Source organism: Pieris napi, chromosome 18 (assembly GCF_905475465.1).
Source record: "Pieris napi chromosome 18, ilPieNapi1.2, whole genome shotgun sequence".
Classification (NCBI taxonomy): domain Eukaryota; kingdom Metazoa; phylum Arthropoda; class Insecta; order Lepidoptera; family Pieridae; genus Pieris; species Pieris napi.
Genome location: NC_062251.1, coordinates 4446224 through 4507652, shown reverse-complemented (window position 1 = coordinate 4507652; position 61429 = coordinate 4446224). Strand labels below are relative to the sequence as shown.

The 61429-nt window shown below is 34.3% G+C and overlaps 7 protein-coding genes and 1 long non-coding RNA gene across 19 annotated transcripts; 4 read left to right on the top strand and 4 right to left on the bottom strand.

The window, feature by feature from the left end:
• Window positions 1-1320: 1320 nt before the first annotated feature.
• Window positions 1321-30653, top strand: LOC125058330 (zinc finger protein 729-like). 9 transcript variants are annotated; one of them, XM_047662402.1, is made up of 6 exons: window positions 1321-1609; window positions 1784-1940; window positions 2689-2802; window positions 6018-6137; window positions 21278-22483; window positions 23885-23996. In XM_047662402.1, the coding sequence occupies exons 1-5, from the start codon at window positions 1457-1459 to the stop codon at window positions 22429-22431; spliced, it is 1698 nt and encodes a 565-aa protein (XP_047518358.1). In that variant the 5' UTR covers window positions 1321-1456; the 3' UTR covers window positions 22432-22483; window positions 23885-23996. The 9 variants fall into 9 exon arrangements, with proteins under 9 accessions (XP_047518358.1, XP_047518355.1, XP_047518353.1 ...); XM_047662399.1 differs by lacking the exons at window positions 21278-22483; window positions 23885-23996 and adding exons at window positions 11925-13806; window positions 14416-14488 and having other exon boundaries at window positions 2695-2802; XM_047662397.1 differs by lacking the exons at window positions 21278-22483; window positions 23885-23996 and adding exons at window positions 11925-13806; window positions 14416-14486.
• A 276-nt stretch (window positions 30654-30929) lies between these two features.
• On the bottom strand, window positions 30930-44274 carry LOC125058390 (protein TEX261). 3 transcript variants are annotated; one of them, XM_047662466.1, is made up of 8 exons: window positions 44116-44274; window positions 43591-43726; window positions 42201-42251; window positions 41417-41443; window positions 34526-34605; window positions 34109-34330; window positions 32908-33019; window positions 30930-32332 (listed from the first exon to the last, which is right to left on the bottom strand). In XM_047662466.1, exons 1-8 carry the CDS (start codon window positions 44221-44223, stop codon window positions 32214-32216), a joined length of 855 nt encoding a protein of 284 aa, XP_047518422.1. In that variant the 5' UTR covers window positions 44224-44274; the 3' UTR covers window positions 30930-32213. The 3 variants fall into 3 exon arrangements, with proteins under 3 accessions (XP_047518422.1, XP_047518423.1, XP_047518424.1); XM_047662467.1 differs by having other exon boundaries at window positions 43637-43726; window positions 44116-44246; XM_047662468.1 differs by lacking the exons at window positions 41417-41443; window positions 42201-42251; window positions 43591-43726; window positions 44116-44274 and adding an exon at window positions 36036-36225.
• Window positions 38582-40592, bottom strand: LOC125058376 (gastrula zinc finger protein XlCGF8.2DB-like). The gene is made up of 2 exons (XM_047662453.1): window positions 40344-40592; window positions 38582-39705 (listed from the first exon to the last, which is right to left on the bottom strand). The coding sequence occupies exon 2, from the start codon at window positions 39644-39646 to the stop codon at window positions 38648-38650; it is 999 nt and encodes a 332-aa protein (XP_047518409.1). The 5' UTR covers window positions 39647-39705; window positions 40344-40592; the 3' UTR covers window positions 38582-38647.
• Window positions 42734-44292, top strand: LOC125058423. Its single transcript, XR_007118400.1, has 2 exons — window positions 42734-42783; window positions 43519-44292. It is a non-coding gene; the product is annotated as an uncharacterized LOC125058423 (long non-coding RNA).
• Window positions 44293-49489: 5197 nt separating this feature from the next.
• On the top strand, window positions 49490-51789 carry LOC125058386. The gene is made up of 2 exons (XM_047662461.1): window positions 49490-49970; window positions 51021-51789. The coding sequence occupies exons 1-2, from the start codon at window positions 49796-49798 to the stop codon at window positions 51758-51760; spliced, it is 915 nt and encodes a 304-aa protein (XP_047518417.1). The 5' UTR covers window positions 49490-49795; the 3' UTR covers window positions 51761-51789.
• LOC125058338 (protein ALP1-like) lies at window positions 49972-52617 on the bottom strand. 2 transcript variants are annotated; one of them, XM_047662414.1, is made up of 3 exons: window positions 51971-52617; window positions 50393-50925; window positions 49972-50059 (listed from the first exon to the last, which is right to left on the bottom strand). In XM_047662414.1, the coding sequence occupies exons 1-3, from the start codon at window positions 52600-52602 to the stop codon at window positions 50019-50021; spliced, it is 1206 nt and encodes a 401-aa protein (XP_047518370.1). In that variant the 5' UTR covers window positions 52603-52617; the 3' UTR covers window positions 49972-50018. The 2 variants fall into 2 exon arrangements, with proteins under 2 accessions (XP_047518370.1, XP_047518368.1); XM_047662412.1 differs by having other exon boundaries at window positions 49972-50925.
• A 1196-nt stretch (window positions 52618-53813) lies between these two features.
• LOC125058355 (protein ALP1-like) lies at window positions 53814-56542 on the top strand. Its single transcript, XM_047662432.1, has 2 exons — window positions 53814-54222; window positions 55304-56542. Exons 1-2 carry the CDS (start codon window positions 53909-53911, stop codon window positions 56178-56180), a joined length of 1191 nt encoding a protein of 396 aa, XP_047518388.1. The 5' UTR covers window positions 53814-53908; the 3' UTR covers window positions 56181-56542.
• LOC125058396 lies at window positions 54220-56989 on the bottom strand. Its single transcript, XM_047662477.1, has 2 exons — window positions 56540-56989; window positions 54220-55228 (listed from the first exon to the last, which is right to left on the bottom strand). The coding sequence occupies exons 1-2, from the start codon at window positions 56709-56711 to the stop codon at window positions 54636-54638; spliced, it is 765 nt and encodes a 254-aa protein (XP_047518433.1). The 5' UTR covers window positions 56712-56989; the 3' UTR covers window positions 54220-54635.
• Window positions 56990-61429: the final 4440 nt, after the last annotated feature.

The window sequence follows — 61429 nt, the reverse complement described above, 5'->3', positions numbered from 1 at the left end:
TAACAAAAACTCAAGTTTGAATGGAACACTATAATTTAAAAGTAAAATAAATTTATTCAGCAGCACAAGGCTACATACAATTAAAAAGACAACAAAAATACTGCATTGTGCTACTGAAAAGGGATACACTCAGCATTTATCAAATTTCACCTAAAATCTATCAAAACGAGATTAAGTTAATTTCGATTGATGATTATTCTTAAACGTTAATTTGTGTTTATAATTTCTATTGTTTATTTTTAATTGAAAAAAAACCATGAAAAATAAAATATTTAGGGTGATTATTTTGAAATTAATTCAAAAATTAGGATAAAATCGATTAATAAAAAACATCGATTATTTTTTTAAGAAAAATCGATTATTTATTAATCGATTTTTCATGCTAAAAAAATAATCGATTAATAAAAAATCTATTTTTTATGCAGAATGTCACATCCCTAGCCGAATGCTCAACGTTGAATGTTCCAACTACAGCAACGCTTCGCACAATTGAGCACTCTCAAAACTAATGCAGTAATGCTCTCGCGTGCTTCTTGCAATAAATACCAACACAGTGACAGAAACTTGACCAGTGTTTTTTTTTAAGTTGGCATTTATCGAAATTTTCGTTAGTAAATATTATTTATTGTTGAAAAATTTGTTTCGTCGTATATTTGGAAAATAATTAAAGTTATTTCAAACTGCTAAAAAAATAATAATATAAGTATGGATGAAGGTATAAATAGTAACTTTTTTTATATTCCACATTTAAAATATGAATACAATTTTATTTTAGAATTCGGATCTATAAACAAATTTATTTTACAGGATTATACTTTTGTAAACATTGCAATGGTTTTGAAAAAGTATATAATTTTTTTAGAAATCATTTAAAAAAATTACTCAAAACGTAAATGATGTAAACTTTTAATTTAGCTTGTTAAAACCTTATATTCTTTAAAGGTTTTCTCTTATTTCAGTAAAAAAATGTTAATGAAATAATTTGATTATTAAAATAAGCGTAAAAAGTTTTCAACCAATTATTATTGTTAACCTTAATTAATGAGGTTGCTAACTCTATTCAGAACATTTTTTTTTTCAACACTGACTTAGCGCACTCTGCTGATGCATTTGAAAACTAATTCACGTTCCAATTAAGCTTCAGCATTATGCGGCATTGTGCGGCACTGAGTCGCATTATGCTCTGTAATTGGAAAACGCACATATTTTTGTTTTTAGACATTTTATCATAACAGTCACTGTCATAGTATTCATAAGTATTCTAGCTGCCTAATCTGTATTCTGTGCTGAGAAACTGAGAACCAAAATGGCGATTGGCGCATACAAATTTCAAAACGAAAAGAAATATATTGTAAATAAATCAAACTTCCTAGAATTTTAACTGTCTAAACTACCTTAAGTTTATGTAATTAAGACAAAGTATTCAATAATAATGGACTGTTAATTCACATTAGAAATGGAGTTTGATGATGTGATTGTAAAGGAGAATCCGGGACTATGCCGGTGTTGTCTTTCAGAAGGATGCTACAAGGAATTGGCCACTGAATACATTTGGATGGGAGAAAATGAGGTCTATGCTGATATGTTGTTGGAATGTTTTGATATAAGCGTAAGTATAAGTTTTTAAAATGTATATGTGATTATTGTTATATAATTTATGTGATGGTGCCGTCAATGTAAATACATTCTTAAGTTAATTTTTTTACTGATTTCATTCATTTGCTAGCAATTGCAAGTTATATGCGAATCTTTAATTAAATTTACCAGTTTAGAAATTTTTTAGATATCACAAAACAATGAAGGTCCAAATGGCACAAATAGGCTTATATGTGAAGTTTGTATCACTCGGCTCAGAGATGCTTGCAATTTTAAGAAACAGGTTCTTGAATGTGAGAAAAAATTTGTGGATATGGTGGGACGAGGTGACTTTAAGCAAAGAGGTATGTAAGAAGATATTAAATGTCAAAATAAATAAACGCAGTGGCTGGCTGTAATAACCGATTGGTTGTTGTAAACGATGTCGTTATAATTGGTTTCAACTGTATATGTTTTTAAAACCCTTAAGAGCACAATCTTAAGTTTAGACATAGTACTAAATGTATGATTAAAAATAAATGTTAGCCCTTAGTCATTAGAACTCCATTGTGTTAAAAACATATAAGATTTTGACATACGGGTGTTCACAATAAATTTTTTTTCTCTGAATAACATACTAAGCATGACTTCTGTATATTCATAATATTTAGGATTTTGACATAAGCGTTATGTTGTTCAGGCTAAGTCTTATCTCTGCCTTTTAATACATTAAAGAAAAGTGGTGTAAAAAGGCTTACTATAAAGTTAACGATTATACTAGACAGGCTACTTCTAATTCATTTGCGATATTTGTTTTAAAATAAGTGTTGTTAGATGATGATTTTACGCCAGCTTTTTCTCTCGCCCTACACCCTCTGTCTTCTTTGCCGATGAGTAGGGATGCCTAAAAATTCAAATTTAATGACGTGGAATAAGTGATACCTGTATCTTATGTTCCATAATAAACTTTTTTTTTTCATCTTGCAGTGTAGGATTTCTTTAAATAAATAATTATATAGTTGATATAAATAACTGATAAAGTCTTATAACTGACTAAAATCTGCTTAAAGAATACATAATTAATTAGAAAACTGAAAAATTACATAATTAAAGTTACAGTGGACATACTGTTTGAAGAAGATCTCAAATTGGAACAAAATGCAGAAGAACAGTCGGAAGATACAGGAAACTTTGACTTCTTGGAAGAACCAATGGCCTTTGATGATGGTATGTAGTTAAAAGTTACTTATTATATACTTCAAAGACTTGATTGGGACACACAAGTGGCTTGTAAGTTTTAGAATTATGAAAACATGACTTTACCATGATAGCCTATCGCCTGAACCCAATAATCAATCCAAAATCTCAGATTGTTTTCAATCAGACCGTGACAGTCGATCGATCTCCTATCTGCATCCCAATAACCAAACCCTACGAAGACAATCCATTTTTGGAGACGGACAAAATGCTCTTTGTCGTTCCATTTTGTTCCAACTGTCATTTTCATACAAAGGTCTATCCACCAATACGACCTCCCATGGATAGCTTGTATCTACAAATGGCTATTACAATCCGTCGATTGGTTATTGGGTTCGGGCGTAAAAGGTGGCAACGGGAGAACTTATTCCTTTACGGCGTAAAGGAATTTGGTCTCGTAAAGTTTACGCCATTGTTTCTCAAGTAGGGGGTCGAGTTTGTTTTAAAACGTGATCGCAGCTTGTTGAAAATTAATACATACAAACTACGTATAGGCACAAAAGGTTTATTTATGAAAGGAATTAATAATTATAGTGTAGCTTTTTTTTTTTTTTTCATTGGACAATTCACACCAATTGACCTAGTCCCATGCTGAGCTGGTGAAGCTTGTGTTATGGGTACTAGGCAACGGATATACATACATATTATAGATATAAATACATATTTAAACACCCAAGACCTAAGCACAACACCAAATGCTCATCACATCGATGGTCGTCTCAGCCGGGGATCGAACCCGGGACCCATGGATTCGCAGTCAGGGGTACTAACCACTAGACCAATGAGTCGTCAAATGGGTATGTAGTTAAAAGTCACTAATTATATACTTCAAAGACTTGATTGGAACACACAAGTGGCTTGTAAGTTTTAGAATTATTTAAACATGACTTTACCGTGATAGCCTATCGCCCAAACCCAATAATCAATCCACAATCTCAGATTGTTTTCAATCAGACCGTGACAGTCGATCGATCTCCTATCTGCATCCCAATAACCAAACTCTACGAAGACAATCCATTTTTGGAGAGGATAAAATGCTCTTTATCGTTCTATTTTACTGAGTTTTCACTCATATTTGATAATCATTGAAAACCGTACAAATAACATTAAAATATACATGTGTATATTTAAAACATAACAAACCGTTTTTTTTTTTATTTTATAAAACTGGTGTAAGTTAAAATCTGTTAAAATAATTAACGGTTGAAATCGAGCTATCGTCAACTGTCATTTTCATACAAAGGTCTATCCACCGATACGACCTCCCATGGATAGCTTGTATCTACAAATGGCTATTACAATCCGTCGATTGGTTATTGGGTTCGGGCGTAAAAGGTGGCAACGGGAGAACTTATTCCTTGTTTCTCAAGTAGGGGGTCGAGTTTGTTTTAAAACGTGATCGCAGCTTGTTGAAAATTAATATAATACATACAAACTACGTATAGGCACAAAAGGTTTATTTATGAAAGGAATTAATAATTAAAGTGTAGCTTTTTTTTTTTTTTTTTCCATTGGACAATTCACACCAATTGACCTAGTCCCATGCTGAGCTGGTGAAGCTTGTGTTATGGGTACTAGGCAACGGATATACATACATATATTATAGATAGATATAAATACATATTTAAACACCCAAGACCTAAGCACAACACCAAATGCTCATCACCTCGATGGTCGTCTCAGCCGGGGATCGAACCCGGGACCCATGGATTCGCAGTCAGGGGTACTAACCACTAGACCAATGAGTCGTCAAATGGGTATGTAGTTAAAAGTTACTAATTATATACTTCAAAGACTTGATTGGGACACACAAGTGGCTTGTAAGTTTTAGAATTATTTAAACATGACTTTTTTATTTCTATTATATATTTTTTCCGAATAGTTAACGGGTATAATACGGGCCTAAACTTTGTTTTATTTCATAGATTACTAGCTGACCGGGCAAACGTCGTTTTGCCATATCATTTATAATAAAAAAATAGGGGTTGATCGTAGAGGGGTGAAAGTTAGGGGGTATGTATTTTTGTATGTTGTATCATAAAAAAAAATAGAAATTAAAAATTTTGTCAAAAAAATAAAATAAAAAATTTAGGGGTGGACTACCCCTAACATTTAGGGGGATGAAAAATAGATGTTGGCCGATTCTCATAGATACCGGATAAGCACAAAAAATTTCATCAAAATCGGTCAAGCCGTTTCGGAGGAGTATGGCAACGAAAACTGTGACACGAGAATTTTATATATTAGATTTAGTTTCCTTCGCAGAATTTGATTATTCCGAATAAAGTTGTATTTTATAATAAATATAGTTTTAGTTTTCCATGCAATGCTAGTCATTTTAAGTATCAATAGTAAAATACTAAAAACGTTACTAACTATGTAAAAAAAAAAAAGGGTGCGTGTACTTATGTACGCGCTTAAGAAGTTATACTTCTTTGGCATTATTAAAAATAGTTTTTGATTGCATGCAAATAATTCATTACAATTAAATAATCAAAGACTGAAAAAGGAGTCATTATAGTCAATTAAGTTCAGTTTACATTTGAAAAATTAAATAAATAATTATTTATTATTATTCTCTTACATTAAGTGTAACATAAATTCTATTTAGTTAAAAGTATATATTATTATATATTTAGAACATCCCTACCAAACACTAAGATGTATGTTGTAGCTTTGCTAGTATTGCACAATATAAAATTAATAAATTTCTTTGAAAAAATAATTAAAACTCCTTTATTTGTTTAAAAAGTAAATGCCAAATGTCATTATGGTCATTCAAAATTCTTGGCATACGAACTTCACGCATATTCTATTTCTTTTTACTTGTAGATTGTCTTATTCCTATCTCGCTCGCGTACGCTATAATCACACTCCCAATGTTGTGTCACAGGTGCGCGCGCATCGTAAAATTTCACTCTCATATATTTTTCATAACGCGCCTAAAGAAGTATAACTTCAATAATTAAATAAAATCAAGTATCAAGTAAGTTTAATCCACAAAATATATCAAACTTTTAGGGATACCATACTAAAACATTTTGAATTTGCCGCGCTTTTTCGTTATCTTCTTTCATTAGCCAGACTCTAGTCTCTACTCTACTCTATTATATTTATCTTATACTGTTTTGGAATGTTGTGATTAGTGTAAAATAGTAAATATAATTTAGGCTCTGATTTTTCAGAGATTAATGATGACGTCACAGCCGAGCCATTACCCGTTAAAGGAAAACGTGGGAGACCCAAAAAGTCGATAAAAACAGTGAAAAAGAAAGAAGAAAAACCCAAGACATCGAAAGCTAAAGGTAGGTTTGTTTATGGTATTTGTTGATACTAGGGATGGGTAATATTATCTAGTTTTTAAGATTTAAAGTCGACTTAACAATAGGTAAGTTTTTTTTTTTTATTGGACAATTCACACCAATTGACCTAGTCCCATGCTAAGCTGGTGAAGCTTGTTTTATGGGTACTAGGCAACGAATATACATACATATTATAGATATATAGACATATAAATTCATATTTAAACACCCAAGACCTAAGCCCAACACCAAATGCTTATCACATCGATGTTTGTCTCAGCCGGGGATTGAACCCGGTAAGTTTGACATATGACTTACATATTATGTCAAATCCCATAAACACATAACACCTACTCATTTTTATAATACACTACCAGACTCGGCCAAGCGTTGCTGTGGCTAAAGTTTTTGTTATATTACATAGTAGTAAACTATTCAAGGGAAACGGTAGGAGAACACCAGTCATGGGGACCACCATGCTTTTTGGTGGTTATGCCATTAAATTGTAGCTTATGTGAAACGTTGGTACTTTCAACTCAGCGCCATCTGTTAAAATTGTGTCAAATAATAAACAAATATTTTGCAATTAATTAATATTGCGGGTGTAAATTAAGATGTAAGCTATCGTATCTTTTAAGTTAGATCAAACTGCACACGGTGTGCAAATTTGATTGAAATCGGTTAAGTAGTTTAGGAGTCCATAGCGGAGAAACAACGTGACGCGTAATTATTTATATATATATTAAGTTTTTTATTTATCAATCAACCACTATCGGCTATCTAAATAAGTAAAACACTTCTTCTGTGTGGCATAGTCTATAGGAGTCTATAAATATTCCATAGACAAAATACTTGTCATTAAAAGTCATTTTCATCTGTACAACTATTCCATTTTGAAACTTATTGCATTTTTAATTAAAAAGTTGGGGGCCTCATAGCCTAGCGGTCTTATTGAGTGGCAGCTAGGTGAGGGGTACCGGGTTCGATTCCCGGTTCGCGGGCAAGTTTTAATTTAATTTAAATTTGTTCTTGGCCTTTGGGAGGGTTGTGCGGTACCGGGCGAGTGCCTTAAACCGTACATGGAGAACACGGTCGAAGTTCTAAGGCAAACACGAATTATAAAAAATCTTATACTTGACGCTGGTTAATGCACAAACCGTGCCAGGGCCATAAAAAAGTTATATAAAAATTACACTTAAAATGTTGTCACTTTGACAATTTACTTAGAGCATTACCAATAAAAGCAACCATACTATGATTTCAAAAAATATTAAATTAATATAACGAACGCGTAAGTGTAAAATTTTAAAGAAATATTACCCATCTCTGGTAAACACTTTTTCATTATAGTTTTATTATATAAAATATGTAATTTAATGGCGCTACAACCCGAGATGGGTTGAAGTATAGACAATTAGGTGATCATCCTTTGCCTGATAATTTTAAACATGTTTCTTTATGTTTTGCCTTCAAAGAAAAAGCCATTGTACCCTAGTTGAGTGTCGCTTGGGCCAATATTCTTAACTATAACTATATTACTGTGAGATGTTTGTCTATGGCCATACCAATTAAGTTTAATAATAAGTATTAGAGATTTGGTATTTATAGTAGCGGTCTGTCACGCCTTTTTTAAATCCTTATTTATACGAGAAAATGTATTTACTGGTGAAATAATTTATGAAATCTCTGTAGAGTTTCAACACGAATATACAATATTGAATGGAGATTTTCATTCATGATTTACCGTCGAACCTAATTCGAGGATCGAAGCTTGTAAAGTAAAAGTAAAAAAATCATTTAATCACATAGGTAACATAATGTACACTTATGACATGTCAGTAAAGAAATACATATTAATGCTTCTAATTTTACATTTACTGCCAGTTCTCAAATCAAGGGCGTAGAACGCCAAACTCTCCGCCACTCTTTTTAATCGCCATTTTTTTGTTTTACAAAATGTTTGTAAGGAGCTGCAACCATTACACCATGTCTCATGTGACATTTTAAGTAATTAATAATAACATAAATTAAAAACAAAGATTTGTCTTCTGTTAGCAGGAGGCATGGTGAAATAGGAGCACGCACTTACATTCTCGTGGGAACAACACGCAAACACATGGTCGATTTTGTTTTGGGATTTTAAAATCGGTTTAGCCGTTTAATGCATTATCAAAACTGTATAAAACACTGTAGGTACGTATTAAATTACGTAACTACGTAAACGTATTTGATTTTGACATAAGCGTGTATATTGCAAATATTATTGGATCAGTCAAATTTTCAGTATAGTAAGCAAATTATGCAATAATAAATTACGTGGCATACATCGTTTTTCTGTCATAAAAAAAAAACAGTGTATGTACTTATGTACACGCGTTAGAAGTTATACTTGTTTGGCGTATGGAAAAAAAATAACTAAAATGCAGTAGTGATTAGCGATAAATATTAAAATTAATCAATAATATTATTATTAGTAAATACTATCACCGTCGTATATAAAATTAATTTAATAAAAACACCAAAATAATATTTATTTATTTACACTGTTTAATTGAACTGTTACGAAACACGTGTTCTAAATATAAAAATACTAGAATATACAACTTGAACATAGTTAGTATCGATTTTCATGCCACCTAGAACTAACTTCATTCTGTTAATTTTGTGCGCGCGCATCGTAAAATTTCACTCTCATCAATTTTTGATAACGCGCCTAAAGAAATATAACTTCAAAAATATTATGAATATATAAACGATTGTTTTTTGTTTCATACATAACATTCTTTTGGATAATAACTTTTAAGGTTTTCGTACTTGTATATTTGATAAGTCTTTGTACTTATTTAAGACTAGTAGACTCGGCCAAGCGTTGCTGTGGCTAAGATTTTTGTTATATTACATAGTAGTAAACTATTCAAGAGAAAAGGCAGGAGAACACCAATCCACCATGCTTTTTTGGTGGTAAAAGCCATTAAATTGTAGCTAATGTAAAACGTTGGTAATTATTTTGATAAGGATCAATACCTAGGTACGAATAAAGAGCCTTTTCTAGTGGTGGTATTTTAATAAAAACAAATTAATAAAAGGACGCTTATTGCGACATAACTATAAAAGATAGAGACATGCTGTCGGCATATTTTTTATAGATAGTGATGTGTCCTGAAAAATTGTAATACATCATTTTGTTCTATCATTAATAGTTTTCGCAGCGCACACGATTGAAGGTTTTTTGTTTATTTTTTTACACCTTGGGTTAGATTCTTCAAGTTTTAGTAAGCATCCCTATTTTTTTTTTTAAATGAAACACACAACTCGGGAATAGTGTAGCTTGCCAACGGTGAAAGAATTTTTGAAATCGGTCCAGTAGTTTCGGAGCCAATTCATTTCAAACAAACAAAAAATCAAACCTTTCCTCTTTATAATATTAGTATAGACTGGTAACCGTTTTTGGAATGAAAGGCTTAAATCATTTATAAACACTAGCAAAAGTATATGTATATGATTATGAAACGACTTCTATGGTTGAAAATAAATAATTAAGACACTTTTAACGATATAAATTATAAAACTATCAAAAATAAAGTTATTTATAAGGAAAGTGAAATTAATAATGAGATTTTGTATGACTTGGTGATGGTGTCACATATTGAAGAATCGGAGCGGGCGTACTCAAAGAATTTTAATTTCTAGGTGCAAAACGCCAAGATATGGCAGAGGATATAAAATCATATTCGTCGACAAAACGAAATAGACTTATGAAAAAGAATGCGGTAATAATTCTAGAATCATCTACCGTTATACCTTTTAAATGGCACAGACATAAATATCTTTGTTTCTTTTGCCATCGTCCATTCAAAGATATCGGCACTTTGAAAGAGCATACAAAAGTTGATCATGAAAAATCTAGTGTCCAATCAGCTGTTTCATACTTAAAACGGGACGAAAAAGTGAAAATTGATGTGCTAAACACCCGTTGCCGATTATGCGATCAGAAATTAGATGACCTCAACGATATAGTAGAACACAGTAGAAGTGAACATAATAAGGTCTATAATGAATTCGGTCTCGGCGTTGTACCATATAAGTTAGAAGAGAATGTCTTCAAATGCGCGGAATGTCAGGAAACATTCGAATATTTTATCAAATTAAATCAGCATATGAACAAACATTATGGGGATTATGTTTGTGAGCTCTGTGGGAAGTCTTTTCTAAGTCAAGATCGGCTGAGGTGCCATTCACTGAGCCATGGATCAGCATTCCACTGTAATCTATGTTCAGAGACCTTCGATTCACTAACGCAAAGAAATAACCACGAAAGGAAAGTTCATAATAAAGACAAATCAATAAAATGCTTCTACTGTGCTGAGACATTTCAAAATTATACGTTAAGAAAGAAGCATCATAATTTTGTTCACAACATTGAAGGTCCGGATATAAAATGTCCAGTTTGTCAAAAATCATTTCAAATTTTGAGCAAAATGAGGGTACATCTGAAAGAAGTGCATCTGAGAGAAAAGAACTTTGCGTGTACGGTTTGCGGGCAGAAATTCTTTTCGCGGACACATGTGCAGAAGCATATGATCAAACATTCTGGGGAGAGGGTGCATGAATGTAGCATTTGCAAGAAGGCATATGCGCGGAAGCAAACCTTAAAAGATCATATGCGGATACACAATGATAAAAAATATGTTTGTCCTGTGTGTAATCAAATGTTTGCGCAAAATAACAGTTTGAGGTTGCATATGAAAGTGCATAGTATAGATTCCTTGTAGGTGAGGTCGGTCTGCTAGGCTGGCCTAATTAGCCACGATGCAAAAAGGGCCAAATGGGCGTATTAAATGCGGAAAGTGACACCTTAAATAAATAAAAAAATAAAAAAATCATTTGATCACATAGGTAGATGACTTGTCAGTAAAGAAATACATATAAATGCTTCTAATTTTACGTTTACTGCCAGTTCTCAAATCAAGGGCGTAGAACGGGAGAGAAGAATCGCCATTTTTTTGTTTTACAAAATGTTTGTAAGGAGCTGCAACCATTACACCATGTCCCATGTGACATTTTAAATAGTAGGCATGTTTCGAAGTATTAGGCGTAACGATTTCGTATTGGGGCACTAGATGGTTTTATACTTAATCTATTACAATACTAGCTACTTGAACTATTTCTCACAGATGCCAATCAGTATTATATATTATTAATAATAATCTTAATATTAATATCATAGAACATGTATTTTCTGCTTCCTTAAGAAACTCATTCTTCGTTGTCTATCGTAGAACACCGTATTTAAATACGTATAATTCGCAAGCGTGCAGACGTCAGGAACAACTTAACCTACTCATACAAATGAATCAGTCCAATCGGCACTCTTTCGTCTCTAATGAAAGAGAGTGAGAAAAAAATGGAAGGTACTTTAGTTCGATTTGAATATAATGAGGGTAGTTTTCCCAAACAATTTTAATTAGAACTAAGATAAGCGGATTTAAATAATCGATTTATTATATTAAAAATATGTATTAATTCGGGACCTTATTAGAATAAGAAGAATTAAATTCAATGTGTTTTTCAGTCAACATTCTTTAAAAATAAAATTCTGGATAAATAAATTATAAAAGCCTGAAGTAAACATGCTCATTTTTTTAAATAATTGCTTTACGAGAATCTATACCACTAATTTTTATTTAAAAAATCTTTTTTTCAATATTGGGAACTGTGTGACTCTAAATGTACCCTTTTGTTTTTTTTTATTCTGACAGGGTACATTTAAAGTTATATATTTCTTTCCAGATAAACGTAAATACAGCGGCCTCCCATCCTCGATGCGAATACGACGAAACCTAGTCACCCTGTTCAATAAAACAACAATAATTCCGTTTAAGTTTCGCGGAAAGTATCTTTGCTTCTATTGTAGCAAGTACGTTGAGGAATTCACCGAACTCATGCGACATACTAAGGGACATGGCGAATGTTCCATACGAACACACTCCTTGAAAGCAATAAGAGGTGTTAGTAACGTGGAAATAAAGATAGATGTCTCTGAAATCAGTTGTGAGATTTGTAAAGAGGTTTTTCCTAGTATAAGTGAGGTTATCGAGCATTTAGTTGTGAAACATAGTGTGGAGTACGATAGGGATATTGAGATGCCCTTCGAGGAGTATCGACTTAAAGACCTTGCGTGTCTGAATTGTGAAGCGAAATTCACGTTCTTCGGCTATCTTGTCTCTCATGTCAACAGTAACCATCCCAAAAACAGCTTCACGTGCGAAACGTGCAAACAGAAATTCAATAAAAAGCGAGATTTATTCTCGCACACGAAAAACTATCACAGGGAAGGCGGCTTCGTGTGCGATGCGTGCGATTTGACATTCACCTCATTGAACATATTGAATAAGCATAAGATTAATCGTCATATGTCGCGGTGTAATATATGTTTTTTGAAACTACCCTCGGCTGTGCTGAAACGTAAACATATGAAAACCGAGCACCCGGATGACGGATCGTTGAAATGTAAATTGTGTTTCAAACAGTTTCATACGGATATCGGTTTGAAAATGCATTCTAGGAATTGTAGGAATGCCGAAGTTGTCTTTGATGACAATGATGTTGACGTTATGGATTCTGATGTTAAGTATGACGCTCCTAAACGTACGAGCGTTAAACAGCTACGCGAGAATATATCTATAGTCATAACTATGTCCACGGCGATACCTTTTAACTTCTTCCAGAATAAATTCAATTGTTTCTTCTGTTCTAAAGACTTTCAAGATCCGAATTCCCTAAGAGAACATACAATAATGACGCATCAGATATGCGACGTACGAAATAGTATACGCAAATGCCGCGAATCGGAATCCTCGGTCAAAATAGATATAGCGACGCTGGCTTGCAAGCTTTGCTTTGAGACGTTTAATGATTTAGACGCATTATTAAATCATTTGATTTCAAAACACGACGCCAATTACGATAAAACAATTAACACATGTCTCCAACCGTACCATTTGGTTAAAGATCATATGCAGTGTCCCCTATGTTCGGAGGTTTTTAGATTCTTCGGAACACTGCTTAAACACATGAACACGATACATACAGATAATAAAAATATTTGTGTGCACTGTGGACAGTCGTTTCGTAGGGAACAGAATCTTCGCGTTCATCTATGGCGGCGGCATAGTGATGGGAAGTTCAACTGTAGTGTGTGTGGTTTAGACTGTGATATACCGTCGAGGCTCTTCATGCATATGGCCAAGCAGCATGGTGTGAAAGCGGCGAAGTGCCCGATGTGCCCAGAGACGTTTGAGACGCAGTACTCGAGGCAGAAGCATCTGATAGATGCCCACAATTCCGGGCACAAGTGCACGTATTGCGGCAAATTGTTTACGAGGGAATCGTTTATGAGAGATCACGTGAGACGGACGCATTTGAAGGAGAAAAATGTGGAATGTACGATTTGTAACGCGAAGTTTTTTAATAATATCTTGTTACGGCGACATCTGGTGAAGCATAGTGGTGTTAAGAACTTTCATTGCGATGTCTGTGGGGATAGGTTTTATTGGAAGAAGAGTTTGAGTACGCACATGGCGAAGCATAAGAAAAATGATGAGTTGCACCATTAGAAGTAAAGAGTCAAGTTTGGAAAGAGATTTGAAATATTTGTTTACATGAAAATCGTAATGGCGAATGCTACACGCTCGATATTTATCGTGATATTTGGATCGTAATCCAGAATCACGATGTATAGTACAGGCGTATCACGTATCGTGATACGGATCGCTGGATTTCTAGAAATCTAAAAATCCACGATCTGTATCAATTATCGTCGATAAATATCGAGCGTCTAGTGTATGGTCGATATTTATCGCGTCACTATTAATGCTGCCAGCGATGGAAGAGGACGCGCATATATGGAGGCGGAATAATATAGAGAATTCATACTTGTATTAGAAACATTACCTATAAGTATGGGACACCTCAAATGCAAACTAGGCAAACTACAAAAAATAATTTAAATAATAACAGATTTGAAACGATCTGGTGCTGCAGCGGAAAATGTTTACAATCCAAAGTCTTGGATATTCATATATGTCAGCATATAGTGATAATAATAATAATAATGACAACGCAAGCTTTCTTAATATTGTAACACGAAACGTACGAGTGTACTCAATGAAATTTACCGTCGTACTGACGCGATTCGTATCGAGTGTGTAGTATACTAAAAAAATACCAGATAAATATCTCGATAAATATCACGATAAATATCGAGCGTGTAGCATTCGCCAATGAAATGTGGAGAATTTAACAATATCGAGTTAAAATCTTTTATTAATCATGTATTTATATTTGTCTTTTATTGATTTATTCCTTGACACATTTAAAGAAAAAACTTTTTAACCGGATTAAAGTTAAGTTTTTTTTTTTCTTTTCTTTAATCATGTATTTATGAAATGTTGGCAGTTTTTGTAATATTACTAGTTTGTGCTCGCTACTTTCGTTGCGTGCCTATAATAGCTAAATATAACCGTAAAATTTAAAACAAAGTCACATGTTTAATTAAAAATTACAGTCATGTCTATAAACAAAAACTTTATTGTTATTCGAATGAGTGAATGCTCCTGCTCAATGCTCCATGCTCCATTTAAAAAGTCACTTTCAGCTCGAGTTGTAATGACGACGGAGGCCTGTCAATAAAAAAACACGTGATTATTTATAAAACCAGAATATTTTTTTTTCCATTTAACTGTAATTACAATTATCTCTCTCATTTACCCTTGAACGAACGAATTTCTGTGAAGTTTAAATCAATTAATATTATTATGCCAGTTAAAGCTTTGTTCAGTCAAGGTCACACTGCTTAACAGTATTTAATTTACTTATATTATAACGTCTTATACTCGAAGGGATAGGCCACGAATCTCCACCTGCTATGGTCCTGACATGTTTCGATTCATCCACTTTCATGACATTTCTCGCTGGTGGGCTATGGGTACTTTTAACTTGTCCCTTCTGTAGTACCTCCTGGATAAGGTCCAGGTTTGACAAGGCCCACCCAACCCGTCTTCACCACGTTTGCCTATACCCTATTTAAATATGTTACAATAGTCTGAAATAAAAAAAAGGGTGCGTGTACTTATGTACGCGCGTAAGAGGTTATACTTCTTTAGTTCTTTGGCATTATTAAAAATAGTTTTTGATTGCATGCAAATAATTAATTACAATTAAATAATCAAAGACTGGAAAAGGAGTCATTATAGTCAATAAAGTTCAGTTTACATTTGAAAAATTAAATAAATAAATATTTATTATTATTCTCTTACATTAAGTGTAACATAAATTCTATTATTATTCGAATGTTGTTTTTAAATTATGTCCAATGCCGTAGCATCTTCCGTGGGCAATATCATTCTGTTAATTTTGTGTCACGGTGCGCGCGCATCGTAAAATTTCACTCTCATCAATTTTTCATAACGCACCTAAAGAAGTATGACTAAAAATTCGATCGCTGCATTATCGTATAAATGACACTTTTTATGGGACTAATTAGTAGTTTTTATATAATCAGAAAGTATCTGAAAAGAGTAATTTATTTTCAGATGATACTGATCCGAGACGTCCGCATCTACTCACACTCATCTATAATACTAGCGTTGTACCGTTTAAGGGACAAAATTCTTGCCTATTTTGCAATAAAACATTAGAATATGATGAATTAAATAAACATATAAAAACACACGCACCCGATGTTATAATGAATGCCAACATACCAGATGAAGTTAAAGTAGATGTTTCAGTAACAGTTTGTGAGAAATGCAATATTGTTTTCAAAAATTATGATAATCTCCGGCAACATTTGCTTAATGAGCATGCGTTTGTTGATTTTAACTTGAAACCGGTTAGGTTGACTTTAAGTTGCGATAACTGTAAGAAAGTTTTCACGTCTAAGTTAGGCTTGAAATATCATCTAAGTAGATGCAAATATTCCTCTAATAGAACAAAAGTGATTAAACAAAATATCGCTATCCTCCTTAACATGTCCACGGCGCTTCCTTTTAAATACTTTATGAATCGTTTTCGATGCTTTCATTGTTCTAAAGATTTCGTACAATTTGATTCACTCAAAGAACATTCTGTCAAAGAGCATCCGCATTGCGACTTGAAATCCAAATCTATGAAATTTCTTAAGGGACGTGATATTAGTTTGAAAATTGATATATCTAATTTGTCCTGCAAAGTATGTTCAGAAAACTACTCAGACGTTCCACCCCTAATTGATCACTTAATAGCTAAACATAAAGCGACCTATGACAAAACTGTAGAATATTTGCAATCGTTTAAAATTGCAAAGGATAGTATACCATGCCCATTTTGCTCGGACGTGTTCCAGTATTTCAGAAAACTGCTGGAGCATATTAATTTGTTACATTCTGTGGAGAATTTTGTTTGCGCTTACTGCGGTCAGACTTTCGGCAATAATTACAACTACCGCGCACACATATCGCGCTACCACAGACAAGATAGTGTCAAGTGTATGGAGTGCTCTACTGAGTTTCCTACCGTTCACAAACTATCCCGTCACAAAGCCAGAGTACATGGTGAGAAAATTTACCAATGTCAACAATGTGAGGATAAATTCGGGACGCAATATCTACTTAAAAAGCACGCAATACAAGCGCACAGTTCTGGCCATAAATGCATGTACTGTAACCGGGTGTTCACTATAAATTCTCATTTGCGAAATCATGTACGACGTCTGCATTTGAAGGAGAAGAATTTGGAGTGTAATATTTGTTCTGAGAGGTTTTTTGATAAGCCGCTGTTAAAAACGCATCTAGTCAAACATATTGGTGAGCGAAATTATCATTGTGATATCTGTGGGAAGCGGTTCTTGTGGAAGAAGAATTTGAGAGGCCATATGACCTCACACGACCAGATGAACTAGTTTTAATAATGCCAATAATAGAATTCTTCCTTTTAGCTTTTAATTATAATTAATGTTTTACATTACGTAATATTAATCAAGATTGCCACTGTTCCATGATCTCTTAGGACTGAGACAGCAACTAAAATGTAGAAATAAGTTATTTGCCGATAAAGAATTTATGTGTTTAACAAGAAACTTATGTGCTAAAAATTGGTGAAGGTTTTTCAAGAGGATTGAAGCAAGAATTTGTTTACAGATGAAAATCCGGAAGGCCTAGAGCCTTATACGTCTGAGAAGAGAAGGAAAAACTTGCAAATACTCTTCAACAACACAACGATAATACCATTTAAATGGCGAGGGAAATATTTGTGTTTCTATTGTGCTAATGACTATACGGATTACTCAGATTTAAAGAAACACATGAAATCGCACGGCCAATGCACAACACGGGACTACTCGCTCAAAGCAATCAAAGGAAACAGTATAGAAATTAAACTAGACATATCGGCTATTGAATGTGAAATCTGCAACGAACCTTTTACGAGTCGAAGTGAAATAGTCGATCACTTGATAGGAAAACACGATTTGGATTACGATAAAACAGTTGAAACGCCAATCTCAGAATTTCGGTTGGTGGATATGAAGTGCCAGTATTGTGAAAAGGATTTTTCCTACTTCGTCTATTTAAGGAGACATTTGAAGCTTGTGCACTCGCAAAATAATTTTGTTTGCGACGACTGTGGAGCCACGTTCAATAGTAAACGGGATTTGGCATTTCACCTCCACAATTTCCACAAATATGGAGGGTACCCGTGCGACGTGTGCGCAGATGTCTTCGATTCCAAAAACGCTTTGAAAAGTCACAAAAACAAAAATCATTTCAGAAAGTGCATATATTGTAATGGTAGCTTCGCGTCCTTTTCCTTGTTACAAAAGCATATCCAGAACGATCATTCCCAGTTTAAAAGTAATAAGTGTCCATTTTGTTCAAAAAAATGTCATTCAAAGCAAGGTGTCGGGCTGCACATAAAAAACTGTAAAATGAATATCCTACAAACGACTCCAGCTATGCTACCTTCTGAAAACGCTATAGAGCCGAAGAAAAAGCAAAATTTAACCCAAATTAGACGAAATATAATTAACGTATTAAATATGACATCAGTAGTACCTTTTAAATTCTTTGGCAAGTTTTCCTGCTTCTATTGCTCGTTACGGTTCACGGACTTTGAGGAACTCAAACAACATACGGCGTCCGAACATCCGTTTTGCGATTTAAACACGCCCAGTATTAAGAAATGTAAAGGCGAACGGACAACTGTCAAAATTGACATTTCCTCCCTCTCGTGTAGAATCTGCAGTCAACCAGCTGAACAATTCGAAGAACTGATCGATCATATTATAGCTAAACATAGTGCGTCCTACGATAAATCTGTTATTAGCTTTGAGCCGTTTCGTATTTATATCGACAAATGCTCTTGCACGCATTGTTCCAGCGTTTTTCGATATTTCACAACTTTACTGCGCCACTGCAACTCTGAGCATAGCAATACGTGCCACGTGTGTGATTCTTGCGGGAGGAGTTTTAAAAAGGTGTCAAATTTAACAGCGCACATTGCGCATACGCATAAAGGCGCTTGCGAGTGTGCTATATGCGGTATTCAGTATAGGAACCAGTGGTGTTTGAACCGGCATAACGCTAAATGCCATAATGCGAAGGATTTTAAGTGTCCTAACTGCAATGAGCAGTTTCAGTCGCCGTATCAAAGACAGAAGCATCTGATAAAAGTTCATGATATAGGGCATAAGTGTAGCTATTGTGGTAGAATGTTTACGAGGAATTCGTTCATGAGGGATCACATTAGACGGACCCATTTGAAGGAGAAAAATATGGAATGCTCAATTTGTGGGGAGAAATTTTTTGATAATCATCTGTTGAAGCTTCATATGGTGAAACATGAAGGTGTTAGGAAGTTCAGTTGCGCTGTATGTTGTAAATCGTTTATGCGACGTAGTAATTTGGCATCGCACATGGGTATGCACAAGAAATATGGGCACGTTAACGCTGAATAAATGTAAAAAATCGTCAAAAAGCATTTTGGTAGATAGCCTCGTTATTTGCATGTTCCCGCTAGCTCTTCTTTGAGCTATATCTTAGACGTGGCGCGCTGTCTTTTCATTTTACCTTAAGTTTATCAACTATTACTTAAATACCCTTCCACAACTGAGCGTTTCTTTAGGCAGTGTTTGCCGTGCACCACCACTTTATTGTATTTCCGAACCAATTCGCCTTAGGGTCCTTCATTCTTAAAAGGCCACGCCATCTGCCAATGTGAGTCCATAGGCGGCGGTTTTGAGCTTAGCAAGATATTTTTATATTAATTTTAATTTGTAGGCAAGTGCGTTACGTATGGCCATGCTCTGCTCAGCCAGAAGTTCTCACGTTAAGGTTTATTAAAATTTGTGGGTAGATGAAAAAATTCTGCTTTTGCAACGAATTTAAATATTTAATTCTCGACTATCAGGTATCTAATGAATCTATGTTGTGGGCTTTATTTAGTTACAAAAAAATTACATAGGGCCTTATCTACTTTTAAACTACCCTCAACTAAACTCGAAATTTAAAACTATTTGTAAGCGTAACTCAGTCTCACAAAGCCTATCACAAATGTGTTCTCTGAGAATGGTAAAGCACGCCGTTTGCTAATAAGTAAACCCTTTCGAGCTTTTATCAACGAAACTTATTAATTTTACTACTAATATGATAAAATAAAAGTGTTTATGAAAACGCTACTACTAATAATTGTGTATAAGGTCTTAGATATTAAATTTTAGTACATAAGCGAAAGTGTATAATTTATTTTTAACTTTGCTATATGATAATCAAATCTAGATAATTTGTATGTAAATAAAGATTTATAGAAATTCAAATGTTTTTCTAACACACCTTTAATAGTAGTTTATGCAACTGTCATATAATAGTCAACTGTCATTAAAATATGTGATACACGAGTGTTTTAATACCTAATTATATGCAGTTGCATACACTACTTTAATCTGTTCATTTAAAAATTTATTTAAGTGTTCAGCTGAAAATGTCTTGGCTTTCTTCCCTTAGATCCTTGTGATTTACGTATCAGAAATGATACAAGTTTTGAATATTTGGTAATATCAATTTCGTTATAAATACTCAGTGTACTTTTAATCATAGGGATACTCTTGTTTAATAAAATCCCAGAGGCTCTTTTATCTCTGACTTTTAATAAATTTAAGAAATGTAATAACGAAAAGCTGTGTAAAAAGGCTTACTATAAAGTTAACGATTATCTAGTTGATAAAAGGGCCTGGGACTAGTGCTAGATAGGCTACTTCTAATTAATTTGCGATATTTGTTTTAAAATAAGTGTTGTTTGATGATTTGCTATTTTAAAAGAGTACCGAGAGATTTTTACGCCGGCTTTTTTTCTCGGCCTACACCCTCTGTCTTCTTTGCCGATGAGTAGGGATGCCTACAAATTCAAATTTAATGACGTGGAATAAGTGATACCTGTATCTTATGTTCCATAATAAACATTTTTTTATTTTTATTTTCTTAGAATATTTAGACCATAAGGTCGAACACTTAAAGTAATCCGATAACTATTGTAAGTAGGCTAAAAAACGTTTTCGGAAAATGAGTTAGCCTTTTTGTTCATTTTCCAAGTCATAGTCTTGGTAACATTTGTCGTACGCTTTTCTTGAGTTTTCTGGCAAAAGAATATTCGTCAGTTTCGTTTCTGTTTCTAGAATGTCAATTTTTCATCGGTATCGTCGGTGTTGCTTGACATTTTTGCTACTAAAGTTTTATCCAACAAAATATTACTCAAATTCGTATGTACGAAATAGCGCCAATGGAAAAAGTCTGTTATTGGTCTATTGGCTCGGAACCAGCGCGGTCACCACAGATTATGTGTACTTAAAATGAATTGAAACCTTCTTTGTGGGGAGGTTTCAACGGGGTTGCATTATACTTTAATAATTAAAAAAATATTTTAAAGCATTGTTTTGTTTGTAGAATAATGCTTTAATTTAATTTTTTAATTTTCTTAAAGAAGTATGTATATAAAATATGAAAATAATAGTCTGTATTTCAAGAATAAGATTATATGAAATATATTTAGGAATCTATAATCAAATCATTAAGCTAGAAAGGAAGAAGAAATTCATGAGGGCTCATTCTTTACAGGAGACGTCGAAGACGGTCAAAAGAAAAACGAAATGGTGCAAAAACACTTGATCAAGAGACGAAACATCGAATATGTATTGCAATACAGCAATGCCACACCATTTCTCTTTTATAAAGGCAAATATAGGTGTTTCTTTTGCACTGAACCTATCAAAGATCCAGATATTTTAAGGGAACATACAAAAATCCACAAATTTGCTAATTTAGAGTTAATAATTTTCGATCGTACTAAAAGTAATAGAAATCGCGATGCAGCCGTCAAAATCGACATAACTAACCTGACTTGCGAGCTTTGTACTCAAATATTTGCCACGCTAGAACAACTCATTCACCACCTGATTATAGCACACGACGCCGAATATGATATGAGCGTCCCAAACTGTTTTCTTCCCTTCAAACTGGACAGAGATCAACCTACATGCTCAATATGCGACATGAAGTTCGTCTTCTTCGAATACCTCCTACGTCACGCTAACAAACATCATTTGTCCCACGATTATATATGCGATGTTTGCGGGACTAGTTTTCAAGGTGACAATCATTTGAGAATGCACAATCGTTATTATCACAGGGATGGAGGGTACACGTGTAATTATTGTGGGATAAGTCTGGAGACACTATCGAAGAAGTCGCTTCACGAGAAGAACGTGCATTTGGCGAATCTTCTAACGTGCCAATTCTGTCCGGAGATTTTCAAAAGTCCGTATTTTAAGAAGCTGCATCTGGCGAATGTTCACGGTGTGGCGGAAATGAGAATCCAATGTCCATATTGTCCGAAGATATTCCCCCAACAGAGTCTCATGTCCCGGCATATGCGGCGCGTTCATTTGCGGGAGAAAAATGTTGAGTGTCCAATATGTGGGGAGAGATTTTTTGGACCGTACGACGTGAAGCTGCATTTGCGTAAACATAATGGCGATAAGAATTTTATATGTACGATGTGCGGGAAGAAATTCGCTAAGAAGTCTAATTTGAATGCGCATTCAGTGGTTCATACTGGCAGAAAAGACCATACTTGTGCCGTTTGTGGAAAAGAATTTGCGCATAGGCCGAATTTGAGGTTGCATTATAAGACCCTCCATCCGGAGTACGTAGAAGATAAGGTTGAAGCAAGTATTGAATTCACACAAGTATCTGTGGATGAAACTGTTTGAAGAATTTCGATTAAATTTTACCTAATAAAAAGAAGTTTATCAGCACCTGTAGGTAATAATATGTATAATCCAAAATAATATTAACAATAACGCGTAATTCAATCCTCGCCTCGCATCATAATTTTTTACTAGAGGAATATCAAACACACACGCACACACACACCCTCTCCCCCACACACACACCCCCCTCCCCACGCCCAATTCGTTACATAATGACAAATTGTCGCTCGTCGACTCCCATACGTCAAAAATGTTCTCCCATACGTCATATGTGAGTCATAGTTCGCGCTAGGTCTCCTAATATTGCCGTTTGTTTTACGGTATAACTTACTTGGAAAACGATACTCATAAAAAACCGGTTCAGTAGTTTTTGAGTATTTTCGCATTTCTCCACGTGTATATAGGTATAATAAATAATGTTGAAACTTGTTGCTTTGGTTTTTGTATTGTTAAAATATATTTGTGGTATATTGGGGACACCTATTTATACCGTAACATAGATTTTTTTAAACCGGAGGTAGGATCGTCACCTTATTGATATTTGTAATTTTACATCTTAGTATTGTCTTTTATTGACATAATCTTTACACATTTAAAGAAAACACTTTTTTTACCGGATTGAAGTTATGTATATAAATTTACAATTACTTTACATAATTTTAAATTTAACCGACGTTTCGCGTGCTTTACAGCGTGCGTGGTGACTGAAGACAAAAGGTGTTAAATGTCGAAAAGTATCACAGCTGTAGATTATACATCTTATTTTATATTTAACTTATTATTTTCTTAAACTCATGTGCGTGACTACGCGGAGACAAGCATGAAACTAAAAGCATGTGGAGTTCATAGTCGAGACATTGTCTCTGCGTCTTAATGTTAATTATGGAGACCCGTACGTCAAAAACCAATTAGTTTTTACTACGGAAGTTATATCGCCAAGTCTTGTCCGACTGACTAAATCCCGGTTTTAAAATTGATAAAAAAAATCGGTTGTCTGTAAAGTCGGTTTACTGACGATAGTTGAACGTGACAACGTCATAAAAAAATATTGATGGGATGGTTGCATTTAAAAAAAAAATTAATTTGTTTGATAGGTATTTTGTATGGATATAGAGGAGGTAAATGGAAATCACAATTGAATTGATCAAGTTACATTTATTTGTACGCATAAATACAATTATGTCAATTTTAAATGGAACGCCTCAGAGTGAGGTTACGCCTCAGAGCGAGGTAACGCCGCATGAGTCATGTTTTTTCGTGCGTGCAGCCGGCTCCATCGAATTATAAGACGTTGTCACGTCAAAAATTAGGCAATTATCGCCGATAATTATTTGTTTCCGGCCCAAGTTCGTAATCAGTGACAAATATTCCAAAACAACTTATTGGTGAAAAATTATGTTCGATAACAAATAAGCATTTAACAGAAGAAATAACATCGGGCTTTTCGTTTCAGAACAAGAGGAGATACCGACATTTCAAGATTTTAAAATCGAAAAACCAGAACGGTTGACATCGAAGGAGAAACGCAATATAATGAGAAATAATGTGCTACAAGTTCTGATAAAGTCTACAGTTATGCCATTCCGATGGTTGAAAAGCTGCTACCGATGTTTTTACTGCTACGACATATTCACAGAACCATCAGAACTGAAAATGCACCAACACCAACACACAGGGGACGAAATAAAGGTGTCAACGATGAACAAATACTGGGAACAGGTCGTCTACATAGACATCTCAACGCTATCGTGTAAACTGTGTTCTGATGATATACCAGATTTGTACGAACTGATTAATCATTTAGTGGAGAAACATGGTGTTGTTTACAATAAAGATGTGGGTATTTGCATGATACCCTTCAAATTGGACAATTATTCCCTGAATTGTCTCACATGTGGTACCACGTTTTATACATTCGGTACATTGTTGCACCACACCAATAAAGATCACAAAGGCACTTCGGCGACGCTGTGCGAAATTTGCGGGCAGAATTTCAAAGACGCCAATCTTTTGCGTCTCCACGTGAAGGCGATACACGATAATAGTAGTTTGTTGTGTCAGGAGTGTGGGGAGAAGTTCGAGAGTCGATACAAATTGAAGAATCATCAGAAATATCAGCATGAGCTGGACAAGAAGAGATATAAGTGTCTTGTTTGTGATGAAACGTTTCGGTCGCATTACAAACGTTCGCGTCATATGGTTGAGGAGCATAAGAATAGGGAGGTGATAAAATGCCTTCATTGTCCGAAAACGTTCGTGTTTCGAAGTATGATGATGACGCATTTACGGGACGCGCACTTGAAGGTCCGAAACCACGTGTGCAGTGTCTGTGGTTGGAAGGCGTTCACGAGCCACAGACTAAAGAATCACATGTATAAACATAGCGGGGAGAAGAATTTCAGATGTGATGGTTGTGATAAGATGTTTACGACGAGAAAAATTATGAAAGCGCACTTTTCGCGAATGCATAAGGGTGTCCCGCTTAAGAATGTGTATGAAGAACAGTATCAGTACTGAATGCAGCGTTTGTTAAACGCGGATTCAGTCTTAGCCTAATAGCGTACTAGCGGCATTGACGCGCGACCCGGCCGCGAGGGTAGCGGCCAAAACCGAAAGAGATTACAAAGGGATTATTTCATGCATATTTTAACGACCTTAAACATATGATGACAAGTCATTTAATTGTTTGACGACTCATTGGTCTAGTGGTTAGTACCCCTGACTGCGAATCCATGGGTCCCGGGTTCGATCCCCGGCTGAGACGAACATCGATGTGATGAGCATTTGGTGTTGTGCTTAGGTCTTGGGTGTTTAAATATGTATTTATATGTATATCTATCTATAATATGTATGTATATCCGTTGCCTAGTACCCATAACACAAGCTTCACCAGCATAGCATGGGACCAGGTCAATTGGTGTGAATTGTCTTAAAAAAAAAATATATATATAATATATATATGTTGATATAATTAAATAAAGGACTCTAGGTGCAGGCTTTAGATTCCTAATCTCTCCTAATTATTTGTGGATGAGCAAGTCTTCGTTTGAAGGACTGTTAAGAAAATACGTCACGGCCGCCACGGTTAGTGCGCGCACACTCGTGTTTGGCCGCAGTTGCCAGCGACCCATCACGGGCCGCAGATGCGTCGCTTTGATCTCGCACGCGGCCATTTCAATAAATGCGGGATTTCATAATAATGAATCCATCTCGCTGACCGCTAGTTTGCTATTGCCCTTATGCGCTCTGATAGGATGGATGAAGTGTGAGATTCCGAACTGAGAATTAGCACGTACTGTGTCAAAATCCATCACTTACGCTTATATTTGTAATCAGAAACGTGCGATTGATTTACGCCAAGCGATGGAAATTGACGGCTTGAGCAAGAATAAGCTAGGAATGTCGCGCCAAAAAAAAAAATTGAAAAAAAATTGTACATAATTAAAAGTAATGTTAATTCTGTAGGATGTTACTGGGCCGCTAATAAATGCTAATAAATTTAAGAAATGTATTAAAGAAAAGCTGTGTAAAAAGGCTTACTATAAAGTTAACGATTATCTAGTTGATAAAAGGGCCTGGGACTAGTGCTAGACAGGCTACTTCTAATTAATTTGCGATAATTGTTTTAAAATAAGTGTTGTTTGATTATTTGCTATTTTAAAAGAGTACCGAGAGTTTTTACGCCGGCTTTTTTTTTCGGCCTACACCCTCTATCTTCTTTGCCGATGAGTAGGGATGCCTACAGATTCAAATTTAATGACATGGAATAAGTGATACATGTATCTTATGTTCCATAATAAACATATTTTATTGTATACTCTCCAATCGATGTTTTTGCAGTTTCGTTGAAATAAAGCCATAAATACGTTATTATATTTTATAGCTGCACATATTAGTAAAAGAGTTTTTTCTGCAATACCAAAACCAATAGAAACCAGACTTCGTTTGTCAAGAACGTCTTTCTGAATACTTCGACCGCCTTATCTGAATCTCAGCCATAGATTATACTGCTGGCACAATATGAAGGAAAGTCCAAAACATGACAAGCGGTTTTATTTTGTTTTAAATATAAATTTTAAAAAAAAAGCAAATTCCTGTTTATACAATATTTTTTTATTTATCCATAGGGAAAATGTAACATTCTAATAATAATTATACTTTTAAAGAAAAAACTTTTTAACCGGATTGAAGTTATGTATTATTATAAAATATAAATTTACAACTATTTAACATAATTTTTAATTTATCCGACGATTCGCGTGCTTTACAGCGTGCGTGGTCACCGTGACTGTGATACTTTTTGACATCCAACATCTTTTGTCTTCAGTTGTGTTAAATAGTTGTAAATTTATAATAATACATAACTTCAATCCGGTAAAAAAGTTTTTTCTTTAAATGTGTAAAGGTTATGTAAATCAAAGACAATACAATAATTATACTTTGTTTTCTCCCATGTAACATTAACAACAAACAATAAGATTACAGTTGAGAAGGTATTGGGAGACTGGTTTCCAAGCTAGAGAACCTGTGATATGGATAACCAGGCTTCCATTCCACAGCAAAGTCATTGAGTGGTAACAAAAGTTCATACATACAGAAAAACCAAACAAAACGAAGTTTGTAGAAATAAAGTTGTATGTGAGGGTGTGTGTATGTAAGTGTGTGATGATTGTACTTCATCACAATTCTTGCTAAATTACACTCTGATAAATATAACTCACGGAGACTCTTAATCTTCCTTCAGATTCAAGACTTAATGTGAATTATGACTAACGTTAAAATACAGAGTCAGGCGAGGCTTAGCAAGTCTCGTTCCTAAATCTCACCCTCAGAGACAAGACTTAGCGCTAAGCAACCGTATTTTACAACTCCCATGTGAAAAAATCGAATATATTTTTTATTTTTATGAGTCACGCTAACATCTATAATCTGCTTCATATCTCAAGTCACAATCTCATAAGCGCTGTCAAAAATGTAGGGATGTGAAAAAATAATCGATTTTTGTACGCGATTTTAATATTCAAAACAATCGATTAATAATCTTTTTATAATTGATAATCAATCATAATCAATTTTTCATCTGCCACCTTCCGACATAATGTCTGGTGTTTTATAACCCGGATCTCGAACTATTAGGGATATTTGATATACATCGAAGATGTATAGATATGCTCGATGCATTGATGTATTTTATAAAACATCGAAAGGTTGATAAAACCAGTTAATTTCACAAAAACTAAAGTTTTAATTGAACACTAATTAAAAGTAAAATACATAAATTTATTCAGCAGTACAAGTTTACAAAAGACAACAAAAATACTGCAATGTGCTACTAAAAAGGCATACACTCAGCATCTATCAAATTTCACCTAAAATCTATAAAAACAAGATTAGGTTAATTTTAATTTTGATTATTCTAACACTTTTATTTGTGTTTATATTTTCTATTGTTTATTTTTAATTAAGAAAACCATGAAAAATTAAATATTTAAGGTGTTCATTTTGAAATTATTTCAAAAATAGGAAAAAATCGATTTTTTTTATGCAGAATGTCACATCCCTACAATAATGTCAAACGTCATACAGAGATGGTTTGACAGCTCCTAAAAGTAGATTTAAGTTTGAAGTTGTATAATAAATCTCGTTTTTATATGTCCAATCAAGTGAAATATTCGTATATTATGCAATAAGATTATTGTATTCAAACGCATAAGGCCATGTAAATATTATAAGGTATTAATAAAAAGCACAAAGTTATCAGGCATTTTATTTAAAACAAACCCTTACTAGATATATCAAACAACAGGTTTTGACACTAGGTTTTACTCAAGATGTATAAATACTAGAGCAGGGGCCTCATAGCCTAGCGGTCTTATTAAGTGGCAGCTATGTGAGGGGTACCGGGTTCGATTCCCGGTTCGAGGGCAAGTTTTAATTTAATTTTGTTCTCGGCCTTTGGGAGGGTTGTGCGGTACCGGGCGAGTGCCTAAACCGTACATGGAGGACACGGTCGAATTTCTAAAGACAAGCACACGAATTATAAAAAATCCTATAATTGACGCTGGCTTATGCACAAATCGTGCCAGAGCCATAAAAAAAAAATACTAGAGCATTTGCGCACGACAGCTACAAGCACTCGGCCACTCAAACTCAAAATATAGTTCATGACAATTTAATCAATGTGTGTTATAAATTATTACGTGCGACCATTATCTTCTGAATTTATTTTTTAAATAATATTTGTCATTTCAGAACTGGAAAGCGAAGATTCAAGAAGAGACGAGGAGAAATTCGAGTTAATCAGAAATAATATTAAACAAGTTCTGTTAAATTCAAACATTATGCCGTTTCGATGGTTAAAGACGTGCTTTCGATGCTTTTTTTGCTATGAAATGTTTGAGTCACCTGACCAGTTAAAAATCCACCAAGCCACTCATTCACCTGAAGATATTTATAAAACTATATCTAATTATTACGAAGAAACAGTATTTGTTGATATAACAAATATTATATGCAAACTGTGCAAAGCAGTCATAGACAATTTGCATAGCTTAATTAATCATTTAGTCGAAAATCACGCGATGACATTTCACAATAATATAAGTCTCATTCCTTTTAGGCTAGACAGCTGTCAATGTGTCATTTGTAGTTCTCAATTTTTGTCACACGGCGGAGTCGTTTCGCATATGATGAAAAAGCATAGACATTTTTTAAAACTCCATTGTGACACTTGCCAGACTCGTTTTAGTAACTCTAATGACGTCTGCATTCATTTAAAGGGTGATATTGAAGATACAGTTTCATGTATGGATTGTAATAAAAGTTTTAGTGAGGAAATATTGCAGGAACATATGAAATGTGTTCATAATAAGCGGTACAGATGCTCAGCTTGTGGTGAGTTTTTTAGGACTCATTACCAAAGATCTTTACATATGGCATCTGTGCACAAAAGAAGGGATTTAATTAAATGCCTACAGTGCCCACAGTCGTTCATCTTTCAAAGTATTCTACGAAGGCATGTAAAACAAAGGCATTTGAAGGAAAAGAATGTTATTTGTCACATCTGTGGCTTTAAGACGTACGGACAGCATGAGTTAAAAGCACATTTAGTAAAACACGCAAATACCAAAGATTATAAGTGTTTAAACTGTGAAAAAATGTTCAAAAGTAAAAAGAATATGCGGCAACATTGTATTAAAAGTCATCAATAAACTATAGAACAATTTGAGTAACTTTTATTCATATGATAAATACAACTATCTATTTTATAAACGTCAAAGCGATTAACAACGTAATTTAAAGGCTTCATAAACAGGTGAATTAAAGTTTGAATGTCTTTTTTTTTATGTAATAGGCAAACGGGCAGGAGGCTTACCTGATGTTAAGTGATACCACCGCCCATGGACACTCACAATGCCAGAAGGCTCGCAAGTGCGTTGCCGGCCTTTCAAGAATTGGTACGCTCTTTTCTTGAAGGACCCTAAGTAGAATTGGTTCGGAAATACTTCTGTGGGCAGCTGGTCTTTATTAACGTGTTGACGATGTTTTTTTCAAGTAAAAGGAATAATGTCGATGGTAACACATGCAGTACCTACGTCCACGTTTTATAATACCGAGAATATATCAATTGAGAAAAAACTTACAAAGCTCAGTGGAAAATATATAGATAATACTGGTTCATTACATCTCATTCACGTATATTTGTATAATAAGGTTTCATTATTCATACGAAGCTCGGTATTTTTATTTTCGATTTTGGAACCATTCATTTTATCTTCATTCGTATATTCTATTACTGACATTGACTTTTTATTTATTTAGAATAATCCTATTTTTTAAATACGGACCTAATCAAAGCTGGATATTTGGCTTACCTAGTAGGCAATCGCCGCTTTGTAACATATACACACATACACACACCCTCGCATACGCCCATACAACTTTATTTGTACTAACTTCTAATAAGTTGACTGTTTTGTTTTTCTTTCTTTATTTATTTAAATTGTTAATTTATTTAATTGTTAATTAATTTGTAATTGTTAATTTGTTTGCCTTCTCATATATGTATGTACTTTTTGTAACCACTCAATATGACTATGCTGTGGAATGGAAGCCTGGTTATCCATATCACAGGTTCTTACCTAGTTTGGAAACCAGTCTCCCAATGCCTTCTCAACTGTAATCTTATTGTTTGTTGTAAATGTTATATGGGAGAAAATAAATTATTATTATTATTATACCCCTATACCTGGCTATTATTAACACGAAATGGCCGACTTCTCACTGCCGTGAAAACTATGTAACAGTAGCTAGTTCATCTCCGTTAAAAATCTATTTACTTAATTTTAGATAATTTATAAATACGGCACTGCAATTGACTACTAATGAAAATCTATCAAAACACAAATATAGAAATCGGATGCAAGGATTGTAGCACCACTGGTTTCGGTAACAAAGTTTTGAGTTAAGAAGGTTGAAAATAAAGGCAAAAAAACATGCTGTTTTAACAATTTTATTTCAAACATACAAAAACCATAAATTAAGAACCTTGTACTATTTACAAATAAATAAGATATTAAGAAATAAGTGAGTTGCCAGTCGCAATATCCAGATTAAAAAACACACTATTTTAAGTGCGGTTTACTGTAACTCGAAATTACGCAGTTTTCTTATTCACATTCGTTGCGTACAAAAGCTGACATTCTAAATATTTATTGGTTAACATAAAGTCGATATACATTTACCACGCCAACTTGGCAGACTATATTTTTGTAGCTCAGCAGTCGAAATGAACACTTACCCCATTATTCGAACTAAATCAGTCAAATGCTTTAGAGCTTTAGTGATAGGGTAAAATTCAGAAACGATATTTAGCACGAACTATGACACCCAACAAGGTTTAGTTTAAGCCAAGTAATGGACATCCTCGAGCGAGACTAATTTGGCGCCAAACGTTTTTTTTTTTGAGTTTATGGCCTGGTATATAGGCCTTAGGCCAATACATTTGTGCAATTACAAACACAGATAATTATTAATGAACTTTAACACATTACACAGATAATACTTTAAAACATTTTACTACGTTGCATAAATAAATGATATGTTAAAAATATATTTTATTGTTTAAACTGCTTTTGAAATTATTTTCTCCTTACACTACCAGACACAAATTGATGTTTCAGATGATTATTGTTTTTGCAATTAATACATTATTTTATGGCTTCACAGATTAGTTAAGTTTTTTCTGCAATACCAACAACAATAGAAACCAGAGTTCGCGTACTTGTACTTAGCTTGGCCCGGACCTCGATCGTTTTACAATAGTTTTTGAATCTCATTAAAGAATTTAATTAGACTGTTGTATTTATATGAACGGAAACTTGTATTAAATAATTGCCTTTATTTAAAGCCTACTTCTCAGTAGGTTGTGTCCATAAAATATATCATTTTAAAGTTTTATACTAGCAAAGGTTAAATTGAACGCAGAATTGTTATTATAATATAACATATATGTAAGTAGTTATTTGAACATTAAGAACCGGAATGTCTACGGACATTTAGAGTGGATACTTATCGCTAAGTATGACTTTCATGTCACTTTAAAAATGTTAAGATGACGTTTTTGTATTTTTGACATAGTCTTCTTCTCTGTGTTACAGTCCAGCTTAGCCGCGGTACGAACTCAAATTAAAATCAAGTTACTGAATAGCGATGCCGAGAAAACACCCAAATATGGTAACACTTATTCACAATTTGTAATAATAAATAAAATCTAGCGTAATTCAAAACGATTTTTTATTTCGTTGTGGCAATATTGAATCCTTGGCGAAACTGAAGAAAGACAACAGACTGTATCTCTTCGCTTTTTGTGATAGATAATCTGTGACCACGTTGTTTTCACCTGAAAAAAAATTACAAATTTAATAATTAAAAATATTGACTTTTTTAAGTCGAATCGATGACGTAGCATGCTTGTATGTAACATGTGACGTCACTACTCACGGGACTGGTGCGATGCCATCTTGCCTTGCATTTTTTCGTGAAATTATGAATATTCATATAAATATAAAGTTGTATAAGTTCTTCAGGGAGCGTTCAAGTATTACGTGACGCAATTTTTGGAGACTATTGCCCCCCCCCCCCCCCCATGTAACGCGCCGTAACGTTTTTCTGTACCCAAGTTTAGTAAAACGTTTCGTGACCACCTAGTGACTCTTTATACCTAAAAGTTACCATTATGTGGTGTAAAGTACTGGAAAGTCGAAAATAATATTAACAATAACGCGTAATTCAATCCCCGCCCCGTATCGTAACGTATTACAAAGGGACAAAAAAAATTCGTTACGTAATACTTGAACACTCCCTTAGTCACTATTAAATAGTGGTTTTTAAAATCTTATCAGTGTCAAAGATAAATATGTCTTGTTTAAGCATTACTTTTTTAACAAAGGTGGTTAAATAGGTAAAAATACTTACCAAGCAAATGTTGTCTTTCCCCCGTGGTGGGTAAGACATAGTCATTGGCTGATAATGACACGAATAATGCGAATGGTACTATCCATAGACATAAGGTGAAGTAGGCTAGCACCTGCAACAAATATCGAAATGTGTACGGCATGGTCACTTCAAAAGTCTGACCATGCAACTATTAAGTGTCAGGTCAAGGCCATTTTGCCCATCCAATAATAACTTGCATGGTCACCATGTCTTCTGTGACCATGCAACAATATTTTGTTCCACTAGACAGCTGTGACCATGAGACACTACAAAAAAAGTTTAAAGTAAGTTTGCCGTAAACAATGAGGAAATTTCTGTTGACGACTTTTATGTGACACTGTTATTGGTTCTGTCACAATGTTTTCTTACTTCTTATTATTTTAGTTATAAAATTAATTATAAACAATCAGGACATATATTATAGTTCCTACTTCATTTATATTATTTAATATATAAAAAAATATTAACTTATTTTACATCACGGTCATGGCAACAATCAAAGTTGAAAATATAAGAAATGTGGTAGTCTAGTAGTATTATAAGAAGAGTAGATAGTAGAGTAGTCAGTACACTTAAGAGTTTGTCCCACTCAGAGTCCTTTATTAAATCTCTAGTAATAAATGTAAGAAAAGTTTCAGCTTCTTCTCAATTTTGCATTTTGCAATCATTTGCAAAATGCAAATGATTGCAAAATGAAATTTGCGGTCATCCGCAAAGCTGAACTTAATTCAACATGTCAACACCAAGTATTTCGTCATGATTGTAGAACAATGTCGGATTTGAAAAAAAAACACTTTTTATTATATTTGGATTCTACATTGACTAAATATTACGGCTACATCAAAAAAAAATTCCATGTGTTAAAAATTTCAAATGAAATAGACGGATTTGATAGAAACGTGATTTTTCTAGAAAACTGTGTAATTTAATGTTATTATTTTCTTTCAAAACCAAACCTTTTGTTTGCTTCTATGCCAATTTTCATAATAACAGAATTAGAATAGTTATGACAAAAGTTGGTTATGGCTTTAAGAGTCAAGCTTTAAAAAGACGAGTTAGCGAGAAAGGGTGGAAATTATATATACATAAGGACATAGTTAATAATTGAGATAGGTACAATTAAATCAGTATTCTCTGAGACTTCTGATAGACCAAACCTCTGTATAAAAAAGAAACTTACCTCCGAAAAGCCATAATATGTTGTACCAAAGAACTTAAACGCTAAGTAATGGTGCAATATCAAATTCAGCACAGACGACACAAAGGTGACACTTGTCAGCCGAAACACGGGGAAATCTCTCAACAATAATGCATGCAAAAATTGTTGAAATAGTCCCAGACTATTTAACTGTAGTGGTATATTCTCAAAGAGTATTAAGCCAAGGTGTATGACTGCAGTAACCTGCAAATGAGAAAAAAAAAACATTAAATATAAAACTTCTTAAGAATTAAAAGTTATTAAAGGTTCAAAAATACTAAAAGAAAGATTTTATGCCTGCTATCCCCCAATTTGGCATGTCGCAGACATATTTCTGTAATGTTTTTCTATTTTCTACTTAGTACAAAATAATATTGCGTTCAAATAAAAGGTACTTACCACTACAATCCATGATATCACATACTTTGCCATTACACTGTATTCTTCAACTAACTCGGCCAAATAGTATAAACCCGCAGCTGTAACATTAAAATGGATAGTTGAGTAAGAAATATTTTTAGTTAGTACACAGGATTCACAAAAGATTTACTTAATAACTATGGTCAAACTATCATATGGAGTGAGCATAATACCAGTAAACAATATTACTTGAAACACAATTATATGATGCACATGCTTTTTTTACTCAATACTCCAACCACATTCTTAGGTTTATCTATCTAACATATAATATAAATTATTTTACAGTGTCATTTTGTGTGATGACAAGAACTTGTTCACTGTACTGGCTTAACAAATAAGTATTGCAATACAGCGAGAAAATGCTGCCAGCGTTAAAGGTACACTGCCACAGAGCCCAAACTTTTTAAATTTGATTTAATTTTCAAAATTTCAATAAAATATACTTATTTGTAGTGGTGTAATGGTGTGGTAGTGGAGCTGGATACTACTTAATACCTATGACTGTACCAACACTTGAGAATTTATATTTCAATAAGAATGAAAAAGAGATAGAAAAAGAACTAAATAAAGAGTTGGTCTTGTGGCTTCAGTGTGCGACTCACATTCTGAAGTTGTAGGTTTGGTCTTGGCTGTGCAACAATTGACTTTCTATTTAATATTCGCTTTTATGGTGATGGAAATACAATATGAGGTAACTGACTTACCTTAAACGCAAAATTATAGACAGTGTGTGTCAGGCACAGAAAGCTGACTATACATGCCTATTAGAGAAAGCAAATGATCACGAAACAAATTAAGGAATCTGAGGCCCAGACCTTGTAATGTTGTAGACTCATTACATTTTTATCAATAACACCAATTTTCTTTCCTAGTGCAACACCCAGAGAAGCAAGGGCCATAAAAGTATCCTGATTTCAAGAAAAAATCAGAGGCTAGGACATGTTCACATACACCTATAGACATTCAATCATAATATTGGTAGAATTAAACTTTCTTTATTTTAAATGTAATACAAGTACTATAAGTTAACATGTTTTGTTGTTAGAGTGTCATAATTAAGCTTTGTGTTAATAATATACAATATAGTTCTCATTTAATTTAAAAGTTAAATTACATTAAACATAGTATTGGAGGAACTGCCCTATTAAATTAACATAAATTTTAATAATCAATTTAAATGAAAAATTGTGTTTGGTAGAATTAGAAGTAAAATTAAGAATTTAGCTCCAAAACGCAAATCAACCTTAGCATTTTTAAATAAGACCGACAGAAATCAAATTTTACTACATAACATAAAATAACAGTTTGCGTTAAGAAAATAAATGAAACTATTATAATTTTATACACAAACGTTCAGTTATTACATTAAGTATGCCAAATGATTAAACAATTGGTTTATTTTTAGCGTATTGCTTAAGATATAAAATAATATATTGCTGTTAATCTTATCGGTATAAATAAGTTTGTACTAAAAGGATATACGTACCTATGGCTAAGGTCACAAAAACTACTTGCACACATAATGATAAAATACTTAATAAATAGAGAAACATATTTGAATTCGTTTTATTTTTTATAAAATAATAATCTAACTCATATCGTAATACGTACAAACGGATGTTAATATCATTGTCGTAAATTGTAATACCAAATTACACTGACTATTGACTTCCGGTTTGACTTTACACTGACGTTGACAATTTAATCCATCCCTTTGTCAAAATTCCGGTCAATACGGCTACAGATTCAAGGTAACTTAGGTAGAAGTCAATCAAGGGTATGTTCCGATATACACTGCGACCACTGTACAGAGTACCGTCAATTTAGTATACTGTGAACCGTTTCTCTATAGCCAGCTATACTGGTGACAATTTAAAACGGAACGCAGTCCAGTATACTAGTCAGCTTCGTTTTTCGACACAGGTTTCAAATGAGTGCATCAAAGTTTTTCAATTCAACAAGAAAAACTATTATTGGAGTATTATCGCATTAAAAAAATCTATATTAATATTAACTGTCAATTGAATTAATACTACAAAGAAAGTAAGTTAGAATTTTAAATGTTTGTTATTAAACTGTAAGTTATATCAGCCGTTAGGCATTCAAGTGGTTTTGATTGATCACGTGATCAAAGCACTGCGAGTACCTTACCTCGAAAACGCCAGTGCTCGCAGTAGAAGTATAGCGGGGATTTGTGACGTCATATATTTCCTAGGACGCTGCGGCTGTATACTGCAGTCCATAGCGGAACAAATTTTTGAACAGTGGGAGCACTATACAGTACTCGCAGTGTATATCGGAACATACCCCAAGTGACATGATAGCGTAGATATTATAGCAAATGCTAATTAAAACATCACAATAAAGTAGATTTCATTAGATTAGATCGGCTTCTAGTAGTAATTAAACATCTGTTTGACTAAAACTATTTACCTACAAAGCAATTAATCGGTGTTCAATGCACTTCTCAATCCATAGGTACTTTTAAATAATATTATAATAATAACGAAACAAAAGATAGGAAATAAAATCATTTTATTATTTGTTTCTGATTTATATATAAGCACTATAATTAAACATTACATTGCATACACTAATATCACATAAATATTTAAGTATCTAAAATAACCATTAAAAAAATTAGCTTAATATCACAATCTTTAATACTAAACATCCATCACACGAACAATAGAGATCTGTGCCAATTTAGTTTTATTACCTCAATGTAAATACATAGGTATATAATAATAATAAAATGAATTAAATATCTTATTATTGATCGTGATTTTCAGTGTTGATATAGGAAATTTTCCATAAATTAACATAAGTTTCTACATTTTATAGCGTTATTAAAAAGAAATATAATTGTAACTTAGTGAGGGTTATTAAAACACAAATGTGACGTGTCATTATACCGTTTTGTAGTTTTATACTTTACTATATCTGAACTCATAAATGTTTTTTTTTAAAGATTTTATGGCCATTCCAATCGAATTAATAAAAAGGTACCATAAATATTTTACGGCGCCAAACACACCATCGGCCGGTGCCACAGACAATAAAAAAATATAAACTCCTTAAATGAAAAACATTTCGTAAAATTTACATGGCGTTATACAATTAATATATATTCCATATATATTAATTGTTTTTTTTATCGCTATAATTTTTAACGACGTATATTTTACAATTAAAATCCATCCCAATTTATGAGACTAGAGAAAGCTATGACAAAACTGAATCCTTAAGCAATGCCAAATGTCAATCTTCGAATACGGAATATTATTTGACAAACTAGATTTAAGTTTAAGTAACGCTCTGGAATATGAGTCTTAGTACAACTAGGTATGAAAACATCTAGATGATTCTTTGACATTACTGTTAAAGGTCCGTTTTCTAGAACGTCAATCAAATTTTAATCTTATGTCAAAAACTGTCAAACCATTTTATGTGTAAGATATTTGACAGCACTCAATACGAGTTTGAGACTTGAGATACAAAGTTGAATAGTCACTCATTACAACAGTTTTAGATATCGTTTATTTTATTTGGTCGCCCCATTCCCCAATCGAGTTTTTGAAAAAAAAATGTTTTATGATAAAGGGAAAGATCATTTATAAGTTTTATAACAAAACTATTTTTTTTTATTTTTTTTCCCAATAATTCAAAAGTTATTTCAAAATAATAAATAATTTTTGAATCCAGTACCGAAAACACGCCGAACAAGCCCGAGCGACGTCATAATGTTAGTTTTCACTCATTGCAGTTGATAGAAAAATAATACATACAGTGTTTTGATTTTGTTATTGAATATATTTAAATAACAAGATCAAAACACTATTAATATTTATATATATATTAATAGCCGTAAACGCTGTACTGTTAAATTGCTTTAACATTATGACGTCACAACATGGTGATCGATCATTCATGGCGCGTTTATAGTCACGTGATTTTTATTTAAATTTCATCAATTTTTAATTGTTTATATAAAATTAATTGAAAAAAAAATTCTTTTTAAGTTATTTGTTAACAATAAAGTTTTAAAATACATTAAAAAAAATCAATATTTTTTTTTCAAAAACCCAATTGCGTGGCTTATGTATCAGACTTCGAATGGTGCGCTCTTACATGTACTTTGAGACCGGTCACTTGCACAAATCCCTTCCCACATTCCTTACATACAAACCGCTTATCGTTTGTATGTATACGTACATGTGTTTCTAAATGTTCCTTCCGCTGAAAAGATTTTACACAAATATGACACTGAAATGGCCTTGTATCCAAATGGCTAACCATGTGTCGCTTCAAATATGTCTTATTTATACACTTAAAGTCACACATTTCGCACGAAAATGGTTTATCATTGTGATGTACGGACATTAAATGCCATTTTAAAGAGTTATATTTCACGAATTTCTTCGAACACAATTCGCAGGAGATTTGCAAGGTCTTGTCATGGACAAATGCAATGTGACGTTTACGAAGATACCAAGAAGGGAACTTTTCGGTACACTGCGGACAAGGGAATTCGCCCTTGTGCGATAGTCTGTGGTACGAATACGCGCCATGCGTCCTGAATGTTTGATTGCACTTTTGACAGCTGTACTCAGTGTTACTATGCGTTAACTTTATATGTTTTTTCAACATGAATTTCGTCAAAAAACCCTTGCCACAGGAGTCACAGAGTAAAGGGCCGGATGTTAGGTGATTCTTGTAGACGTGTGACAATAGATTTCCGAAAAAGGTGAAATTTTGATGACATTCTGGGCATGGCGCCTCAGAATCCGTAATTCGAAAAGCGAAGATGGAACAACGTACGGCGTTATTAAAGTTCTGTTTGTGTGTTATTGTGACATGATCTAGAAAATCATCTAATGTTTGCATATCTTTTGGACAAGCTTTGCAGGCCAAGTCTGTGATTTCCAATTTTACTTTCGTCTCTGTATTGATGCATTTTAATGCGTCATCCAATTTTGTCTCAAAATGTTCGTAATTATGCTGTTTCAGTTCGGATATTTTGATGAAAACTTTGTCACAGAAAAAACACATATATTTGCTGTAGGACCATCTGAAGGGTGTTGAGGTGGAGTACATCACTATTATTTTGACGATATTCCGTATATCCGCTGTTCGAAAATCCGATTTTTCCGAATCTAAAAAATAATGAGGTAAATTTTATGTCTTGTATGATTTTTTTTAAATTCTGGTCATATTAAAAAAAAAAGGGTGCGTGTACTTATGTACGCGCATAAAAAGTTATACTTCTTTGGCATTATTAAAAATAGTTTTTGATTGCATGCAAATAATTAATTACAATTAAATAATCAAATACTTGAAAAGGAGTCATTATAGTCAATAAAGTTCAGTTTACATTTGAAAAATTAAATAAATAAATATTCATTATTATTCTCTTGCATTAAGTGTAACATCCACTTCCATGGGCAACTTCATTCTGTTAATTTTGTGTCACGGTGCGCGCGCATCGTAAAATTTCACTCATCGATTTTTTATAACGCACCTAAAGAAGTATAACTTCAATAAAAGCACGTAGGTAATTACATAAAATTAGGAGTATAAAATATAAAAACCAATTAAAAAAAGAAGGAAGGAAGGTATTTTGCGTATCAACTCACGTGCTCCAACATATAGTAGCACAATTGCGTCAATTGACACTTTGACAGATGACGTAATCATTAAAATAATTCCGTAATACAAAGGTACGAGAACTGAGAATTTTACGTTTAACGGCTCGATTACGCTCTTACGGGGTTTTGTATAATAAACAACAAACCTGTTATCTCAATTTTATGCTTTTCCTTTTTGATCCTTTTATCCGATTTACATTTTAACTTCTTTAATGTACTTAAATCTATATCATCGTCAGAGTCTGGAACGAAATAGTTTAAAGTTTGGTCAATGATTTGTTAACATGACCCAAATAGGGATGTGAAAATATAACGACGCCAGACGAAACGTTGCGTTCGACTGTGATCTGTCAAGCGGACGTCAAAACATGACGTATGACGTTACGTGTCAATGAGTATTATGTTTTTTTTTGGAGTTTATGGCCTGGTATCTAGACCTTTTGGCCAAATGAGTATTATGCAAAATGCAACAGCAACAGACCAACCACAATCAGAGCGGACAATCGTGTAGTCTTTTGTTTTACATGAGTTTCTTGGCATGCTTTTAATAGCGACGTCCTTATTGAATTGTACTGCAAGCAATATATATAATACTAGCAGACTCGGCCAAGCGTTGCTGTGGCTAAGGTTTTTGTTATATTACATAGTAGCAACCTATTCAAGGGAAACGGTAGGAGAACACCAGTCATGGGGACCACCATGCTTTTTTGGTGGTTATGCCATTAAATTGTAGCTTATGTGAAACGTTGGTACTTTCAACACAGCGCCATCTGTTAGAATTCTAATAAACAAATAATTTGCAATAAAATTACATTACGGGTATAAATTGAGATGTAAGCTATCTTATCTTTTAAGTCGAATCAAACTACACACGGTGTGCAAATTTGATTGATATCGGTTCGGTAGTTTAGGAGTCTATAGCGGACAAACAACGTGACACGTAATTTATATATATTAAGATATTACACTCACAAATAACTTGGCTATACAATAGTAAGATAATTTTCAAAATCGGTTCAGTAGATCCAAAGATCCCTCACAAACTGTAATTGTTCCAAATTCTGACTATGTATACAGAAACGGTACTGCAGTTTGAAGACAACTTGTGTAGTTATAATTGTTTTAAATATGTACATTCATCCTTCAAGAAGCACTCACCTATGTACTTATAGTCGCAAAGACTGATTGTATGATTAATATTAAAAAAAAATGTACATACCATCTGGTCCGTCTGGAGTCACAAAATCTGAAATATATTATTAATCTTTAATTACAGTAAGAGGATAAAAAGTAAACTCAAAATCTGAACGATCACGTATTGCACAACGCAATTTTTAAACGCACTATGTAACGCGCCTTAAAGTTTTTCTGTACCGTTTCGATTTATTATTATTTACTATATAAATAACGGTACAGAAATATATAAACATATTAAAAACAACCGAAACTAGTAATATTGAAGTTATACTTCTTTTGCTATGCGCGCACACCGTCACAATTTTTTTTTGGAAATTATTGGTATCGTTTTATTATTGGTTCGTGATTGTTAGTATCGTTTTTTCTACAAGAGTAGAATAAGATTTTTATCTTGCTACGCCAAAGAAGTATAACTTCTGACGCGTGTACATAAGTTTTTTGGCCAGAAAAGGCCGCCCGTTGCTTCCATAATTTATGTGACCCGATTGTTTATGAATGCAACAACTAAACTTTAAATGTTAAGTTAAAACGGTATGTTTAAATGTGTATTCCGTTTTGGCTATTGTGTACAGTGTAATTATTTGAATATTGTTTAATAAGTAGCTGTAGGAATATCGTTGATCAAATAAATAAATAAATAGTTAAGTTAGGTACAAAGCGAGGGTAGGAAACCAAATGGTATGACTACATAAAGGAGTAAGTAATCAAAACAATATGCCTTTTTATAAAGGTACATCAGATATTCTGCCAATCAAATGCTCCAAGTATAAATTATCAAGCATTCAATTAATAGATTTTATACTAACCTATTGGTACAGTATCGCTTGGTGGTTCGAGTTTTACTTCAGGAAACATTTCTGAAATTTTTAAAACAAGATAAATAATCCAGTGGTTACCATTCTTAAATCTAGACTAGTTGATCAGCCTTCACATATGACATTCAGATCAGCTTTCACATACGATACATGGCTATTTTTGAAGTTATACTTCTTTAGGCGTGTTATGAAAAATTGATGAGAGTGAAATTTTACGACGCGCGCGCACCGTGACTCAAAATTATCAGAATGAAGAGACAGAAGATGCTACGGCATTGGACATAATTTAAAAACAACATTCGAATAATAATAGAATTTATGTTACACTTAGGGTCTGTTTCACAATGTCCGGATAAGTTCCACATAAGTTCCAAATAAGCTATTTATTACTTATTGGTAGGATAAACACTATTGTTGCGTTTCACGACTGTCAGATAGCGCTATTCGTCACATAAAGTCCATCATAAGCTATGAGTCCGATGAATGTTAAATAACACAATTTATTTTCCAAATAATTTATGTGTTGCATAGCTATTTGGTACTTTATCCATACATTGTGAAACAGACCCTTAATGTAAGAGAATAATAATATTTATTTATTGAATTTTTCAAATGTAAACTGAACTTTGTTGACTATAATGACTCCTTTTCCAGTAAGATTATTTAATTGTAATTAGTTATTTGCATGCAATCAAAAACTATTTTTAATAATGCCAAAGAAGTATAACTTCTTACGCGCGTACATAAGTACACGCACTCTTTTAACACGCTTTATATTAGGCTCACATGTATGTATGTATGTAACCGACTCCTTCGGACTCGATTTTGACCCACTTTAAACGGACAGATTTAATTCAAACTTTGTACACTTATAAAGAATCAGCGACAATATAATAATTTCATAGGTTTATCTCGAAAAAACAATGAAATTTTTTTAAGTCCACAAAGCAATACGATTAAATTGAGACAACACGTATTGCTGCTAGGACTAAAAAGTGGAAAATAAATATAGTTTAAAAAAACTATAAAACACGCTTTTAAAGCACATTAAACTAAAAAGTGAAAAATAATTCCTAATTTAGGCTGAAAATGGTAATGAACAAAAAATACTGGTATTATTGTGAAAAAGCGTGGGGCGCTCTGTGCCATATTTTTACTTTTTAGTTTGATTTGCTTTAAAAGCGTGTTTTATAGTTTTTTTAAACTATATTAATTTTTTAAGTAAGTAAGAGTTCAGACTCAGACTGATTTTAATTGAGAATGTTGAAATGAAATCTAATTACACAGATAGTATTAATTTATGTTGCAGATATCTAAGACGAAGGCACTGGAAGATACAATAAAAGATGTTTTGTTAATTAAAGGTGGATGACTGAAATACCTAGACCATTTTTGTACTCTGAAAATCTCTGTTCATTTTCTATAACCTGTTTTTTGAAGGAATATGCATCTTGCAGTTTCAGTATACATTGGTTACATATAGCATATTGTCTAGTGTTATCAGGTGAATGGCAAATCTGAAACAAATTACAACAATATCAAAAACATAAGTCAAGTAGGAGAGTTCAATATTCAAACAATTTAGTTTGTACAACATCTATAAATATGAATTCAATTCCACTCCTACCACTTCTCTGTCTGTCATTCCACAATAGCACATTTTGCCGCACATAGTGTGCAGAAGAAGCAGAAGCCCATCAAGGTATTTCCCAATCAATTCAACTTAAGGTTTTTCAAATAGAAAAAGATCAAATTCTTAAAAAGCTTGTGTTTAGTCTTTGGACACATTAAGGGTTTCATTTTGTTGTTAATTATTACAGTACTTTAACTTGTAGAGATGTGGAGATTCGTTTAACTACAAAGTTACAATAGGTTAGTAGTGTAGTATTACAAACAAAAACCTTACCATAATATCAAAGCAAATCTTCAACATATCTTCGTAGGTTATCGTATTAATTAAATCCGTTAAACTTTGAAAACAACCTTCAGCATGACAACATCTGCACAAGTCCATTTTTAATTGTTGTTCTTAACGAACTGTAAAGATAATATGATTAAAAAATAAAAATTAAGAGTAACTCGATCTATTGTTTCGATCTACCTTAATATATATATATATTTAGTAGCTATTAGATATTATATTAATTGAAAACTCAGAAGTATTAATTAAACATACATTTATTTATCAAATTTAAAAATAAACAAATTATCACAAGCCACAGACCACAGTCTTTCACGAAGACTTACTTCTAAGCATCTAACAGTCTATCACAGATAGTAAGAGACATAGACTACAATACTATAAAGGGAAGTTATAATTTAACACAACGTTGCCTGAGTTAAACACTAAACAGGGTTCTATCTAGCATTTTACGATTTTTTTGCATGCATTTTTGATGCAACAAGGTTCCATGTGAAATTTTGACTTAAAAGAAAATGATAATATTGAGGAAATCCATGTTAAGTACAGTAGTATGCACGCCTGGTCACTCAGGCATCCAAGTAGTGGACACTGTCCACTCCTGTATCGCACGGGTGTTAACTCCTTCTGAATATTATACACCGGTATCGTTAGTAAGAATTCTGAAAAAAGTCAACAGAACTAATCTACGTATATACAGGATTATTCAACTAATTAAAGAAGATATTAAAGATTTTGCTGCATATTCAAAGGTCTTGGGCTATGACAGAGTAACATATAGAAAAGTGACGGCTTTGAAGTTTACACAATGTTATTTATTTTGATAGAAGAAAATCCTTTATGTTACCTTTGATATTTTATATTGTATATTTAAAAATATATACAATCGTTGTTAAGAGATACAGAATGTAGATTTTTTCGAATTATAATAAGAATTATTAAAAAAAGTCAATTTTCTTATAAAACGTAAAATAAATTAGAACTCTGCAGAGGTTCAGCTTAGAGACCTCCCGTAGAATTTTTTTTTGCAGCTGATGACCTCATCTATCCCCTATTTGCGTTTGATCCACGACTTTTTGGCCACCCTGTATATGTAAAGGTAATGTTATGTATAATTTTATGTAATTTATCTTAATCGTTACATATGTTATCATGGTAAAATTAAAATAATAAAGCAACTCATAGCGTAACGCCGATATCAGCCTGTCAAAGTCTTAAATCGATCTTACGCAAACCAGTACCTGTCCTATATAGAACCCTGTTGAACTGAGGCGACGACAACTAAAGGTGTGTAGTGGAATTCCTATATTTTTTACAGATACAAAAAACTTAGGAGGTGTCAAGGGACACCCGGATGGAACGAAATTCCTTTCGATTAATTTATATGTTAATTGGTATCATAACAGTATGATAGATTTTCTCGACACCAATCTTACGACGAAAAAAAAAAGCCAACATCACGAGGTGTTCCCAGGCGGTCACACATCCAAGTACTGACCTCGCCCGACGTTGCTTAACTTCGGCGATCGGACGAGAACCGGTGTATTACAATAGCAAATAGCAAAAAAGTGTCGTGACAACTTTTCGTAAGAATTTTTTCCGTCTAGCCCCCTTTCACAACGCGCGATAAGGAACTTCGTTCCAATATAAAGTTTCAGAGGTCTTTCAACTTCTATCAAAATTAACAAATGTTAGACGTTTATCTTATTTATAGATTTAAATAAATATGATAAAATCTAGATTGAAAGTTTTTAATGAATGCAAATGCAAAATGTGTATAAATAAATCATATACGACATATGGAAAGTTTGTTAAAATTACTTCCTTTAACGGTTTCATACCCTTTCAATTCATTTCTATGAAAAACTAAGGACAGCGTGAAGTAGTATAATTAATGCTGATTTCGAAATATTATAAAATTTAAAATTACAGCCGAAATTATTTCAATATAAAGTAAGGCAAGTATTCTTTGAAATTATATTGTTCTGTTAATTAGGTAGATGTGAATGTTAGATTGTTATTCAATTGTATTTGTCCAATTCCTTGTTGTTGTTATAAAATTACAAATTAATTTTATAATTATCATCTTTTATATTATTATTATAATATTGTAGTTTTAGTTAAGGAGCTAAACATTAGAGGGCGTGGCATAATTTTGATTCAATTTTTTTTCCAGAATCTTGTCTGTGGCAGTTGGCTCTGGCTTGAATTTGGGGTTTCGACTTTCGCCGTTCGCGGTACCGAATACCATTTTGTTTTTTGGTGATTCAATTTTTTCGTTTTTGTCCTATTATGTAGTACAAATTTTCTTCATCATTGCCAAATTCAGACTTGTTGTTATAAATTTGAAAAGCAATGCAGTCTATTGTGTGGTATTGTTACCGTAAGTGTCTAAATCCTTGAATTGGGTAAAACTAGTTTAAATGTTGGTTTGTGAAAGCTCTACGAGGCTTTATCTCAGTGGTTGTTTAAGTCCAATTTAGACTAAAAATGTCTTAAATTGTCTCTTCAAAGTTTTGTATATTTGTTATTGGTTCGAAACAAATAGTTTTTTTGCATATGCATTAATTTTATTGTTGTAGATGATCCTTTGAATGAGTATGAGTTCACTGAAATAATTATGATTGTCCTTTGTTTTAAGTTATTTGGTTAGTTGGTTTCATTTAAATTAATATGTTAAAATCTATATGGTATAAAATATTTAACCCAAGCAAGCAAATGCAAAGAATTGCCTTTTACTTTATTAAAATACTGCCTACAGAACTGTCCATTGAATCTACTCCCGTTTCTACGTTGTCGTCTACGTTTATTATATTCTTGTACTATATGTCGACATGAAATGGCACTTTTTCGCTATGCTTTCATCATATCTTGTAACAGTCGATACTAAATCTTACACATGTAGATAAAAGTGTAACCACTTTGTTGTCCTTTCACCATGGAATAAAGAATTCCTTTTTTACTGGCAATGTTGACTTTGGGATGTTATTTTGTTGTGATTTACACACAGTGTATAGGTGCCATCCTTTTCTAAAAAATGGCAATGAAGTCAAGAAATTGTCAATGCAAACAAATTACAATGATTCTTGTTGCTCCAATATCAAGATCGCCCATCTAATCTCTTATCAATTTTGTTGGCCAGAATAGTTCTCAACTTTGTAGGCTAAGCTAGATAAATCACAGAAGACATTGAGTTTGAACCCCTATCTATGGCGTTCATCTGTTCGTCAACTAAGAGGTTCTATTTGTATGCTGGAAAACTTCTCATTGAGGTCTTCAATTACTAGATGTATTTTAAACAACTATCAATCATGTTTAGAATGGCCTACTGGTTTGTGATTCATTATTTTGGAAATGCAAAGAAAGTTTAAAATTTTGAAACTTATTGACCGGCATTACAGATGAAATGAGACCATATGAAAATACTGTTAAACTCTTTCATGTCAGATAAATTATTAACAACTGGATTATAAAGGTCTTGTGTAGTACTGTATATACTGGTTTGATATACTATTTTCTATATAAAAACTTCATTTAAGAAGTACATGAAGCACAGATATGAGACTCTCTTTTTCACATACATATTTGAGTATATTATGGATATTGGGAGATTCCCAAGAAAACAACTTTATCCGGATCATAGTTGAATGATCTTCTCTTCCATATAACTTCTCTAGTCTAATAATCTACTAGGAATACTACCACTGGGAATACTGTCAAGATCTTCTTGCACTTCCATGTGTTTTGAACAAGGGGTGGATCGTGCACACTACCTTCCTCATCCTCTTAATTTTCACCTACATCTTGTAATTTACCTGCAAGTTCTTCTCTAGTATAACAAGCATCAGAATTTACAACATGCGGTCCATCTTTTGATAACCATCCGGTCCATCTTTTGATAACCATCCATCTTACAGTTGCGCTAAGTAAAATTCTATGAATGTATTAAAGGAGTTCCGGTAAATCCTTTTTCTTCTCCACACTTAGAGTCTTTCCCACTGGATACAAAATATCAAGCTCTAAATTAGCTAAATCAACAGAATTTCTTTTCTTTAAGTCCACATTTTCAAACAAGACCTCTGGATTATTCGAATATTTAAAGAATACAGTAAAATTAAAAAAAAATCATTTAATCATATGGGTAACACATTGTACACTTATGACTTGTCAGTAAAGAAATACATATTAATTCTTCTAATTTTACATTTACTGCCAGTTCTTAAATCAAGGGCGTAGAACGGAAGGGAAGAACTGGCAATAAACTCTCCGCCACTCTTTTTAATCGCCATGTTTTTTTTTTACACAACGTTTGTAAGGACCTGCAACCATTAAACCATGTTCCACATGACATCTTAAGTAATTAATAATAATAACATAAATTAAAAACAAAGAGTTGTCCTCTATCAGCAGGAGGCATGGTGAAATAGGAATAAATTGGTGGTTCTTGTGATAACAAAGCCACTGAATACTCAGCCACTTTACTTTTGATTTCTCTGAGGTTTTTCGAGGATTTTTCGATTAGTAATATTACTTTCCAGTTTGTCATTCAAGTATGCGGCTGATTCACCGTCGATGAAGTAAGGCAGGCCATTGTAGTAAAAGATTTGTCACTATGTCCAAAACCCTGTACTCTTTGTTACCTACAGTCACCATTTTCTTTGCGTGGTTCATGTCCATTTCCACCATCTGTCGAAGGGTTTTGTTCTTAAAACATGCTGAAATGTATAACAAAATGTCATATACCTACTAGCGCCATCTGCCTAAAAGGGCATCGTCCTCGGAAAGCAACAAGCTGTTCATCCAAAGTTAAGAAATCACTTGGAACAAAGTGTTGTTTGCAGTTATTGACTAATTTCTCGAAAATATCTCGAACTGGAGCTAATTTATCTTGTTTACGAACTGCTCTATCATTTACATCATCAAATCTAACCGTTCGCAGAAGGAATCTAAATCTACTTAGAGACATGACGAGATATATCAATTCGGTACCTATACCTCGCGTTGTATCCCAGATATCTTCCAAATTACGTCTTCCGGATTTCTGAACACCTATTACAAAAAGCATGCCAATAAAAGCATTTCCAAGATATCCGTAACTTTTGCATCTCGCTCTCTGGAAAATTTAGTTCTCACTTGCTCTATGTAGATATTTGTAGAATTTGTTACGAGTTCTATGATAGACTGATCAAAGAATAATTTAAAACATTCTAGCTCCGATGACACATTTTTAGCAGCCCCTTTAGGCCCTGTGGGTTGTGTACGAATATTTTGAGTACGTATGCGCGTGCTAGGATAAGGATGTTTCATCCACTTAGTGCCATTTTTGGCCGTGTCGTTATCGTTATTGAGATAACTTAGGCCGGGTTCCCACTACGCCGGACCGGCAGATCTGCCGCGCCGGTAAATCTGCCGGAAGAGCTAGTGGCTGTACAATTTATATGAAGCTATTCACATTATCCCGGGTCCGGCATTTTTGCCGAGCCCGGCATTTCTACCGAACGTTTTGTCACTACGAATTGCCGGTAGAACGACCGGGCCCGGAGTAATGTGAACGAGTTTGTGCCGGTATCTGTCCCCCGCTCGCCCTGCTCGTGCTCCCCTCGCCCCGCCCGTGTTCCACTCACGTCATTCGGCTCGCATGTTCTGGTAAAAGTAGACGTTTAGCATGGATATTCAAGCAGAAACTTTAATTACGCTTGTCCAAGAGAGACCTGTTCTGTGGGATAAGACCGAAGACGTTTATAAAGACAAAAACTTAAAGTTAGCAGCATGGCGTGAAGTATGTTTAATACTGAAACCAAACTTCGATGAACTGGATGAAAAAGAAAGAAAACAGTACGGTGAGTTTTTAATGTTTTATTGATAAAATGTAAATGCATTGATAAATTTTATTTTATAGCTGCTGCCTGCCACGGAACGGAACCAATATCTGAAACAAAATAATTAGTAAATGATGTCCGTATAGCGTTGGCATTAGGGCCACCTCGACTCGACACATTTCGATTCATGGGTGTAGTTTCTTGTTCTTGTCTATGTTCTATATTTTGGTAACTTTCAAAATTTATACCATCTTTTTCTCTTACAAAATTATGTAAGACTGCACAAGCTTTAATTACTTGAATTGCTGTGTCTACGTTGAGATCTATAGCTCGATGGATTATTCGCCACTTATTTGCCAGAATACCAAAAGCGCACTCAACATACCTTCTTGCTCGACTTAGTCTATAGTTAAAAATCTTTTTATCAGTATTCAAATGTGTACCTCCATATGGACGTAGGAGATTAGGTGTTAAAGCAAAGCCTTCATCGCCAACAAGTATAAACGGTAATTCTTCGTGCAAGTTTTCATGAAGCGGTCTAGGCTTTGGTACATTTAAAGTACCATCATTGATCTTTTGCCAAAATGTACTATCCTTTAATATACTAGAATCGCATTCCTTGCCAAATGAGCCCACACTAATAAAAATAAATCGGTACTCTGAATCGACAACTGCCATTAATACAAAAGAATAATACTCCTTGTAATTAAAGAACATAGAACCACTCTTGGCTGGTTTCAAAATTCTGATATGTTTGCCATCTACTGCTCCAAGACAGTGAGGAAAGTTGGCTTTTCTTTCGAATCCTGAAGCGATGTCCTCCCATTCTCTCTCAGTATCAGGCAGCTTAAGGAAATCTGTCTTTAGGTTTTCCCAAATGACGTGGGTCATTTCTTTTATTAGTTTACTTATTGTCGAAACGCCTACTCTGTATGAGTAATGTATTTCTTTGAATGAACATCCTGAAGCTAAATATCTGAAAAAAAAGTATTTTTTGTTAATACATTATTACTTTATACGTCACCAAGAAACAAATTGTATTGTTTTATGATATTTTTTTATTGATTTCAGGAAAACAGGTTTCAACTAAATGGAATAATATACGAGATTCGTGGCTTAAGACAGTAAAGAAACAAAAAGATGAGTCTAAATCTGGATCTTCGACCAAAAAGACACGAAATTATTTATATCACGAGCAATTAATGTTTTTGAAAAAAGTCTCCGAACCTCGACCACCACATGAGTCAGTTTCAAAAAAAGCAAGAACCGAGACTGAAGTAGGCATGGAATCAGATTTTCGTTCACCTTTAATTAAAGATAAAAAAAAAATTGATAATAAAGAGGTAAATGACAGGATGGTAAAGTTTTTGGACTCCAGAATAAACCCAGAAAAGGAAAACCATCATCTATCTTTCTTCAAAGGCATTATACCAATCTTGAACACTTTAACTATCGAAGAGACTTTAGAATTTCAAGCTAGCGTCATGACAATGTTGCAAAAAATTAAAAGTAGGAATTATGAGAGACCAAATTACGGACATTGGCGTGATTCATATAATCAGATAACCGGACCAGATCAGTATTCTGGATACTACACACATAATAGCGTCAATCAACAGCCAATACCTACGCAAGATCAACACTACCCTGGATACTCTACGCAATATAATAGTAGCAATCAACAGGCAACAACATCTATACCATCAACTTCATCTCAGACATCGAATCCGATTCCAGCTTCGCCATCAGCATCTAGTAATCGTTCCATACATTCCCAAGACTCAGATTACTTAGATTTTGAAGGGATTTAAGTTTGAGTACAAATAAATACTTAAATAATTGTTTGCATTTTTAATTCATAATGATTATCAAATACATACACCCTCCCACACACACACATTATATATATTCACATTCATGAAACAAACATACATAGCAAACATTCATTCATTCATACAGTCTTAAGTAGGTACCTACGTCAAAACTATTATTACGCAATCTAGTGCATAAAATAATCTTACCTTAGACATATGGCTAATCTTTGTTCTGGGCAAATACATTCTCTGAAACTTGTATCTCGTACTCTTATGTCTAGTCGTCCCAGTAAATCGTCAAAAGTGGTTGCTGTCATTCGAAAATAATTGAAGAACTTTGATTCGTCTCTTCTAAGTTCACCCATTAATGTTTCAAATGTTCCAAGTGAAAATCTTTCCCGTAAAATAGGGTGTACCCAATGTTTTCTTTTATTTTGCCTTCTATTAAGATACCACCACAACACAACAATTTCGTCGTCCATTGTGCGCGCAGGTCCAAATTCAACTGAGGACTGTCTGAATTTCTTCCGGGATCCGATGTAATGTGAACACTCTGTCCGGTGTCCGGTTTTCGGCAGATCTGCCGGTCCGGCGTAGTGGGAACCCGGCCTTAGAGGTATATCATCTTCCGATTCGAAATCCGAGTCTAAAGTTTGATTAGTAATTGGCTCGCTTCTTTCCAAGGATGGTTCTGTATCACTTCCTTCTTGTTCGGTATCAGTATCATGTGGTGATTCGAAAACACAGTCTTCATCACATAGCTCCACTTCAGTGTCACTTTCTAGTATATCGTCATCTTCAGTACTAACTTCTTCCAACCATCTCGAAATATGTGCCATTATTCTGAGAAATACAATTACTCAAGTTACTAATATTAAACTAAAAACTCTCCCACCCAGTAATGTAGGATAACGTTTTCTTAAATAACAGAACTATAGATTTGATAAATATTTTATATTAGCACACTGATAAATCATTAACAACTAACAAGTTTCGTGACAATTTGTAATAGCTCCCAAACAAAGAATGCCCACCCGAACTCTTTTTACTTCATCAACGCCCGAGATCACGCCGACATTTTCCCGCGTCACTACTTGAGATCACCAATCCAAACCAAACCAAAACACCACCAATCGTGGGTTTTGTCAATAGAACTATTATTTACAAAACCACATTAACACTCCATTAGTCGCGCGTTCTACTATTGTAGAACACGGGTGCATTTCGTAGAATTTTATCGTGAATTGTGGGTATTTAACGCACACACTCATAGTATTCCTCTATAAGCAATTGTTGAATAATTGAATAATTAATTATTTCTGCTCAACATTTTCGATGGAAATGACCGAGCCGCATGCGATTTTAGTAACCTGTGTAAATGGGGTAGCGATACGGCTTGGTGAAGCAATTTGTGAAGCGACTCGCCGCACGGCGAAAATCGTCCCGTGTAAATACCCCATAATGGTGAGTTGGCGAGCAAGTTCATTCGGGTGACAGCTTAACCGCTCTTTGTATTTAGCTGCCAGTCTCCGGATTTCCTCTTTGATAGTTCTCATTTTAAAGTGTTCGTGTACTTCGTTGTTGGTTATGTACCATGGTACTTTTGCAACTGCTTTGCTATGCTTTTTCAATTGTAGGTAGCTCTTTATTTGTTAGGTGACTAGGTGGTCACGTAACGTTTTTTTGTGTTGTTATGTTTTCTATATGTTATACCTAATATCTTTTCCTCGGATATTGCGAAAGCAATTGCCTCAGAAAGTGTCGATGGATCTTTACATCTAACTATAGTGGAAAGTCGTGGCTGAAGGTCGGTCATGATAATATTTAATGCGAGATCTTGCATCGCTGCTACGAGTTCTTTTCTTTTTCGTATTTATTGAAATATTAATTTCAGCTAGTAATTTTGATAGACACGACTCTACCTTGAGGGAATATTGGCTGATAGTTTAATTTAAAATAATTAAAACCACACAAATTTGAACGAAAATATGTTTATTATGTAAGCAATTAACCGTTTAGGTAACTAGTTAGGCTGCCTACGCACTGGCGACCATAGACGCGGCCAGGCCGCCGCGGCCATGGTCGCCGGTGCGTAGGCAAGCGCGACATGTGGACGGCCGAAAAATTTGCAGTCGACTTCCAAGGATGTGTCAAGATGGACGTGCAGAAGATAATCACGCTAACTGTGCTTGTGTATTTACTACGAAAAGAAAACGGAAGATTTCACGTAAAAGACAGTTTTGGGTGCATCCATTACTTTGCGAGAGAAAGACTAAAGGATTATATTATACTTATTTTTTGGATTTAAAAATGTATGAGAAGAGATTCTTTAATTACATGAGAATGTCAACGAATACTTTTAACCTGTTACTGGATACAATAAAACCAAAAATTACTGGAACTGGTAACAACTATCGGAAATGCATTCCAGCAGAAGAAAAATTAGTAATAACAATAAGGTAAGCTTTTTCTTTTTTAAATACAGAATGTTTAAAAAATACGTGATATATTTTAAAGGATGTTTCGGAATGGAGTATTGTGTACAGGAAAAATAAAAATAATGTGATAGGGCCTTTTTTTTACTTAAACTGCTAAACGGATTTTTTTGTAAATTTGAATTATACAAGACTTGATTCTGAATCACCCTAAACCACCACTGTTGCGTTTTTCACAACAACCTGTATAATTCATTGACCAAGGTTTTGCCACTTTAAAAAATTTATGAACTATTGTTCAGTAGTATTCTACTTTACGACTTTGAAAAGGAGAGGAAAAGGGCTTGCTTATAACATGTTTTTAAATATTAAAAAACTGAAGTAGATAATCAAATTATTTGTATTTTCATAACTTAAAAAATGGCAATTGTGAACAATTAATCATTCAAATTGGGAAATAGGTCTATCATTTCTGAATTTTGAGAAATATCAGAATAATGAGTATGAGTATCGCTGTAATTTGAATCATCTGATATCCTGTTGGTAGTAGAATAACCTGAATAGTTCGGTTGGTATTTTTCTATAATTTCCATGATTTCCATTTTCGCTTTGGTCTTCATTGCAGCAGGGATTGTTTGAAATCTTTCGAGGAGGGATAAAAGAAACAGTCTGTCACAATTTGAATCATTCTGTGTAGTCGCTATGGTCTTATGCAGAACTGAAATTAGAGGGTCTGTATCGGATTCTTCGTTTGGTATTTTTTTCTTCCTTTTTGTTCTAAGCGACTTTGATGCAGACTGTTGAGTCTCAAGATCAGAAGATCTTGCACTTTCATTTTCTTGACTTGCCTCTTCGAGACTATTTTCTGTTGCGTTTGTGTCCAGCACTGATTTCAAAAACAGTAATTGGTTGAAATAGGTGTATTGTGATTTACGTTTTGCAGCAGAACCACTTTTGACATCTTTAAGACGGCGCAGCTCTCTTGTGAAACAGTCTCTAAGGTTTTTCCATCTTTTTTGGAGAGTAATGCCTGTAAATCAATAAATAAATGTAGTACATATTACAAAACTAATATTATGTTTATTAATGTGAATTTTATTTTCAGGTATTTGGCTACTGGGTGTTCTTTATCTCATATAAGTCATGAATACCGTATAGGGCTTCCTACAGTATCGGAAATAGTATTTGATGTTTGTGAAGCAATATGGGAGATATTAAAACCAATTGTGATGCCACAATTGACCAGAGATAAGTGGATTCAAACGGCTGAAGGTTTTCAAAAATACGCCCAATTTCCTAATTGCATCGGAGCCATCGACGGCAAGCACATTAGAGTTATCAAACCACAACATTCGGGATCTCTTTATTACAATTACAAGAATTATTTTTCAATCGTGTTACTTGCAATATGTGATGTAAATTATAAATTTCTTTACGTAGATATTGGAGCATACGGCAAATGCAGTGATTCGTCAATTTACAAAGACTCTGTATTTTATCATAGGCTTTTAAATAATGATCTCGATATTCCGAGCAATAACCCCATCAAAGAAAATGGCCAATCAATGCCGTTCGTTTTAGTGGGTGATGAGGCGTTTTCACTATCGGAACATATGATGCGACCGTATGCTGGGAGAAACTTGAATAATGTAAAGACTAATTTTAATTATCGACTATCCCGTGCCCGCCGCTATATTGAATGTACATTTGGAATATTAGCCAATAAATGGCAGATTCTTCACCGACCCCTAAACGTCAAGAAAGAATTTGCAGTTGTGATTATAAAAGCTCTATGTGTGCTTCATAATTTTGTGCGAGAAAGAGACGGATATGATTTCAAGGACACGTTAACTGTACCAGAGGCTTTATTAGAAATACCTGCATGTTTACCTAATAGAGCAAATAGAACATCAACCGAATATCGAGATATATTCGCAAACTACTTCAGTACCGATGGTCGCTTGCCCTGGCACAATTTGTAAATATATGGGTGCTCGCCGCGAGCCGCCATTGCGCGCCGTAAACAAAATGGCGTCGAACGCACATGCGGTATGAGTAATCTTTTTAAAAAGTTATTCCAATCATTACGAAAACCTGGGAAATTTTAGCAAATAATTGTCAAAACTCATGTGCAAAGCGAAAAATAGTAGAAATAAAATAGTTATACTTTTGACAATTACCTATTTGCTAAAATTTCTTAGATTTTGAATGAACGGAACAACTTTAAAAAAAAATCACTCATGTCACATATACGTGTCGAATGCTACTACAGCACCTGCTGCGTTTATTGTAGTTCATCGCATTATTAATTTACTTAGGCATAATAAAATAAAATACTAACCAAGTTCTGCCTTTTCTTTATCTTCCATGGATTCACCGCCAAATATATCGACCACTTCAAGCCACAACTGCCGCTTAACATCTTTATTGGAGTAATCATTTGATGCTAAATCCCATAAACCTCTTCTATTTTCAACTTCAATTATGAACCTTTCCGTGTCGAAATTGGCCATTGTAAAATAATCACTCTGTAGCTAGCTACACGTCTGGTCGCCGCGGCCGATGCGGTAGCACTGATGAATTTTAATACAGAAGTGATGTTCTCGACGGCCACGATTGGTCGCTGGTCGCGTGGCATCAAATTGGACGCCGCGGCCAACGGTGGCCGCTGGTCGCTGGCCGCTAAGTGCGTAGGGGCTATAGCGATTGCCATATAAAGTCCAGAATTCACTGGCCGCCGCGGCTAGGTCGCGGCGACCATGGTCGCCAGTGCGTAGGAGGCCTTAATGGTGCAATGGACACCTACCCACCAAAACCCAACAGCCCCAACTGTTCAGTATTGACCGGTAACAGTTTCCCTTAATCCGTGCCTCCGTCGTAAGCGTCTGCTGTGTGAGCCCAATTTCTGAGTTGGCCAATTCTTTGCTAAGGTCACAGTAGGGTACGTGCGTAATCGCGTCGTCGTCTTCCAGGCCTTTTTTAGCGTTGAGGGTCGGCGTCTGTGTAACACTCCCGAACCCTCTCCGCATTCTCTTGAAGTCTAACGACGGCCTCACAGAACGCTTGGAAAGTGTTTCACGGGCCGTCGCTGTCAGCCTCCACCATAGCTTTCACTATGACTGGAAGCGACAGATCCAATCCGAAGGTGGCGGTTAGTAAGCTACGTTCAGAGCTCCACGCCGGACAAACCTCTAAACTCTACCCGGTAGAGGGATTTTCGTATCCCACCGCTGCGACCATTTAAGGTTATACGGATACTTAAAATAATCTTTAAAAAAAAACAAAATGATTTATTTAGAAATAGTAATAAAAAAAACAGAGGTGTAACCTTAATGGACGCTGACAAACGACTGACCCTGCTCCCGCTTGGTATGCTTATATGCTTTCCTTTTGATTACTTAGCACATTAGATAGTCAAGAGGTTAGCCATATCTCTTACATGCTAAGGGTATAACAGTACGTACGTAGTTACGTACTGGATAACAACTTCTTCTCTCAATTTGGGATTTTTTCTGGATGAGAAGATTTTTTCCTTTTTCATATTATCAGTCCCTTCTATTGCGTCGACTTCTTCACTGTTATTTTGTGGAAGTTACCGTGTAATATCTAAAATTGAAGTGTTTATTCTATTTATTGCTCGAGAACAGGCGAGATGGTCAGTAAAATGATTCTTTTTTAATCTTTGATCTAAAATGGTCGCAGCAGCCAACAAATGAACTTGTTCGACACTTCCAAATCTTTTCTTTAGGCCGTAACAAACAAACGTAACGTTTTTTTGATTAAAGAGAGGCGAAGGAATCCAAACACACAGGCATCTCGAGAGTTTTTGAATAATTAACCCTTTAACCGGCGGCCGGCAGCACTTTTATTATACAGGGTGGCCAAAAAGTCGTGGATCAAACGCAAATAGGGGATAGATGAGGTCATCAGCGGCAAAAAATTGTTCTACGGGAGGTCTCTAAGGTCAACGCCTGCAGAGTTATGATTGATTTTGGTTTTTATATGAAAATTGACTTTTTTTTACTAATTCTTCTTAAAATTCGAAAATATCTACATCCTGTATCTTTTTCATAATATCCACTAGATTGGTACTGATGAGTTCTTGCGTTAGACATACTATTTATAGTTGTTTATTGAGTGTATTGAAGATAATATTAAGTTATACGATATAATTTTTTTTCAAATCAAAACTTTTTGTTTATTTCGGACCCCACTGTGAAAAAAAATTACTCTACCGAAAAGTGACCCTGTATTACAAGTTTTGGCGCATTTAATATGGATTCTGAAAAGGTATTACACATGGCCATGAGTCTCTCTAATATCTTTCTAGGACGAAAAAACAACAACGATTCGGACTTATGATAGATTAATTATTTACCTACCTGTGACCAGTACTGTGTGAATCGGACTAGATTCAAAAAATTGGACAGATGTCTGTAGGGTTACGTAGGAATTTGATTAGACGATGCAGGTTAAGTATTATGGTCAAAGTCAGGAACTTTGAGCATATTTTATTGTAAAATATTTTGTTGCCTACAAACAACCATTGAGAAATAATTGTTTTAATACAATTATTATTTCACAATCGTTGTTTGTAATTCTCCCTAGAAAGATATTAGAGCGACTCATGGCCATGTGTAATACCTTTTCAGAATCCATATTAAATGCGCCAAAACTTGTAATACAGGGTCACTTTTCGGTAGAGTAATTTTTTTTCACAGTGGGGTCCGAAATAAACAAAAAGTTTTGATTTGAAAAAAATTCATATCGTATAACTTAATATTATCTTCAATACATTCAATAAACAACTATAAATAGTATGTCTAACGCAAGAACTCATCAGTACCAATCTAGTGGATATTATGAAAAAGATACAGGATGTAGATATTTTCGAATTTTAAGAAGAATTAGTAAAAAAAAGTCAATTTTCATATAAAAACCAAAATCAATCATAACTCTGCAGGCGTTGACCTTAGAGACCTCCCGTAGAACAATTTTTTGCCGCTGATGACCTCATCTATCCCCTATTTGCGTTTGATCCACGACTTTTTGGCCACCCTGTATATTCAATTAAAAATACTTTTTTGGTTTATACCGTTTATACCATAAATAAAATCGAATGTCTATTTTCGAGGGTGAAATATCGATTCACTGAACCGATACAGTACTACATATCGATTTAAAAAATCGATCTTTTTGGCTCCAAAAATCGATTCTTCGATTAATCGATCTCAGATCGCGTAGTTTCCGATAAGGCAGCATTTACCTAGGTGTTGAGATTCAATAACATCTTTCACCCTGCTGTTGCTAAATAAAGTGCTGTCATGCACTGAGTACGGCCACCTTGCAACTAAATCTCTTCTTCGGAGTTAGGCATCAACGACTGGGTGCTTTTGGAGAAGGTATCCTTTCTATTTCTATAGAGCGCAGTATCACCCCCTGAAACAAAACAAACATATGGTTTAATCAATTGTAGGATGTGTGGTTATACAAATAATTAAATGCATGAGAATTTTATTACCGGGACATGCGAATATGACTGCAGTCAATTGCACCAACGACACTTGGAAACTTTGAAATTTTATTATAATTGGTCATTAAAGTCTAGTTTAACATATTGCTGTATAGCAAACCGAGCTGTTTTTTCGTGTGGCTGTGGGTGGGTCTTAGGCAAAAATACCTGTAAACCTTTATTCCAATCTTCAATAACGTAAGCCACTTTCAAATATTGTTCAGTAATATGCCATACCTTCCGAAGTTCCTGTCACATTGGTTATAAGAGTGGCCTCTTATTGGAAATATTTGTTCAATTTGCATGTTTAAGCTTTTGGCCAACCATGTGTAGAACATTACCACAGTTATACAGGGTGATCCAACTAGTGACGTCAATAATTTTTTTTAAGGTCATAGCTCATTAGAGCCACCCGGCCTCCGACCAGCGCCGCCTCGTCGTTCGTTGTCAACTCCGGGTGAACGACGAGTTGTTACTTAAGAACGTCGCGACATCAACCAATGAACCTCGCGTGGCCAACAAGTGAATGTCGCTTGGGCCACAAATGTGCGAGTAATTAGATAGTATTGGCACTAGGTCTGCACGTGTTTTTCGTAATGTCAAATTTTAATTGGCACTCGTAGCTGTCGCGTTTATTGAAGAAGAAATTGAATGACGCAACAAAAAAAAAGAACTTTGCGTGCACCCTGCACGGTCTCTAAGTCGACGGAGAAACATAACTTCATGGCTATCAAATTCGTTATCTTCAGCCCATTTTAAAGCAGTGTTTAAAGCTCCTACTGCCTCTGAATTACCAACTTTTGTGATTTCTAGAATTTCAACGCTATTGTCCTCATCTTGCTCATCGTCCTCACACATAGCCACTCGCACAATCTCCTCATCAGTTAACACTTCATATCTTTGTAACTCGCTTTCGGCACCTCTAGCAGCCCATTCTTGAGCTTCTGCCTCACTTATTTGAGGATCATTGGGTCCCCTCAACCATCATCATGATTTGTTAATTAGCGATGTCTTAACATTGGCCCAGCAATTAGCCAAAAGAAAAACTGTGTCCTTTAAAGTTATCGATTTTAATGAGTCCATCAAGTTTTCAGAACATAATGCAAGACAGTTAACCAAAAGTGATTTGCGGTAATTTAACTTCACATTTTGTATAACGTTCTGATCCATTGGTTGTATACACGCCGTGATGTTAGGTGGCAGGAACATTGCAAAAATATGGCCGTCTTCAGAGACAAGTTCATCTGCTGATGGATGCCCAGGACAATTATCCAACTATAACAGTGCCTGAGGAGGCAAATTAATAGACAAAAGATAGCGGCGGACCGCGGGAACGAATTCCGTTTTAAACCACTCAAGAAACAAGTCTTACGTGTTGATTTAAATTCCCGTGGGTTTTTTGATTTTCCGACAACAAGCAATTGAAGTTTATGAGTTCCAGCCGCATTTTCACAAGGCATGAACGTCACTCTCATCTTCATCATTTTCCTTCTGGAAGCCGACGGCTCATTGCCAGAGGCTAATGTATGATCTGGCAATAATCGCCAGTACAAACCAGATTCGTCAGCATTGTAAACCTGTTCCGCTGTTAAATTCATTCTCGAATAACTTTCTGTAACTCTAGTTGGAATGGTCCGATCATTTTTAAACGTCTTATTCCGTGGCGTTTTTTAAACTTGTCTAACCATCCCCGGCTTGCATTAAATACGATATTGTAGT

Coding starts and splice junctions, on each gene's coding strand:
- LOC125058355 (XM_047662432.1), top strand. CDS start 53,909: ATGTGTCAAGATGGACGTGCAGAAGATAATCACGCTAACTGTGCTTGT. Junction 54,223..55,303: donor AAATTAGTAATAACAATAAG/GTAAGCTTTTTC, acceptor TTTTATTTTCAG/GTATTTGGCTACTGGGTGTT.
- LOC125058338 (XM_047662412.1), bottom strand. CDS start 52,602: ATGGCACATATTTCGAGATGGTTGGAAGAAGTTAGTACTGAAGATGAC. Junction 50,926..51,970: donor AGATTAGCCATATGTCTAAG/GTAAGATTATTT, acceptor CTTTTTTTTCAG/ATATTTAGCTTCAGGATGTT.
- LOC125058390 (XM_047662466.1), bottom strand. CDS start 44,223: ATGGACTTGTGCAGATGTTGTCATGCTGAAGGTTGTTTTCAAAGTTTA. Junction 34,606..41,416: donor GACTCCAGACGGACCAGATG/GTATGTACATTT, acceptor TTAATGTTACAG/CTGCGGGTTTATACTATTTG. Junction 32,333..32,907: donor GGAAAGACAACATTTGCTTG/GTAAGTATTTTT, acceptor ATTTTTTTTCAG/GTGAAAACAACGTGGTCACA.
- LOC125058396 (XM_047662477.1), bottom strand. CDS start 56,711: ATGGCCAATTTCGACACGGAAAGGTTCATAATTGAAGTTGAAAATAGA. Junction 55,229..56,539: donor TAAAGAAAAGGCAGAACTTG/GTTAGTATTTTA, acceptor ATTGATTTACAG/GCATTACTCTCCAAAAAAGA.
- LOC125058386 (XM_047662461.1), top strand. CDS start 49,796: ATGGATATTCAAGCAGAAACTTTAATTACGCTTGTCCAAGAGAGACCT. Junction 49,971..51,020: donor AAAAGAAAGAAAACAGTACG/GTGAGTTTTTAA, acceptor TATTGATTTCAG/GAAAACAGGTTTCAACTAAA.
- LOC125058376 (XM_047662453.1), bottom strand. CDS start 39,646: ATGTACTCCACCTCAACACCCTTCAGATGGTCCTACAGCAAATATATG.
- LOC125058330 (XM_047662397.1), top strand. CDS start 1,457: ATGGAGTTTGATGATGTGATTGTAAAGGAGAATCCGGGACTATGCCGG. Junction 1,941..2,688: donor AGGTGACTTTAAGCAAAGAG/GTATGTAAGAAG, acceptor ACATAATTAAAG/TTACAGTGGACATACTGTTT. Junction 6,138..11,924: donor CAAGACATCGAAAGCTAAAG/GTAGGTTTGTTT, acceptor ATTTCTTTCCAG/ATAAACGTAAATACAGCGGC.